Source organism: Cavia porcellus, unplaced genomic scaffold (genome assembly GCF_034190915.1).
Source record: "Cavia porcellus strain 051 isolate PalLab524CR breed Dunkin Hartley unplaced genomic scaffold, mCavPor4.1 scaffold_25, whole genome shotgun sequence".
In the NCBI taxonomy this organism is placed as follows: domain Eukaryota; kingdom Metazoa; phylum Chordata; class Mammalia; order Rodentia; family Caviidae; genus Cavia; species Cavia porcellus.
The window spans coordinates 47,763,208-47,830,449 of NW_026947508.1; the positions used below are offsets into that span (position 1 = coordinate 47,763,208).

Below are 67,242 nucleotides of genomic sequence, written 5' to 3' on the forward strand. Positions count from 1 at the left end.
ACACAAACCACCTGGAAAAGGACCATGACTTCAGACACACACGCTGGGGCCCACTTCCCCAGGCCTCCTGCCTCCTCCCTGCTGGAGCGTCAGCAGGCAGAACACTGAGGACCCTGCTCATGGAATAGAGAGGTTTTACATTTTGTGACAGTTTTAAAAGTTAAAGTTAAAAGACTATGGAGCCCATCCCAGATTCCAGCTGAGGCACTGAACACAAGCACAGTAGGCAGAGCTCCAGCTGGGGTTCTGATCACGGGTCAATGACACCTCTGCCATCAGTCAGTCAGAGCTCTAGACCATGAGGACACAAGTGGCTCACTGGCGCCCAGGCATGGCAATGCAGCTTTGTGTTTAAAATGTCTGCCATGTATGGTGGCACGTCTGCAATCCCGTATGTCAGAAGGCTGAGGCAGAAAGATTGCAAGTTTGAACAAGGACTAGATGATCTAGGAAGACCCTGTCCCCACTAAAAAGGGGATGGGGTGCTAGGGATATAGCACAGTGGGAACACTCTGGGTTCAATTCCCCATATATGTGTGCGTACATGTGTGTTTGTAACAAAGCCAGTATAGGAGCTGTGTACCACTGTGTATAAACACAGTGGAAGAGATGCTTCCCAATCTCAGGCTCTGGCCTCCTGGTGTGGTCAGCTTTTGGGGTGCTTTTTTCCTCAGTTGCTGCTTTCCTGCCCACCCCCCAACAATGGCATCAGCAGATCATCACTTCAAGTGAGTAGGCATTTTTAGCTTTTAGGAAAAAATGGGGACGAACGTGTTTTTCTTTAAAACTGGAGACACAAGGACACAGGAGAGGGGAGGTAAAAAGATTTAAGATGTCCTAGTACAGGTACCAACTCTCCATGATGAATTTAAGTACAACTAACTTACTAATAAAAATAAAAGTTAACAGAACAAAAATGACACACAGCCCTCTTTATGGTCAGCTAAAAACCAAAATCGCCTTGATGGGTACAGAGCTACTATTTCTGTCATTTTGAAGATCCCCATGTAAATTGGCATGGTCTAAACCCACACTGTTAGCCCTGTTACAGCTTCACCCTGCTGTACAGGGATGATCTCCAGGGATTACGCTGCTCTCTACTCACCAACAGGAGGCTTAACGGGAGGAAGTCCTGACTGTCGCAGAATCCAACTTCTGTGTTTCTGATACACTGCCTGTTCCAACAACCATGAGAGGAAGTGTGCAAAAACAAAGTGCTGTTAGTTTTAACACTTCACACGGGGCACAGGTAAGACACACATCTCCACACCTACAATGGTGTCTACTGAGGAATCCTAAGACTGCCTGGGAGAGTGAGGCAAGAGCATCAGAGGGCTGCCCAGAGTGGTTCTGTCACCACCCAAGGGGACACTGGCACCTAAAATAGCAATAGGGCCCCTTGGAAGTGCAAACCACCTCAGTGTGCACATACAGAAAGGACAACCACCTAACATAGCTACTCTGCAGCTCCTTAAGCCACACTTTGATATAGCAACTGGACTTTTCCTTGTGCCCTACAGCTAGACCTCCAGGAATGAATGGGGTGAATCAGCAGCACGAAGGGGAGGAGGGAACCCCAGCTGCTCTGCAGGCACTGCTCTCAGGGTGGGTTGCAGGCAAAGAGGCACAGCCCAGAGGCCATGGCCAGTGCTTCTCAGAAGACTAAAGCTTGTCTCAGTTTCTACAAAAAAGGATGGAGAACACGGAGGCAGGGGTCCTTGTTTGACAAACACTGGGTGGCTAAACAGGCAGTACAGCCCTGTCACAAACTGGGTAAAGAGCTTGCAACATCTTCTGCAGATATTTACACTCCCAGTTGTACAGTGTTTTGTTTTCCTGCAAGTATACCAGGAATACTTCTTAGCAACATCTTGCCATAGCTCTAGAAAAGACAGATAGCTGGCCGTGTTGGTAAGACTGGGCAGTCATTGTAAACCTTCATTCTAAAGTCTAGGAGACATGCTGTAATTTATCTTATACTCTCCACCTCGCAAGTCATTTGTAACAGTCCACCTTCTTACCAATGTGGCATAGACATCTTCTATGTAATTTACCCTGACAACTTTTTCTATTCAATCCATTTAAATTTAGTGTTACACAGTTTGCCTGCACATGCCTGTAATCCTAGCACTCTGGGAGGTTGAGGCAGGAAAACTCCAAGTTCAAACCAGGCCTGGACAATTTAACAAGACCCTTTCTGGATAATAAAAGAAGGGGTGGTGTGTAGTACAGGTAGAAGGCTCCCTCCCCAGTACCACCCCAAACCCCAAAACAACAACCACAACCACAAAAATGCCTCCAAAAAAACAAATCAACAACAAACAGACTCATTAATACTACCCTTTATTTTTGTTTTGTTTTGTTGAAACAAGGTCTCCCTGTGTAGTTCACACTGGCCCTACAATCCCTGTGAATTCGAGGCTGGTACTGAGCTCTCAGCAACCTTCCTGCCTTAGCTTCCCCAGTGCCGGGATTACAGGTGATCTCCACACCCAGCTATGTTAATATTGCTTGCAATGTTCAGAGAGAAAATGTGATTCTTATAGTGAAACAGAAATTGAAGGTACAGGGAAAACAACAGAGTACTCATTTAGACTATTTAGTAAGCCAATGGAAATTAAGCTCAAGGCCCGTCACAGCTTACTTACTTATCTATTTTATTTATGATACAAGGTCTTCCTATGAAGCTCAGTATAGCCTTAACCTGGATTTATGATTCACATACATCTCAGATTCATGATTTTCCTGCCTGAGCCTCCCAAGTACTGGAATTACAGGCATGCACTTCCATGCCTTGCCAACATTTGTAAGACACCTTGAGGGAGAAAGTGTTAATTCTTAAGAACTTACTAGTTAAAAGACACACTGGAAAGTGTTCAGCTTTAAAAAGTTTATATAAATGTATTTTTCTCTGATTTTCATACAGGCAAGAAAGAGAAAAAAGGAAAACTACCTACACAGGGGGCTAACAACAGGAAACTTGTAACAACCCCACTGGTACAGTTTATACAGCACAACCATGTACATCAGGAATGAGAAGGAATGAAGTCTCCACCTAACACTGAGATTGTCAGCAATGCACGAGGCTCAGGACTCCATCAGCTTCACCCACATGACACATTGAAGCATCAAAATCACATTACTATGATGCCCAAGTTACAGATATGGAAACTGAGGCACAGCACAGCTGCATGACTTGCTCAAGGTCATGTCCCTGCTACCACAAGAGCTGGATGTGGATGTGGGCTCTCTCAGGACCCTATCAGTGCCTTTTACTAGGTGGGCAGGGACTCAAGGTCTCCTCTCAGCCAACTGCACTCTTCAGTCAGCAGTTACATAAGGGCCATCCCGACTGCACTGGAAAGGTCAATGCCTTGCCATCTCTCACTGAGAAGGCAGCAGGGCTGCCCTAGCGGTCTCCACAAGGCTTCTGCCTTCTTCCCTGTCCCTCTTCAGGTGGCACAAGGTAAGTATATGGAAAGATAACACTGGAGGGAAGGGAAAAGGAAAGACAGAGTTGGCAGAAGCTGGAAGTTGTGAGCTAAAGTTTACTCTGCCATTTCTTCTAGTGTGGAGAGAAGTCCCAAGTGTCACACTGCAATTTTCCTGGCAAGCCAGTGCTGCCTGCCACACACTGCACCCCACAGGTGCATCAGCCTCAGCCCTGAGAGCACAGATGGGTGCTCCACTTTATTAGTTGGGCAAGGATGCTAAGGTTCAACCAGACAGATTTTTTAAAAATTCTATTATTGTTGTTAACCATTTTCCAACAAATGTTAGGGCTAATCCTGAACCATTGACACCTGGGCATGCAACCAAACTCAGATGCTTTGTAACACATACAATGGCCACTCTAGGTAATTATTAGCGCGCACATGCTCCCAGCCAGTGTTGCATTACATGGCCCACCACATACCATCCATCTGGATCTCATTGGGCTGCACAGAGTGGGAAGACTTGGAAGAAGAGACTCGGAAGTTTGCAGGGAGTGTCTCTGATGACCCAGTTGCCACGCCATGAATGGCCTTTTCTCTAACCTTCTCTCTCCATGAAGGTGCTCTCCTAAAGTGTTTGTCATGCTCCTGGCAAATGAAAACACAGAACAGGCACACTCTAATAAAGATAACTGTCCTTCAGAAGGACTCCTAAGCCCCTGACTGTTTTGCTTTACTTAGCCTTTCCTGGTGACCTTCCAATGTGCTGCACACACTGGAACTTCAGTGTGAGAGGAAACATGATTACATTCCTGCTGGGCCCCAACTGGAGAAACGAGGGCAGTCCTGGGCACCAGGGATGTGATTTTCTCACCCATCAGAATATTTTATTTCTTACTGTGGACAAGCTCTTGCCTGCTATATAATGTACTTTTATTTATTTTCAAAATATTCTGGCTACAAATAATCCAACAAATGCTTTGCTTCCAGATTCAGCTTCCATCTTCTTTGTGAAAATCAAGTACTCTTGGAGCTCACTGAAGACAATCGTAATGTATGGCAACAGGTTAGTTATGATTTAGCATGAGGGGAAATTTAATATACTTTTGAAAGAAACCTTCCAAACAGAAGAACTGGGGCAGGACAGTCAGCTGTCACCAAAACACAACTTAAGACTTTGATCGCAGGCTGCAATCTGTTTGACAATATAGAAATAATTTTTGAAGGTTGCCAAAAATTAAGTAGTGGACCAAGAGCAAGGATCAGTAGTAGAGCACTCAACTGGCATATGTGAAGCCCTGAGGTTGATTCCTAGCAGTGAGAGGAGAAAAAAGCTGAAAACTTACAACATCAAAACGTCTGACAGTCCCAAGGACCAAAAGGTCGGCAAATTCTTTGTCCAAGACATTTCGAGCCTGAAGTAACAAAACAACAACTAAATATATCTGAAGGATGTTACACATTACAATTTTTTAAAACAAAGACTTCAAAGACTCACATGCTTGCAACACAAACTGGAAAGAAAAGATAGTGAAAAATCAAGCATTTGCTTATTTTGAACTACCATATTATAGATTAGTTATGGAAAGTGATTACTAGTTGTCTAGAGTTAAATTTTCTCTCCATTCAAATGAAAAATAAGTATTCTAGAACCACAGAAAAACCGAACACTGTGGCTAAGCAGACAGAGGCACAGACTCCGTTGTCACCTTTCTGTTCTCTGTCGGGATCTGTAACAACAGGGCCAATGTGTTGTAATCGAAGGCTTCATCTAAGGCCAGCTGTGCGCCATGAACCCCACTCTCTATGAGGTTGTTTGCATATTCTTTAAGGCCAATGGATATGACCCAGCGAATCACTCGATCATTGCTCCAAACAAGCACATCTGTGAAAGAACAAAACAACTGTAAATGTGGCTTCAGAAAACCTCTTCATCATACATGTCCTGCAATGCAGGGGAAAGATTCCTAGCATGGATCTTGATCCCTCAGCTCCTGAAAATGGACTCCACACTCACAAATACTGACAGACACACACCTAGACACAGCTGTTTTGGTTCTGCCTCATTCTAATAAAAACTTTCCCTTTAGAAGCCTCCCCTAGTGCACTCAGGTGTCACAGTAAGATTGTGGATAGGATATATTCAGGGAACAATACAGCATGATTGGCTGAGGATGTAGCTTGGTGGCAGATCACTTGCCTAGTATGTACAAGGCCTGGGGTTCAATCCTAAGACTGCAAAAACATCAGGCTGAGGGTCAGAGTCAGACCTAGCACGTATAAGCATGTTTCCTACACAGACCCCAGAGTCTCCTGAAATGCTTCTCCATCATGAAAGGGGCAGATACCATGACAGTTCAGATACCTTGCTGAGTTCAACACAAACTCTTTGCTTCTGACCTTCTGACCTTCGTTTTCTTTTACTTTTTCTTGTTGTTGTACTGGGAATCAAACTCAGAGCCTTGTGCTTACCAGGTAGGTGCTAAGCCACTGAGCCATACCCCAGCCCCTGTGCTTCTGAAGCTTTGGTCATATCAACATCTTAATATATTACAAAGAAAGAATTTTAAAGACATTCCAGCATATTAGATTTTGGCAATCGTATATCATACAAAGATAATTATTAAATGTATTCTATTACAGATCAAAAAATTGCCACTCTGTAAAAATATATCTGACCACCAATCTTTTCAAAGACTGCTTTTGCCAACTGACAAAATATGGAGAGGGGATATAGAAAACAAATTAAATGGATTAATACATTTCATGTCTGATTTTTTTTCTCAACTTTGTTTTGGTACCAGGGATCAAACTCATGACCTTGCACTTGCCAGGCAGCCGCTCTGTTGTTGAGCTATATCCCCGGCCATGACTTTCTTTTCTAAATAGACCTCAACGTATTCTTTGTTTTAAAAGAATTAAAACCCAGGCCTTGCACAGACTAGGCAAGTGTCCTACCACAGGGCTACATCCCTGGCCAATAGATAATCCTTTATTTTATTTAGAAAAAGACATCAGAATGAGGATGAAAATAACAGAACCACGATGCAGCCTGAATGAATCAACTATGGAAGACTTGACACAGTGCTTGATCATTATTCAGTAAGTCTCATTTCTTCTCATCACTGCAGTGCTATTAGTAACTACCGAGAATTCTGAGAGACTCTCGTGAGCATGACATTCAGTGTTGTCTTCAGAGAAAATGCCTGTCCCTGTCATACTGAGGGGGCTGCCATGCCCTCTCCTACCTCCTGGCCTGTTTCTGACATGTCTTTCCTTTGCCCACAGGACACTCTGTGGTTTCTGTAAGGACTGCAATCCCAGTTAGTATGGGTGCTGTGGCAGGAGGGTCACAGGTGTAATCCCAGACCAGGGTACTTAGTGAAATTCTGTCTCAAAATAAATAAATAAATTACAAAATTATGGGTGCTAGGCTATTGGTTGCCTTGACCTCTCCCTCCCTCTGGGAGCAGAACTGTGTGCCCTGCATGCTGCCACAGGCCTTAGAAAAAGCTCCCAAAGCTGTAGTTTTAACCTCTATCCAGTAAGCAAAAGGCAGTGGCTTGTTTGCCTTGCTCTGATCTAATAGCATAAGGCAGCATCTCTGAGAGAGCGTATACAGTGTACAACAACAAAAGGAAAACTACATGAAAGAATGCCAGCACCAAGAGGGTAGCCTACAGACTGAGATAAGCACACACTGTCTCAGGGCACCCCTTTTCATCCCTCCTCTTGTTATCATGCCAAGCCAGTTGTTTCCACTTAAAAGTCTTCCCTGATTTATTTTTTTGTGGTACTAGAGACAGAAGCCAGAGCCCTGAGCATGCTAGGCAAGTCTTTTTTCACTGAACTACATTCTTAGCACCCCTAATTTTCAAATCTAGTTTTAGTGTTCTGAGACAGGGTCTCACTAAATTGCCAGGTCGGCCCTGAATTTGTGATCTTCCTGCCTTAGTATTCTTAGTAGCTGGAACTGTAATTTGTGTAATTCCCGGATAAATGTATGATTATTTTGTGCTTTTTTTTTTTTCAGTCCTAGGGATCAAACCCAGGGCAATGCAAGTGGTAAGCAAGTGCCTTATCACTAAGCCCTTGATTTCTTTTTGAGGTACTCAGGAATAAACACAGGGATTTGCACTGAGCTGCATCTCTAGCCCTGTTATACTTTTCATTTTGAGAGAAGGTTTCACGGAGTCCAAGCTGCCTGGGCTAGGCTTGTGACTCTGCTGCTATATCCTCCCAGAGTGCTAGGATTGCAGGTATGTGCCAGCTCAGCTGGCTGCTATACTTTTTCAAACAGGCAATCACCCAGGCTACCTGGGAGGCAGCAGGCATGTGCTGCATCCATCCGGCATAATGTACTTGCCTTTAACTACATGCTGACTTTCTTCTCTTCTTCTTTCCAGTTCTTTACGATCATAATTTAACCTTTTCAGGCACATAAGTCCACACTGGAAGCTGTTCCTATTTACAAAATAAGGGGTTATTTTATGGTGGCAATGTGAAGTCTCTTGATCCGTTAGGAAGAACCACTTGCACTGCCTCACCTGTGAAAACTGTCAACCATTTTCAGCCGCCCCCGCAGGTCTTTCCTGGTCAGGTGGTCCAGCATCCGAGCATCCACAAGGCACTCCATGAAATAGCTTCGGTACTGAGGTAGGCCCAGGCTGGGCAGCCACTCATTGCCAATCCACTCGTGGTCCATGTCCCCATATGCAAGTGTCTGATTTCAACAAATGAGTGACATCAGTTCAGATTTTTAATCTAGACACCATTCTTAAAGGCTAAATGAATGACAACATTGCTTTTCATAATTTCTAAATATTTGATCTCCCATTCCTACCTTTTCAAATTCCTAAAGTTTTATCCAACAGAAATCATATTGGCAAAACTTTATGACTCATTTAGGACAATTTACCAAGCTATAGAAAAATCATACCTGTCTATAAATTCCTTTTCTGAATTAGTTTTCAATATAATAATATAGGAATAAAGAATGATCATGACTCATGAACAAGTTTGAAGAATCAATTCAAATCATTCAAATGAGCTCTAGCTGGTTTTGATTTTATTTTTAATACTTTGTCTTCCTAAATGACAAGTGTATTTGAAAATCAGGAAAAGTAAATTTAAAATGATAAATGAACAACTAATGAGACTAAGAACAAAAACAGAAAAATACAATTAAATTTAGAAGACTTCAACACTCCTCTCTTAACAACTGGTTCAATGTGCCAATCAAAAAACCAAAAAGGACTAAGAAAAGGAAAACAATCAGGAAGGCTACGGACAAAAACAATACTGTCAATCAATCTGACCCAGATATAACTTACACTTTTTCCTTTCTTTTTTTTTTTTGGGGGGGGGGTACTGGGAATTGAACTCAGGACCTCATGCTTGCAAGGCAGGTGCTGCACCACTGAGCTAAATCCCCAGCCCCTCCCCACAACCTTTAAAGACAGAGATTCCCATTATATTACCAGGATTGAGTGCAGTGGCTATGCACAAGCACTCCCTATGCAAAGAGATATTGATGCCACTCTTAGTATGATGTCCATCTTAGTTTAATGCCCAATTGTCATAGGACATTATAACAGCCAACTTCTGGGCTCAGTCTCTTGAGTTTTGGCAACTACAGGGGTGCATCATCACATCTGGCTTCAGGACGTACTTTTTTGTGGTGTGGTATGGTGGTGCATGCCTGTAAACCCAGCACTCAGGAGGCTGAGACAAAAGTATTTCGAGTTTGGGACTAGTCTGCACTACACCAAAAATAAGGAATCATGGTAAGTAGGTTTACTGACTCAGGAATAGGTTGGTTCACCAACTGAGGAGGAAAAAAAAAAAATCAATGAAATTTGCCCAATTACGAGATCAGCAAAGAAAGCCATGTCTCATAATACCTTATGTGGCACAAGATCCATCATTCAGTTATGAAACTCAGCATTCTAGGACGAAAGACCCACCGCCTCAATCTATTAAGGGTCATCTACCAAAAGCCTGCAGCTAAAAACCTCACAATGAGGGACCAAATGTCTCCCTGAACGGAAAGAAGCACAAGGGGTGTCCACTGTCACCGTTTATGTTTGGCTGTGCTGGAGACCTGGCCACTGTAATGGCAGGAAAAACATAAAAATGGCATGAGTTGAGAAAGACATAAACCTCTCTTTATTAGTAAATGACACAATTATCATTGTTGAAAAAGTCTATGAAATAGCTATTAGGATTTATACATGAATTTAGCAAAGCTGCTGAATATACAATGAATACACAAAAATTAACATTTCTAAATATACAAAATGAACTGGAAATTGAGATTTTAGAAGTATCTTATATAATGGCACTAAACTGCATAAAACCCTTAGCAACCAATTCAACAGAATATGTCCAAGGTCTGTACAATGAAAAATAGACATGATATACAACCACTTCACAGAGAATGGTTCGTTATGCTCTCCAGCTAAGGAAGATTAAATTACATTCACAGGAATCCTAAGGTACATTGAGGAATCCTTTAAAATAAAAACTATCCATTCCCATCCATCCTCTCCTGGCTTGAACTCAGGGTTTCATACCTGCTAGGCAAGCACTCTAACCTGAGCTACATCCCCAACCCCTTACAACAGGGTCTCACTAGGCCCAGGCTGGTCTCTAAGTTGATATCTTCCAGCCTCAGCCTCCTGAGTTCTGGGATTACAGTCATAAACCACCATGCATGGCCTCCATGTTTGGTTTAGAACAATGGATTCCACTCTAGTATTTTATTTGTTCCAGTCAAGATACAAGGGATGGCTCAGCTAAGAGGAATGTTCCAATTCTAACAGAAAAGATTTCATAACTTTCTTTAAATGATGAGTGACAAATATACCACTATGGTAACCATTAAGATACCTAACAATGTTACCATGATGCAGTCCTTTGAGTCATACTTTCATGGGCCTGGGATTCACAGCCTGAATATTTGATGTTTTCTGGCCTGCTGACTATGCTCTCTTCTAATGAGTAGAAGAAATCTTCCAAATAAAAAGCTGTGCGGAAGCAAACCCTCCATATCTCTGTTTACTACTTTTGCAGTTGCTGATAATGCAGATTCTGACAGCTCAGACTCAGTTTGAGGGAGAGCCTCCTCCTCTCCCTGGCTGCCACCACAGCCTTCTGAAGAAGTGTGCAAAGGGACCTCATGCTCCAAGCATGGACAAGTCACGCTCAGTCTCAAGGTCAGTAAAATGCGAGCTCCATGAGAGTGGGACTGCAGCTGTCCTGCTCATTAATGGCTCCTGGCAGCTGGCACAGCCTTCTTACACAGCCAGTCATATCTTACATCTGATATGCGAACAGTTCTGACCACACTTGAGTGTTCCTTCCAAAGCTCAGTCAGGAGTGAGGCCACCCAGTGCCAGCACGGGCAAAGCACAATGCTTTGTGCTAGCATAGCTCTGTCCTAGCAGCTCTGTCTGGGAAAGGATGGTGGCAAAGTGCACCAAGCTTCTGCAGAACATTGCATGTGGGGTAAATCTGGAATCTTCTGCATGGGCCCCTTTTATATGGTCACTGCAAAAAGCAAATGTTAAGCTTATTCAACTACACTTTATGTCTCTGATGCTATTTCATATTGAAGTGGTGACCATATTCTACTTTGTCTTTTGGAATATATTGAAACTTACGTAATTATGAAATGCACTGCTTAATTCACTGATGGTCATTGTTGGTCCTGTAGAGAGACCTCTAACTAGGTGAATTTAAGTGATTCTAGAGGCAGGGAGTATCTAAACCCAGGGAGGGAAACCCAGTTAGTAGCTATTCTCTTTCTTCTTAGTTTTTGTTTCTAAACTTTTTGTAATTTTGAGACAGGATTTTACTATGTAGTTTAGGCTGACCTTGAACTCACTATGTAGCCTATGCTGGTCTCAAATTTGCAACAAACATGCTTGATCAACCTCCCAAGTCCTGGGATGACCCATATGTGTCACCAAGTTCCACCTCTCTTTTTTTCAAATGAACAAACAAAACAAACAACCAAGTGCTATAACTGAACAACCTTTAGAAATGCAAACAGAAGCAACTGTTTCAAGCATCATCTTGGAATCAGCAAATTCTAATCTTAACTCATTTATACTTGCTTTCAGACATATGCTAACTCTTCTGAGCCCCCGAATACCGTGCCCCTGGGAAAAGCTGAAGAACTACAAGTCCCCTGGTACTGCACTGTGCCCACCAAAGACCCAAGAGGGCAGAGGGATGCTGGGAATTTAACCAAGTCATCTGACTCAGACACTGTAAAACATGGGGCAGAGCTTTCTGTGTAGTGAAGAGTTAGGCAGCTGAAATTCAATCTCTGTGAAGTGATAAGCCTTAATTTCTGAGAACTCCATTACTAAGATCTTTAACTCAACACAGTAGGGCAGTACTTAGTCAAATAACAATATAAAGACATAGAGGGAAAGGCCCCGTGCCAACTTTCAGGTTTAGAAGTGTATTTCATGATTTTTTTCAGCAGTACATTTTAGAACAAAACTAACCCAGCAACGAACTACATGTACATAAACTCAGGAGTTGCCTAAACCAGGGGACTTTGTATAAAAGATTCTATTCATAAATAAAACAACCTTCGTTCAAAGTAATTTCCATGATCCCATATGGGAAATGTTCAAAATTATCCATGAGATGTAATCTTTAATCCTGTGATTTATTTGATTACATTCTTCAAGTCATTAATGATACTATGAATAAATTAAGGTGTGAAAAACACCTACTAAAGCAGGTCACACAAGTTTACATCCTCAATTGCTTTTTGTTGCTACAGAGTGAAGAAATATTATAGAAAGACTCCAACCTTATCCAGCTTCCCTCCTCATCTTCCTGATGTTAGGTTGTTAGGAATGTAAAAGAACATAACTATTAGTATTAGTGAACTTTAGTAGTGTAAGCAAATTAATTCTGCAGGGAACATGCACCTTGACTGAGTGAAAAACATTCAAAATATCAATGCCTCATGCAAAAACTCATGAAAATCCAAGAATTTCAATTTTCCATGCAAGGAGCAGACTTTTTCCATGCCAACTAACCTCATACAGTAGACTGTTGGCGTTAGACAACCACAACGCAGTGCTCAATGGAGGTCTCTCCAAAAGGAGAAGCAAATTACATCTTCTCTAAATGGGGCAAATCTATAAACTAAATTCTTGTAAAAATCTAAAAAATGCAAATACGACTATACGCTATGAGCTAATAACCTAAAAAGAACACATTATATTTGAAACAAATGCAAATTAACTTTTGTTTTCAACAAAAGACAAAGGGCCCTTTGGTCTGGAGTAGGAAACCCACTTTGGAACATGAGCTGCAGGGCTGACTGACCATCTGAGATGTGGCTGCGAGTGTTTCCATCTCTTCATGTGTTAACCAGACATTTCCTGTGGTCTAAGGTGACCCCAGTGCACCAGCCACATCCAGGGCAAGGGAAGCGTGACAGAAAGGAGAAGGACGCACATATGAGCCACAGGCACAGTAAGGAGCCACGAGGCAAAGGTCACTCTTTGCACATTTTCATTTCAGGCACCCACAGAGAAAGCCAGAGATCATTAACACAGGCTCATCCTCTTTTAAACAATAACAGTGTGGTCGGAATATAAGGAGAACAGCACACAATTTCCAGATCACATGCTTAAAAGTATGGATGAGAACATACTTTATATTTCTGAAAAGTTACTTTCCCCAGTAACTGATGATTCAATAGACAGTATTTTCAATAGTCTCACCATGTTGGAGGTATAGCTCATGATAGGGTTTTTGCCTGGCTCTCCCAAAGCACTAGGTTTAAGCCTCAGTACAGCAAAACAAAAGAATAAAACAAAACACACAGAAAGCAGTCTCACCCCAACACAGGCTAACAACAGGATGCTCTGGCCTTGGCTTCCTGTGGCTGCTTTCAGCAGATGATCCAAAGCCAGAGGAAGCCCAGGAGGCCAGGGCACAAGATAGTGAGCACAGGAGAGCCAAACAATGCAAACACCAAAAACAAAGCACTTGTCACCATCTGAGTCAAACCTGAGACTGATGGCCACTCTGCTAGCCCACTGTAAGCTCCCCAAGAACAGCAATTTCTGTGTTTGTAACTGGTGATATGGAGAGTCTTTCTGATGTGAGGTCTAGTCCTTGCCAATAGTTCAACTGAATCGCAGAAGCTCCCTTTTGAAAGAGGGTTCTTAAAAGCTTTGAAAAAGCCATGCAGCATCTTCATTTCTACAAAGCCCACATTAATGTGGAAATAGCTGCAGAACAGACTGATACTGGTTACAAAACATTCCACCAAGGGAAAGTGTTCTTTGGCCATACGTTAAAAAAAAAAAAAAAGGCTTATTGTTCATTTTCATAATTCTCTAACAACAAAATCTTCACACTTTTTTGTGTATAAAGTTACTGTAGGCAGACCTTGCTCTGCTGCTCAGAAGGATGTCTACACAGCTCTAAGAGTTTGTTGAACATCTAAATGAAAAACCCCTGAACTTTGCAACTTAAGAGCTGGCCTGCTCTTCCCTTCTAATAACCACCAATGTTTCATCAGAAGAGTCACCAGGAAGCTCTTTGAGGGCTCTTCACTACTCCCCAAGTGGACAGCATCTTTGTGAGCACAGGCATGGTTGGACAGACACATGCAGCTCCCAAGACCCAGAGCACCTGCTGGTGCCGTGACACACAACCACAGTGCATCTAGGAAACTTGGCATTTTTCCTCCTTTAGTTCTTGTAGGGAAAAAAAGACATCCACAAAGAAGAGAAGCTTAGAACTGTCCAGGAACCAGTGGATTTCTGGGAGGTGACCACCCCTTGTTAGCATGTCAACTGTATGTCAGTGGCACCTCTGGACTGCCACAAATTACAGTTACTCTGTAAGTCCCGCCTATATGTGCAGTGATGCAGATGCACTCACACGCACAAGACTGAAGGAAAGAAGCCACACACAACAAAGTAAGGGCAGCCCAACCTAGTTTATAGCCAAGGGGCCATAGCCAGGTGCTTATTTATGCCCGGGGATTGTATGCAAGGGTTTATACATTCCTGGGCTTATCTGTATATTTTGCTACCTGTATACTTGAAGAAAAACAATATTTTCCGCATATAATTTGCTTAGCAAGTACCTTTATATACCGTACAAGTACTAATTATTGTTTGAACTATGAAATAGAAATCAAAGTTCAAGGATGAAATGCTACTTAAAATGTTAACTTTTCCTTCCTCAAGAGGTCCTTACACTTACTCAGTTTTGATAAATTCATACGTACATTTGTGACAATCAATTTTCTACCTTTCAAAAAGCCTTCTTTCTTAAAGAAGGCCTTTCTAACCAAGTTTTATTCATTTATTTAATTATTTATTTTTTGGTCTTTTCTGAAACGGGATCTCATTACTCAGTTCAAGCTGCTCACACTGTAACCCACTGGCCTAGAACTCACAGTGATCCTCTCACCTCAGCCTTCTGAGTGCTGGAACTACAGGCATGTGCCACCACGCCTGGCTTTAACCACACTTTTACACAAGCAGTTCACACATTTTCTTTGGATCACTCAACCCCTCCAAGTTAGGGGTTGTACTATGCTTTCCTGAAATTTTAAGTTGAAACCACCCTGTATGATTAGGAAGCAGCACGGAAACATTAGCAGGCTACTGCTTTTGTGGGCTCTGCCTTCCTCCTCCACAGAGGGCACACAGAGCCTCTGTGAACATACCTTTTTCAATGTGGGTGGAGCCGAAGGGCTGGTGAGCCACAGGGTTTCCTGGATGGCCAGCCGCAGCTTCAGTCTGTGCAGAGGGTGGCTGATGCCAATCTCTTGCTGGATCTGTCTGTCTGACAGAGCTGACATGATGGCCCCACTTTTCACATTTGCTCTGCAGGCAGCCACATAGCAAGCAGGCATCCCAACCCAGAGCTAGAAAGAAGAATGAAAAGACCAGAACATCAGGTAGAGACAGGAGATGCATGACAAGCTTGTGTCATGTAGCATAGGTCTCTGTAGTAAAGGGATGTACCTCCAGCCATTCAACCACGGTTGGCCCGTCCCACTGTGAAAATGGTAAGCCTTGCCTCTGGGCTTCCTCCAGCAACTCAGGCCTGTGAAAAAGAAGACATTCAAATTAAAGAAGCACTGTTACACATCCAACAAGTTAATGGAACAGTCTCTGAGCATTTTCAAAAGTATAACACATATTCTCAGTTCCTTTTATCTTCTACAGTTTTAATGTTATTAACATCATCCTTGTAATGACAGTCACACACATACTATGGAGAACGCCTGAGTAAATAAAAAATGCTACAGAGTTCTCTTGATTCCCAGTCAAATCACCATTACTTCAGAGAATTGAAGAATTACTACCAACTTATAAAACTCAAGCAGAATTTTCATATCCAAGGTAGTAAGACAATTAGGGGAAAACATGAAACCCTACTTCAACAATGAAGAAACAGTATCTAGGAAGAGGAAACCACACCTCAGTTGAGACATCAGTGCCTAATTTTGTGAGAGACTTTAAAAAACAGTGTTTTTGGGGGGTGGTTGTGGTTTGGGGAATGTTGAGACAAAGTCTTGCTATGTATGTAGTCCAGGTTGGCCTCAAACTCTGTGTAACCAGTCTCCCCCAGTGCTTGGATTATAGATGTGTTTCATACTCCCAGCTGTAATGCAGACTTTTAACCACAAAAAGATTATCGTCTAATACAGCAAACAAGTAACAGAGGACAGTTTCTATTGTACACTGCTCTTTAAGTAAACGGGTACTTGATAAGTCACTGGGTCATTCTGTGGTTTTAACCCATTGATCTCTTCTTTAGCCAGCCATTCAACACCTCCTTCAATGCCGAATGTATCACCAGCACAGAAACTCATGCAATACCAAGGCAGTACTGCAGGGAAGTGGGTAGGTGAGTCTTGCATGCACTCCGTAATGTGATTTGAGGTTTCATATATGCTTTATTTCTAAAGACTCAAGTTACACTTTTACTATACTAACATCTCTAAAAGTGATTTGTGTAACACAGTTATGTGAAACAGTAACATTGTAAGCATGGTAAGTCTGACATTAGAACACAAAGGACAAGTATGTTTCAGATACACAAAAACCCTAGTCAGTCTCAGTCAATCAGTCTCTCTTCCCCTTTTCTTTCTTTTGGAAACTTATGTTCCTAAGTAAAATGTTTCATATACAATTTCAACTAAGAGTTCCTTAAGTTACCGCTAAGCTTACAGGAACAATCACCAGGGAGTAACTGTACCAGAGAAGGCAGCAAATGTGTTATCTCAGATGAAACAAGAAAAAAAAAAAACAAAAAAAAGAAGAAGAAGAACAACAACAACAACAATTTTCTAGTTGAAACAAGCAAAGCTATTCACAGAGAAACAGATCAGCAGAAGTGTGCTCCTAAGTACAAGAAGTAGTAGGCTACTGTCATGGTTTATGTCTGTGGCCCCCAGGCCTCATGCATTTTCATTGTGCATTTGTGATGGTTCATTGTCTAGTGCTTGGATTCATGGTGTCAGTGTTACACCCACATAAGAGTGGAGCCAGGATATGATGTAATGGTAGGAAGAAAGTGTATCTTGCTCTTTGCCTGTTCCTACTTGCTGTTTGCAGCCACCATGAACTGTGACCCAGCCATGCCCACCTGCCTTGGAGCCAACTGAGTGTGGACTGAAACCTCCAAAAACTGTAAGAAATAAACTTTTCCTTTCCAAACTTGGGCTTCAGGTATTTTGTCTCAGCAATGAGTAAAAAGTAACTAAGACAGAATTTGGTACCGAAGAATGGGGTTGTTTGCTGTGACTATACCTTACCATGTTTTTCAAGAAATGGCTTTGGAAATGGCTTGTGGGCAGAGTTTGGAAAGGTTTGGATGTGTTGCCTGGATGCATAGAGCTAGAGCAGCTTAGGCAGTTCTGTAGAGGAGATAGTGGTCACAGCTCAGGAGACCAGAAGGCTGATAGGAAGCCTGATGGTAAAGACCAGGCCTGGGAGATTTCTGCTGGGAAGAAGGACTGCAGTGGTTGTTGGACTCCCCATGATGTGAGTTATGGGTTGGCAGAAAGTTGTCTACATTTTGCTCATGTCCAGAGACTTTGCCTGAGACTGAAACAAAGGGCAATGGACTGATTAATCTTGAAAAAGAAATTAAAAAGCAATCAAATGTTGAGTCTGTGGCATGGCTACTGTAGAGGGCTTTTAGCCAGCTTTATGTTGCAAATCAAGAGGAAAGAGCCCAGCGGGATAATTTGCAATACTGTGAGTTTGGCCAGAAAGAATATTTCAGGAAGGCTGTGGATTGTAAAGACAGTGGAGATTCTGATGGCTGAGGGAAAACAGAGAAATAAGAAAGATGGGCCAGGGGCATCCCAGGAAGCAGGTCCCCACCCTGTGCAGCCTCACTGCAAAGGTAAAAGAATTTTTTCAGAGGAGAAAGCTGCAGAGCACCAGGTTCCAGAATGGCGACAGAGACCACATGAGTTTCCAGAATGGTGACAGGCCACATGAGGTTCCAGAATGGTGGCAACATAGAGAAGCTTTTCCTCACAATCAGTTAAACAGAGCCCTGTGATCCAGGCAACTGACCCCTACAGCCAAGAGAGAGAAAAGCCTGAGTACTGCTCTAGCTAGCAGCAAACCTTGGCAACATCCACATGGTGCTGATCTTAGGTGCTAGGAAAATGCACAAATTCTGAGGGTAAGATGGCTTCTACCTCTATTGCAAAGGGCCTGGGAGGCCAAGCTGTGTGCCCCTGAGAGGGCAATTTGTGAAGACATAAAGGTGAAGCCAAAGGTGCAGTGGAGACCCCAAAAGTTTGGAAAAGCCAGAAATATGGACGATCCAAGGAAAGCTCCAAAAAGCAAGCAGAGAGGATTTAAGAGAAAAGCTGCAGGAGGTGAAATCCCTGGAAGTGCCTTGGGGGTGGAATCACACAAGCCTTTTGGAGCTTGTAACCATATTGCTTCAGATGCAGAGCAAGGAACTCTAGGACTTAATGTTCATCCTGCTGGATGTTGGATTTGCTTTGTTTCCAATGCTTTATATTCCCCTGTTTGTAACTTTTGGAATAGTAATGTTTATTTTGTGCCTTTGCATTTGAGAAATGTTTAAACTTGTTTCATTTGTACAAGGGTTACAGTTAAGAGTTTGCCATAGATCATGGAGGAGACATGGGACTTGGACTGTTCAGCAATGCTGAAACTTAAGACTTTGGAAACTCTTGGTGGTGGACTAAATGTCTTTTGTATAAAGGATGTACAAGAGTCCTGGGGGCCAGGGGAGGAATGTCATGGTTTATGTCTGTGGGCCCCCAGGCTTCAAGTATTTGTATTGTGCATTTGTGATGGTTTATTGTTAGTGCTTGGATTGATGGTGTCAGTGCTATACCCACAGAGGGGTGGAGCCAGGATGTAATGTAATGGCAGGGAGAAGGTGTGTCTTGCTCTTTGCCTGTTCCTGCTTGCTGTTTGCAGCCACCATGAACTGTGGCCCAGCCATGCCCTGGAGCCAACTGAGTGTGTGAAACCTCCAAAAACTGTAAGAAATAAACCTTTCCTTTCCCAACTTGGCCTTTAGGTATTTTGTCTCAGCAATGAGTAAAAAGTAACTAAGACAGCTACCAAACCTGGCTACAGAGCTGCTATGACTCATTTAAGGAAACAAGAAACACACACACACACACACACACACACACACACACACACACACACACACAGAAAGAGAGAGTGTGTGACAAACATACAGAGAGACAGACAGACAGACAGACAGACAGACAGACTGACTGACCCCAAGAAGCAGTGTAAATCCATTTCTGGGTAAAGATCTGAAATTCTGTAATATTAAGTGAGGGTCTGTCCTGGATGCTCTGGCCAGGCCAGGGAAGAGGAAGACTACTGCTGTAGGTCAGAAGCACTTCTAGATTATGTGCCTATTCAAATAGACTAAGTAAGAACTATGTCCTCAGTAGTCTAAAAATGATTTTGTTGGTGTTTTCATTATTTTTGATGGTACTGGGGATGGAACCAAGCACTCATTGAACTAAACCGCCAGCCATTTGTACTATACTTTTTATCTTGAGACAGTTTCTTAAGTTGCCTAGAACAATGGTATTGTCATCATAAATGACCCTCCTGCCTGGACCTCCCAGGTAGCTCGGATGATTAAAGGTACATACCACTGCACAGCTGTAATTTGTGAAAGTACATACCAGACATGTACTGCAAACAAGAACAAGGCCCACTACCTGAAGCTTGGTATAAACTGCTGTTGCCTTTACATCCTTCCTCCTCCTTACACCTGCATCCAGATGCAGCAGTGGGAGTGGTGTGAAGGTAGCAGAAGTAGGATGATGCATTCAAAAGTCATGGGACGTTAGGAAATAACACAGAAGACCCTGGCTGGGGAGTTGGCCCAAGTTCCACCTACAGGTAGCTACACCTCCCCTACCAGGTAGTTTGTGGACTACGAGATTGGGCACCTAACCTTGGTTAACACGATAGGTGGGCACATTAGAGTCCAGTTTTCTTGAGAGTTGTTCCCAAAAGTGTACAGAAGGATCCTGTGTTAAGATGCAGAATCTGGAGCCTGCAGACACTTCTGCGCACCTCTACTCTGGCTCTTTGCAATGTTTGGTGATATGCACAACTACCTTCCTTTTACACTGGGTATTGAAACTGGATCTCTTTTGCTTGCTACTGCACATACTTAGTACAGACACCCATTTGTCCAAATCTGTGACCTCCAAGAACTAAATGGCTTCACAGTGTTTACTCACCTACCTGACTATCCACTTAGGTAAGGTTATCCGTCTACCCATATGATTAGTTTGGAATAGGAGAACCACCTATTTCCTCCCCCTCTACTAAAGCTGCAAACATTTAAGCTTTAGCAACATTCATTCTTTTCTTGCTCAACTTCCCAAATAATAACTCTTCCAGCTCTGAGCCCCAAAGCTTCAAGCAAGGTAATCAAGCTGGGTATGGTGGCATCATCTATAATCCAGCATGTGGGAGATGAAGGCAAGAGGATTACCATGAATTCAAGGCTAGTCTGGACTACATAAGGAGCCCCCAGGGGAAAAAAAGGAAAAATTTAAAAAGAGCAAATAAAAACATAGTAACCAGTGGGGGGGGGGCATACTCTGCAGAATGTCCATCATCTGTCCACACTGAATAGCCACCAAGGGCATCTGAATAATATGTCAGTAATCCTAGATGTTGATGTGTCATATCCATCAACTCCAGAAGAAAACCCCTTTGGTTTCTTCTGATATTTGCTTGCTCCTGGGCTGTGAGATATCATATCCCAATAGATGTGACAGGCAGGCCAAGCTGGGGCCCTTTGCAGAAGGTGGCTGGGCACTAGATTGCTCTGTTCCTGACATTGTCAGAGCTTCTTTTCTTCAGCTTATAGCTTCTCCCATAGAACCAAACACTAGACACCAGGGTTGATTTTTATAATATCTGCTCTAATGCCAGGATGATGGTACACACCTGTAATCCCAGTACTTTGGAAGCTGAGGCAGGAGAATTGCTATGAGCTGAAAGTCAGCCTGGGTTACATAATGATTTCAAGTCCAACCTGAACAACACAGTGAGACCCTTTTTTAAAAAAAGAAAAGGAGGCCAGGAATTTAGCTCAGCAGCATAGCACCTGCCTGGCAAGTGCAAGGGCATGAGTTTGATCCCCAGTACCAAAAAAGGAAAAGAAACAAAACACACACACACACACACACACACACAAACACAGAGTATCTGCTCTAATGCAAACTGATATGGGAACCTTCCTGCCTTTAAATTAGAGACTGGGGGCTGAGTGTAGCTCATTAGTAAAGCACTTGCCCAGCCTTCACAAGGTGCTATGTTTGATCTGCAGCACCAACATGTATATACATGCATACATACATACATACATACATACATACATACATACTGTTGGAGGAGGCAGCTATTTTAGATTCTGTCATACTAATGATGGAGCTCAGGGCTTTAGCATACTAGGAAAGTGTTCTACAGCTATGCTGTATTCTCTTGGACCAAAATACACTAAATTCTCTGGGGAACAAATGCGTAAAATAAAAGTTACGTGAAGGCCAGGGATTTAGCTCAGCAGCTTAAGGGCCTGCCTGGCAAGTGTGAGGTTGTGAGTTTGATCCCTGGTACAAAAAATGTCATGTAATCTATGAATTATGATATATTTTATAATGTAGGCAAAAGCACAATGGTAAAGCTGCCCTTCATTTCAAGAAGCTTGTGCGAGTTTCTGCAGAATAAACATTATCTAAGTGACATATAGCAAGAACTTTAACTCTCCATAGTAAATACATGACTGTATTTCCAAGAGATGGGACACTTTTCAAATTCAGGGGTCTTGCACAAGGGCTAAGGAGACCCTTTCTCATGGCTGCAGCTCAGGCTCACATTTCACATGCTAGTCACACTGTGAGGAAGAGTACTGGGGACCAGTGTGTTGTTTTGACAAGTGAGGAATGGAAGCAACTTTTCTCACCAAACAGAAATATACTCTTGGGAAGTTTAGCAGAGAACCCAAAGCTGGTAACACCAGCACTCCACACTATATGATTCAGAGTACCACTGAGTATGGCTCCATGTGTAACCAACTTCCCACAGCAAATGCACCACAATGCCACACAACCGGAAGGAGAGCACTACAAAGACAAAGGTGAGTTGGAGATCCATGTTTTGAAACTTCACACAGCATTCTATGAGCTGATGAACGGACTCCAGTCTGAGTCATGCTGATAGTTGCATTGACTACTGAGCACCTCAAGTGTCAGCAGAGCATCAAATTCTTCCAGTAATTCTCAGAGAGCATGAGTTCAGCTGGTCAACATGTGCACTGAGTCCTGGGAACCCTCCTTCAGTCAATGTGATAGGCTAGTGGTTCAGCGGCAAGGAGCATGGCCTACAGCCAAGTTAGGGCTCATCACAAGAAGTACTGTATTTCTGAGAAAGTACCAAAGTGTTGAACTGTACTCTGTATTCACAGAACAGTTTTTTATTACATCAAGAATGCTCAAAGTAGCTGGATGTGGTTGTGCATGCCTGTAATTCCAGCACTTGAGAGGCTGAGGCAGGAGGATCATTGTGAGTTTGAGGTCAGCCTGAGCTACAAAGTGAGCTCAAAGCCAGCCTGAACTGCATAGTGAGACCTGTCTCAGAAAAACAAAAACAAACAAACAAAAAAAAAACAAAACAAAAAAACAAAACAAAACAAAACAATAATGCTCAAAGTATTAAACTGTACCCTGTATTCACAAAATACTTTTTTTCTTCAAATCAATTACAATTCAGGTTATCTGACAGATATCACAAAACTGCCCACCATAGTCAGATGACTACTTTAGAATTTTCCCTATGAACTTTCTACTATGGTTGAGAAATCACATATGCATCCCACATAGAACTATAAAGTACAGAGCAAAGACCCATTCTTAGACACCTTGAAACAGCCACAACAGATGTTTGGAGTAAGCAGCATAAACTTGAATCTCCTTGCTACCGAGAAATCTCCCTCCCTACCACCACACACACACACACACACACACACACACACACACACACACACAACCTGTAAACATGCATGCCTGGTGTGCAATTTAATCATGTGTTTGGGCAAATAATTCAAAGCCTGTCCTGAGGGTGCACACACACTTCTTGAGAGTTAGAAAGTCAATTTTTACAACAGGGAAACATTTTGGTTTTCTGTTTTTTGCTTTTATTGTGGTACTGGGGATTGAACCTAAGGCCTTAATGCATGCTAAGAGTACTACACTACCGAGCCACATCCCCAGCAAAATAGCCAAACATATTAGGAAAATTATTTCTTCTCTTCCATGAAACATAAACTTCAGAAGGCAATGGGGTGAATGATCAAGCTGTGCTGCTGTTGTTTTTATTACATTGAAATGAGCACGTGAAATAAAAGACACTGGCAAAATCTAGGCAACACTATTTCTTTAGCATGGTTTCGAGAGGGAAAATGACTAGCTTTAATATTAAGCTCCACAAAGCCAACTGCTCATTGCTTAAATTATTATAAAAGACTTTTACACAGTTCAGATTTTGTGGTTAAATGGTACTATAAAATTCTATTTACAGAGCACCAAAGATTGAGTATTTGTATAGAATGTTTCCATAACAGAATTTCACCTGCAATGGCATGTCATCACTGTTGAGCTGCTTAAAACAGTTACTATGGCCAAGTGTGGTAGCACATGCCTGTAATCCCACCACTTGGGCAACTAAATCAGGAGGACTGCTGTGAGTTCAGTCCAGCCTGAATTACAAAGTATGATTCTTGTCTCAAAAAATAAATGAATAAAATAAAAAACAAAAGACTCATTATAATATGAAAAACTTCATATATAAGTTAGCTATGAAATAAAAGACAGACAATAGAAGAAAAAAGTTATTGTAACTCAGCATGGAAAATATATCTAAAGGAATACTTCAACTTAGTACAATTGTGTTCCATCTTTTATATGTGTTTTGGCTTATAGTCTGGTATGTTTGATATATATATATATATATAATATATATTGATATTGATATATATATCTTATATATATATATATATATTTCTTTTTAATAGTCTTATTTTTAATCTGTATACATGACAAGGGTTTATAAGAGAAATGCATGAATGGGATTCTGGCAAAATACAAGGATGGTGGAAAATAAAGAATAGAAATGTGTCATGGACATGTATCAACTCCCAAGAACCAACATGATTATTATGTACTGCAAACACATACCAATAGAAGTTTAAAAAAAAAAAGGCAGTCATGAATTCAGAGAAGACAACTAAAATGAGTGAGATTTCATAACTTTCCAGCAGAAAGGGTTCCTAGGGATTCGAGTGCAACGCTAGTGTCAGGGCCTTTGCACTCTGAGTTCCACACAGTACTGGCTTCACTGAGAAGTGGACACCTGATGTTTCCCATATACAAATTTATCCAAGAACCCACCAACTTTCACCTTTTCTCAAGACCAGTGTGCCCATCTTACCTTAGGCTTTCAAACTTTCCCTACTGTCAAGTTCAAATTGTACCTCTTAGACATTACATACTGTCTGATTTTGTTGCAGAAAGCTTTTTGATTGATATTTTATTAATCATCTCACTAGGAAAATGTCTCAACCTATCTAGTTCACTTATAACTCTAGTTTTGGGTGTGATCAGCTTACACAACCAATCCTACATCAGAGAAGTGTACATACTTCCCTGATATGTTGGTGCCTGTGCTCCCCTATGCAAAATCATTCGGAACAGTATATATTATTTTCAGAATCTATCTTTATGTGGGCCTAGGGATGGTATGTCAAGCCAGTACGCTCTCACTTATACTCCACTCCTCAGCCCCTTAAGATTTAGTAGAGGATTATAGTTCAATAATACACTGTAAAGTAGAGATCCAATCTCAGATAAAATGTAAAATTATATCACGGTAAATGCTTCTGGAGGACCACTTGTGTAAACAATAGAAGTCACCACAGTGACCTTAATTATAGCTTATTTAGGACTTGTGTCCAAGTTTTAAAACATATACATGCACATATATAATTCTATCAAACTGAGAAAAAGCCACACGATGCATGAACAACTGTAACAGTCATTTGACAGTTGAGAAAACTGAAGCCTAAGCTAAATAACTTTGTCAGACAGCTAACTAGAGAATTAACCAGGATTCAGCAGCCAAAGCTCAAATGGCCAAGCCTAACTATTACCCATTCTATCATCTAGAGAGACAACTCTGCAAAGGAAGACTGAGAATACACATGTGAGTTCAGTCAAAGTTTCCAAATGTCCTCTGTTCTCCAGACATGATGGCTTAAAACAGGCTTTAGGTCAATGGAGGCAAACCTATGGCATGCATGTTGCAGCAAGCTCTTTGTACCACTGAAAGCTCTATCACTGCTTTAGGTTCATCTTTCAAAAGACAATGTATTTACAATAGCTAGAAATTACACTTAAAATCAGCTAAGAATGATAGATAACTCAGAAAACTGTTTCATGAGATGGAGAAATAACAAAAAGCTTACTTTTTTTGAAGTTGATGATTTTTTTCATCCTTTCCTCCCAATTTGCTAAGTTGGAAGGCATCCTGAGATGAGTTTTCCGTTTCAGAAACAACGGCTACAAAAGAGAAGAAAAGCCCCCAAATTTAGAGTAAATTAACAGGGCAAAGTTTCATGTTTCACAAATAGGAAGAAGATTCTGCAGGTAGAGAGCTGAATCATTTCTGAAGTGTAAGCTTCCGAGCAAACACATATAAATGTTCAAGCGTATAAATTAGCATATAAGAGGGTTATTCATTCACGCCAAATGAATGTCCACTGCTCGGCTCTGGTTCACATGTGGGCAGACTGGGCTGTCTGGAGAATGCTCAGCCATGATTCCTTGTGGGCACTGGACACCTGTGACAGGTACATAGGAAAAAGCTCATGCTCTCCCAATCCCAGCAGTTAGGAGAGCTGCCTAAAACCGGCCCACCTTGTCTTGGTGATTCTTTGCCAGTTTGTCCAGGCAGACCCTTTTTCTTTTTGCCAAACAAACGACCAGTGGAGGACTTGATGCTCTTCTTCTTTGGGGCTTTGTGGAGCGCGTCCTGCCTGCTGTCACTGGTACTGGGATTGTTCACAGGACCTTCCTGGGAGCCTGTTGAGCTTCAAAGAAATAAAATGGATTTTTACCACCCTCTTCCCAGCTCCACAGTCCATTCACACGTACAAGAACAGTCTGCATTTTTAATATTCCTACCTTCAACTTCCTAAAAAACGTTTTGAGTCTCTTACACACAGTACAATATGCATTGTGATGCAGGGTCCCAGTAATGCTTCCACAGACCTGTGTCTGGAAAGCCAAGATTCTGATGTGCTCCCTGCTCAGAGCAGGCCTGTACTCTGGCCTGCCTTGTTTGGACACATAAGGGAACACCCTCTGCAGGGGCCTTGCTCAGGCACTGAGGGATGCACTCAGTCAACAGGAAAGAAAACAAGGTTTCAGAAGCCTGACTGTAATTATAACTTATTTAGGAATTGTGTCCATGTTATAAAACATATACATGCACATATATAATTCTATTGAACTGAAAAACAGCCACATGATGTATGAACAACTGTAACTGCCATTTGACAGTTGAGAAAACTGAAGCACAGGATAAGTAACTTTGTCAGAGACACACAGCTAACTAGAGAATTAACCAGGATTCAGCGGCCAGAGCTCAAATGGCCAAGCCTAACTATTACCCATTCTATCATCCTGGGAGAACACTCTGAAAAGGTAGACTGAGAATACGTGTGTGAATTCAGTCAAGATTTCCAAATGTCCTCTGTTCACCAGACATGATGGCTTAAAACAGGCTTTAGGTCAATGGAGGCAAACCTATGGTGTGCATGCTGCAGCAAGCTCTTTGTATCACTGGAAGCTCTATCACTGCTTTAGATTCATCTTTCAAAAGACAATGTATTTACATAGCTAGAAATTACACTTACAATCAGCTAAGAATGACTGTTAACTCAGAAAACTGTTTCATGAGATGGAGAAATAACAAAAAGCTTACTGTTTTTGAAGTTGACGATTTTTTTCATCCTTTCCTCCCAATTTGCTAAGTTGGAAGGCATCCTGAGATGAGTTTTCGGCTTCAGAAACAACAGCTACAAAAAAGAAGAAAATTCCCCAAAGTTAGAGTAAATTAACATGGCAAAGTTATATGTTTCACAAATAGGAAGAAGATTCTGCAGGTAGAGAGCTGAATAATTTCCGAAGGGTAAGCTTCCGAGCAAACACATATAAATGTCCAAGCGTATAAATTAGCATATAAGAGGGTTATTCATTCACGCCAAATGAATGTCCACTGCTCGGCTCTGGTTCACAGGTGGGCAGACTGCGCTGTCTGGAGAATGCTCAGCCATGATTCCTTGTGGGCACTGGACACCTGTGGCAGGTACATAGGAAAAAGCGCATGCTCTCCCAATCCCAGCAGTTAGGACAGCTGCCTAAAACCGGCCCACCTTGTCTTGGTGATTCTTTGCCAGTTTGTCCAGGCGGACCCTTTTCCTTTTTGGCAAACAAACGACCAGTGGAGGACTTGATGCTCTTCTTCTTTAGAGCTTTGTGGAGTGGGTCCTCCCTGCTGTCACTGCTGCTGGGAACGCTCACAGGACCATCCTGGGAGCCTATTGAGCTTGAAGGAAAGAAAATGGACTTTTACCACCCTCTTCACAGCTCCACAGTCCATTCACATGTACAAGAAAGGTGTGCATTTTTAATATTCCTACCTTCAACTTCCTAAAGAATTTTTCAACTCTCTTACACACAATACAATATTCATTGTGATTCAGGGTCCCAGTAATGCTTCCACAGACCAGTGTCTGGAAAGCCAAGATTCTGATGTGCTCCCTGCTCAGAGCAGGCCTGTACTCTAGCCTGCTTGGTTTGGACACATAAGGGAACACCCTCTGCAGGGGCCTTGCTCAGCCAGTGAGGGTTCCACTCAGTCAACAGGAAAGAGAACAAGGTCTCAGAAGCCTGACTATAATTGTAACATATTTAGGACCTGTGTCCATGTTTTAAAACATATACGTGCACATATATAATTCTATTGAACTGAAAAAAAAACACATGATGTATGAACAACTGTAACTGCCATTTGACAGTTTAGAGAACTGAAGCACAAGCTAAGTAACTTTGTCAGAGACACACAGCTAACTAGAGAATTAACCAGGATTCAGCGGCCAGAGCTCAAATGTCTAAGCCTAACTCTTAACAACTCTGTCCACTAGGGAGACAACTCTGCAAAGGGAGACTGAGAATAAATGTGTGAGTTAAGTCAAAATTTCCAAATGTCCTTGGTTCTCCAGACATGATGGCTTAAAACAGCCTTTAGGTCAATGGAGGCAAACCTATGGCGTGCATGCTGCAGCAAGCTCTTTGTATCACTGAAAGCTCTATCACTGCTTTAGATTCATCTTTCAAAAGACAATGTATTTACATAGCTAGAAATTACACTTAAAATCAGCTAAGAATGACTGTTAACTCAGAAAAATGTTTCATGAGATGGAGAAATAACAAAAAGCTTACTGTTTTTGAAGTTGATGATTTTTTTCATCCTTTCCTCCCAGTTTGCTAAGTTGTAAGGCATCCTGAGATGAGGTTTCTGTTTCAGAAACAACAGCTACAAAAAAGAAGAAAAGCCCCCAAATTTAGAGTAAATTAACAGGGCAAAGTTATATGTTTCACAAATAGGAAGAAGATTCTGCAGGTAGAGAGCTGAATCACTTCTGAAGGGTAAGCTTCCGAGCAAACACATATAAATCTTCAAGAGTATAAATTAGCACATAAGAGGGTTATTCATTCAAGCCAAATGAATTTCCACTGCTCTGCTTTGTTTCACATGTGGGCAAACTGGGCTGTCAGAAGAACGCTCAGTCATGACTCCTCATGGGCACTGGACACCTGCAGCAGGCACATAGGAAAAATCTCAGGCTCTCCCAATCCCAGCAGTTAGGACAGCTGCCTAAAACCGGCCCACCTTGTCTTGGTGATTCTTTGCCAGTTTGTCCAGGCAGAACCTTATTCTTTTTGCCAAACAAACGACCAGTGGAGGACTTGATGCTCTTCTTCTTTGGGGCTTTGTGGAGCGCGTCCTGCCTGCCGTCACTGGTACTGGGATTGTTCACAGGACCTTCCTGGGAGCCTGTTGAGCTTCAAAGAAATAAAATGGATTTTTACCACCCTCTTCCCAGCTCCACAGTCCATTCACACGTACAAGAACAGTCTGCATTTTTAATATTCCTACCTTCAACTTCCTAAAAAACGTTTCGAGTCTCTTACACACAGTACAATATTCATTGTGATGCAGGGTCCCAGTAATGCTTCCACAGACCTGTGTCTGGAAAGCCAAGATTCTGATGGGCTCCCTGCTCAGAGCAGGCCTGTACTCTAGCCTGCCTTGTTTGGACACATAAGGGAACACCCTCTGCAGGGGCCTTGCTCAGGCACTGAGGGATGCACTCAGTCAACAGGAAAGAAAACAAGGTTTCAGAAGCCTGACTGTAATTGTAACTTATTTAGGAATTGTGTCCATGTTATAAAACATATACATGCACATATATAATTCTATTGAACTGAAAAACAGCCACATGATGTATGAACAACTGTAACTGCCATTTGACAGTTGAGAAAACTGAAGCACAGGATAAGTAACTTTGTCAGAGACACACAGCTAACTAGAGAATTAACCAGGATTCAGCGGCCAGAGCTCAAATGGCCAAGCCTAACTATTACCCATTCTATTATCCTGGGAGAACACTCTGAAAAGGTAGACTGAGAATACATGTGTGAATTCAGTTAAGACTTCCAAATGTCCTCTCTTCTCCAGACATGATGGCTTAAAACAGGCTTTAGGTCAGTGGAGGCAAACCTATGGCGTGCATGCTGCAGCAAGCTCTTTGTATCACTGAAAGCTCTATCACTGCTTTAGGTTCATCTTTCAAAAGACAATGTATTTACATAGCTAGAGATTACACTTAAAATCAGCTAAGAATGACTGTTAACTCAGAAAACTGTTTCATGAGATGGAGAAATAACAAAAAGCGTACTGTTTTTGAAGTTGACGATTTTTTTCATCCTTTCCTCCCAGTTTGCTAAGTTGGAAGGCATCCTGAGATGAGTTTTCTGTTTCAGAAACAACAGCTACAAAAAAGAAGAAAATTCACCAAATTTAGAGTAAATTAACATGGCAAAGTTATATGTTTCACAAATAGGAAGAAGATTCTGCAGGTAGAGAGCTGAATCATTTCTGAAGTGTAAGCTTCTGAGCAAACACATATAAATGTTCAAGCGTATAAATTAGCATATGAGAGGGTTATTCATTCACGCCAAATGAATTTCCACTGCTCTGCTTTGTTTCACATGTGGGCAAACTGGGCTGTCAGAAGAACGCTCAGCCATGACTCCTCGTGGGCATTGGACACCTGCAGCAGGCACATAGGAAAAATCTCAGGCTCTCCCAATCCCAGCAGTTAGGACAGCTGCCTAAAACCGGCCCACCTTGTCTTGGTGATTCTTTGCCAGTTTGTCCAGGCAGAACCTTATTCTTTTTGCCAAACAAACGACCAGTGGAGGACTTGATGCTCTTCTTCTTTGGGGCTTTGTGGAGCGCGTCCTGCCTGCTGTCACTGGTACTGGGATTGTTCACAGGACCTTCCTGGGAGCCTGTTGAGCTTCAAAGAAATAAAATGGATTTTTACCACCCTCTTCCCAGATCCACAGTCCATTCACACGTTTAAGGACAGTCTGCATTTTTAATATTCCTACCTTCAACTTCCTAAAAAACGTTTCGAGTCTCTTACACACAGTACAATATTCATTGTGATGCAGGGTCCCAGTAATGCTTCCACAGACCTGTGTCTGGAAAGCCAAGATTCTGATGTGCTCCCTGCTCAGAGCAGGCCTGTACTCTAGCCTGCCTTGTTTGGACACATAAGGGAACACCCTCTGCAGGGGCCTTGCTCAGGCACTGAGGGATGCACTCAGTCAACAGGAAAGAAAACAAGGTTTCAGAAGGCTGACTGTAATTGTAACTTATTTAGGAATTGTGTCCATGTTATAAAACATATGCATGCACATATATAATTCTATTGAACTGAAAAACAGCCACATGATGTATGAACAACTGTAACTGCCATTTGACAGTTGAGAAAACTGAAGCACAGGATAAGTAACTTTGTCAGAGACACACAGCTAACTAGAGAATTAACCAGGATTCAGCGGCCAGAGCTCAAATGGCCAAGCCTAACTATTACCCATTCTATTATCCTGGGAGAACACTCTGAAAAGGTAGACTGAGAATACATGTGTGAATTCAGTTAAGACTTCCAAATGTCCTCTCTTCTCCAGACATGATGGCTTAAAACAGGCTTTAGGTCAGTGGAGGCAAACCTATGGCGTGCATGCTGCAGCAAGCTCTTTGTATCACTGAAAGCTCTATCACTGCTTTAGGTTCATCTTTCAAAAGACAATGTATTTACATAGCTAGAAATTACACTTAAAATCAGCTAAGAATGACTGTTAACTCAGAAAACTGTTTCATGAGATGGAGAAATAACAAAAAGCGTACTGTTTTTGAAGTTGACGATTTTTTTCATCCTTTCCTCCCAGTTTGCTAAGTTGGAAGGCATCCTGAGATGAGTTTTCTGTTTCAGAAACAACAGCTACAAAAAAGAAGAAAATTCCCCAAATTTAGAGTAAATTAACATGGCAAAGTTATATGTTTCACAAATAGGAAGAAGATTCTGCAGGTAGAGAGCTGAATCATTTCTGAACTGTAAGCTTCTGAGCAAACACATATAAATGTTCAAGCGTATAAATTAGCATATAAGAGGGTTATTCATTCAAGCCAAATGAATGTCCACTGCTCTGCTTTGTTTCACATGTGGGCAAACTGGGCTGTCAGAAGAACGCTCAGCCATGACTCCTCATGGGCACTGGACACCTGCAGCAGGCACATAGGAAAAATCTCAGGCTCTCCCAATCCCAGCAGTTAGGACAGCTGCCTAAAACCGGCCCACCTTGTCTTGGTGATTCTTTGCCAGTTTGTCCAGGCAGAACCTTATTCTTTTTGCCAAACAAACGACCAGTGGAGGACTTGATGCTCTTCTTCTTTGGGGCTTTGTGGAGCGCGTCCTGCCTGCTGTCACTGGTACTGGGATTGTTCACAGGACCTTCCTGGGAGCCTGTTGAGCTTCAAAGAAATAAAATGGATTTTTACCACCCTCTTCCCAGCTCCACAGTCCATTCACACGTACAAGAACAGTCTGCATTTTTAATATTCCTACCTTCAACTTCCTAAAAAACGTTTCGAGTCTCTTACACACAGTACAATATGCATTGTGATGCAGGGTCCCAGTAATGCTTCCACAGACCTGTGTCTGGAAAGCCAAGATTCTGATGTGCTCCCTGCTCAGAGCAGGCCTATACTCTAGCCTGCCTTGTTTGGACACATAAGGGAACACCCTCTGCAGGGGCCTTGCTCAGGCACTGAGGGATGCACTCAGTCAACAGGAAAGAAAACAAGGTTTCAGAAGCCAGACTGTAATTGTAACTTATTTAGGAATTGTGTCCATGTTATAAAACATATACATGCACATATATAATTCTATTGAACTGAAAAACAGCCACATGATGTATGAACAACTGTAACTGCCATTTGACAGTTGAGAAAACTGAAGCACAGGATAAGTAACTTTGTCAGAGACACACAGCTAACTAGAGAATTAACCAGGATTCAGCGGCCAGAGCTCAAATGGCCAAGCCTAACTATTACCCATTCTATTATCCTGGGAGAACACTCTGAAAAGGTAGACTGAGAATACATGTGTGAATTCAGTTAAGACTTCCAAATGTCCTCTCTTCTCCAGACATGATGGCTTAAAACAGGCTTTAGGTCAGTGGAGGCAAACCTATGGCGTGCATGCTGCAGCAAGCTCTTTGTATCACTGAAAGCTCTATCACTGCTTTAGGTTCATCTTTCAAAAGACAATGTATTTACATAGCTAGAAATTACACTTAAAATCAGCTAAGAATGACTGTTAACTCAGAAAAATGTTTCATGAGATGGAGAAATAACAAAAAGCTTACTGTTTTTGAAGTTGATGATTTTTTTCATCCTTTCCTCCCAATTTGCTAAGTTGGAAGGCATCCTGAGATGAGTTTTCTGTTTCAGAAACAACAGCTACAAAAAAGAAGAAAATTCCCCAAATTTAGAGTAAATTAACATGGCAAAGTTATATGTTTCACAAATAGGAAGAAGATTCTGCAGGTAGAGAGCTGAATCATTTCTGAAGTGTAAGCTTCCGAGCAAACACATATAAATGTTCAAGCGTATAAATTAGCATAAAAGAGGGTTATTCATTCACGCCAAATGAATGTCCACTGCTCTGCTCTGGTTCACATGTGGGCAGACTGGGCTGTCTGGAGAACGCTCAGCCATGATTCCTTGTGGGCACTGGACACCTGTGGCAGGTACATAGGAAAAAGCTCACGCTCTCCCAATCCCAGCAGTTAGGACAGCTGCCTAAATCCGGCCCACCTTGTCTTGGTGATTCTTTGCCAGTTTGTCCAGGCGGACCCTTTTTCTTTTTGCCAAACAAACGACCAGTGGAGGACTTGATGCTCTTCTTCTTTGGGGCTTTGTGGAGCGCGTCCTGCCTGCTGTCACTGGTACTGGGATTGTTCACAGGACCTTCCTGGGAGCCTGTTGAGCTTCAAAGAAATAAAATGGATTTTTACCACCCTCTTCCCAGCTCCACAGTCCATTCACACGTACAAGAACAGTCTGCATTTTTAATATTCCTACCTTCAACTTCCTAAAAAACGTTTCGAGTCTCTTACACACAGTACAATATGCATTGTGATGCAGGGTCCCAGTAATGCTTCCACAGACCTGTGTCTGGAAAGCCAAGATTCTGATGTGCTCCCTGCTCAGAGCAGGCCTGTATTCTAGCCTGCCTTGTTTGGACACATAAGGGAACACCCTCTGCAGGGGCCTTGCTCAGGCACTGAGGGATGCACTCAGTCAACAGGAAAGAAAACAAGGTCTCAGAAGCCTGACTGTAATTGTAACTTATTTAGGAATTGTGTCCATGTTATAAAACATATACATGCACATATATAATTCTATTGAACTGAAAAACAGCCACATGACGTATGAACAACTGTAACTGCCATTTGACAGTTGAGAAAACTGAAGCACAGGATAAGTAACTTTGTCAGAGACACACAGCTAACTAGAGAATTAACCAGGATTCAGCGGCCAGAGCTCAAATGGCCAAGCCTAACTATTACCCATTCTATCATCCTGGGAGACAACTCTGAAAAGGTAGACTGAGAATACATGTGTGAGTTCAGTCAAAATTTCCAAATGTCCTCTGTTCACCAGACATGATGGCTTAAAACAGGCTTTAGGTCAATGGAGGCAAACCTATGGCGTGCATGCTGCAGCAAGCTCTTTGTATCACTGAAAGCTCTATCATTGCTTTAGGTTCATCTTTCAAAAGACAATGTATTTACATAGCTAGAAATTACACTTAAAATCAGCTAAGAATGACTGTTAACTCAGAAACCTGTTTCATGAGATGGAGAAATAACAAAAAGCTTACTTTTTTTGAAATTTTCGATTTTTTTCAGCCTTTCCTCCCAATTTGCTAAGTCGGAACGCATCCTGAGATGAGGTTTCTGTTTCAGAAAGAACAGCTATTAAAAAATCAGAAATGCCCCCAAATTTACAGTAAATTAACATGGCAAAGTTATATGTTTCACAAATAGGTTGAAGGTTCTGCAGGTAGAGAGCTGAATAATTTCTGAAGGGTAAGCTTCCAAGCAAACACATACAAATGTTCAAGAGTGTAAAGTAGCACTTATGAGGGTTATTCATTCACGCCAAATGAATGTCCACTGCTCTGCTTTGGTTCACACATGGGCAGACTGAGAAAGCAGACTGGGCTTTTCTGGAGAACCCTCTGCCATGACTCCACGTGGGCACTGCGCACCTGCGGCAGGCACACAGGACAAAGTTCACGTTCTCCCATTCCCAGCAGTTAGGACAGCTGCCGAAACCCCACCCACCTTGTCCTGGTGATTCTTTGCCAGTTTGTCCAGGCCGACCCTTTTCCTTTTTGCCAAACAAACGACCAATGGAGGACTTGATGCCCTTCTTCTTTGGGGCTTTGTGGGGCGAGTCCTGCCTGCTGTCACTGCTACTGGGATTGCTCACAGGACCATCCTGGGCACTTTTTGATCTTGAAGGAAAGAAAATGGACTTTTACCACATGCCCTCTTTAGAACTCCACAGTCCACTCACATGTACCAAAACAGTCTGCATTTTTAATATTCCTACTTCAACTCCCTGAAGATCCTTTCCAGTCTCTTACCCACAGCACACTATGCATAGCAATGCAGGGTCCCAGTAATGCTTCCACAGACCTATGTCTGGAAAGCCAAGATTCTGATGTTGCTCCCTGCTCAGAGGAGGCCTGTACTCTAGCCTGCCTGGTTTGGACATCTAAGGGAACACCCTCTGCAGGGGCCTTGCTCAGCCAGTGAGGTTTACACTCAGCCCTCAGGAAAGAGAACAAGGTCTCAGAAGCCAGAACTGGAATTCCACCTTCCCTCTCAGCAGCTCCTGCAGGCTGGTTCCTTGGATCCTGCTCTCCTGCAAAGTGAGAGCTGTACTATCTCTCAGGACACTGTGGAGACCAATGTGCCTGCTTGATCATACTGCCTGGTATGGAACAAAAGCTTCTAAGAGGAAGTGTGGAAAACAACAGTCTATAAGTAACCAAGCCTTCATGGCCTCCTGATGGAACATGCTTCCTAAAGGGATAGGGACAATGTGGGACTCTCAAGAGCTTAGAAGACCCAGAGTGTGGGAGGGTACCTGAGAGGCACCGATTGTCCACAGAATAGCACGATCCAGAACCTGCCACATCCGTGTGGCAAATTCTTCACCAGGAATAGAAAGAAAGTTCTTAAAAGAAGTGAGTGTGTGGGATCTGAAGAAATGGAGCTTTTCTCTCAAGTGCTAATTTCAAATAATTCCTATTCTTTCTAAACTTTGCCCAAACAGATGGCCTTTTCCACTGGATGTCACTACAGCCGCAGAACAGGAGAACACATTCTAGGTCTAACGTTTAAATAATCACAACCAAATGAGCTTGCTGAGAATTCTTTAAAAACTTGGTTTTTCTCACAGGAAAAGATTAATAGATGTTCTTAAAAACTAAGACAAGCAGGTTTCTCAGGGGTCTGGTGGCCTACGAGACCTGCTCCTTACTTTTGCATGTCCCTGATGTCCTCGTGGCTGACTATTTGCAACGCCCCTGTGTGCAGCCTGTCTAGCTGAAGGGACTTCGGAGAGGAGAGAGGGGAAGTTCCACATTTTATCGTTGTCTTGTCATCTCGTTCTTCTTCTCTGCAAGCTAGCAACTGAGGAGTGAAAAAACAACATCAGCTAACAGTACATTATAAGAAAACACATCACATAGGCTTTAAATAACATAAACTGACTCAAAACCTATTAGCTAAACTTTCTACCTGTCCTGAGAAGTCTCATTTTAATTGAATGCCAACCTGAAGGCCTGTTTGTCTGGGGGAAATGGACCACATAGCAGAGAGAGAGCAGGGCAGGTTGACCTATAGCCTTCCTTCATGGAAGCCCCGGGAAGCCCAGGGACAGCATCACCCCCCCTTCAAGATTCTGTTCTCCGTACAACCTCAGGTACCTCTGAGGATAGTTACTGAGGGACAGTGAAGTCCTAAACGAAGCCTGTTCACTGCACTTTATCACTTCAGGTTAACAAAGTTACTCTCATTACTGAAGAGCCTGTGACACATATCTTCAGTTACTGATGTCACTCAAAGGAACACTAGTGGGGGCCGAAGCCTCAGGGAAACTGTCAATACTTTTACCTCTAGCAAGAAACAAGACAAGGACAGCATGAGCGAAGACCCAAATATGCATGTGTGTGGCTTCTGTTTCTCACTGTGTGGACCAAATGTTATGAGCAGAAGCATTTGCATGCAGCCTAAAACCCTACTTCCATGTGGCTTCATAAAATAATCCTGGGTTTTGGGTTTGCATATTATCTTTTTTTGAAGTCCTGCAATGTCTCCAATGTTTTGCTTTTATTGGTTTTGTTCTTTAATGTTTTCAGTTTTATTATAACTGATGATATAGGCAATTCTTTTTAAGATAGCAAGAGGCATTATGGTACCCAATGATCATCACTTTGTCTTCCGTTTTTATATTATGTACTATATCCATTCTTTTGATTTGACTGACTCTGTTTTGTTATGTCACATTGGATTTTATTCTCTTCAAATAGAAAGTAATAAGAACTGTGGGAGTAATAAAACCCAAAATGTATAATTGTCATAGTAAAAAAGAGAGGAAAAGAAAGTGCTCTAAAGGATATAATTGCATGTATATTTAAGTGTATAAGATAGATAACCATATTGCTAAGTTTTTGTGGGATCATTGAACAGAATTGTTTGTAGTCTCACAGTTTGAATGTCTACTTTATATGCTTTAATTTTGTAATCTGAACAACCATTTCTAAGATGACAGTATGTAATCTATTAACTAGTGACTTCCTACTGTTTATTTTTTTTTTTTTGAAATTCTGTATCACTTGTATCCTTTTTCTGTTTTTTTTTTTCTTTTTCTCCTTAAATAAAAAAATAATAATAATCCTGGGTATATTATTAAAAGAGGGTCACGCAGACCCTGGGATTTCTTTTAGGGGATGGCCCATGAGTATGCCTATGTGTTGAAGAAGGCAGGACTGTGGAAATAGTGCATATGTGAACTCTTTCAGGGTCTGGTTAGGCCCTGTTTAGAAGGTTGTTATTTTCGGGTTTTGAAGCAGGACTAGATTTCATGAAACATTCATGGTGAACAACAAGTGGTGAATAGTTAATTTATTTATCTGTACAATGGTATAAAGGATACAGATTCCATTATAGTCCTGTAGCAGCTCACTGAAGACCACCTAGACTAGTGTGAGCTGAGAGCATTTAGGATATAATTTTTTTTTTTTTTGTCTTTTTCCTTTTTATTGGTGCTGGGGATCGAACTCACGACTGCCTGCTTACAAGGCAGGCGTTTATGCTGCTGAGCTAAACTTCCAGCCCGCTAGGATATAATCTTAACAGATAAACAGATAAATTCTGTATCTTTCTCTCTTTTTTTTGAGATAAGGTTTCATTATACAGTTCTGGCTGGCCATGAACTCACATGATAGCCCAGGCTGGCTTCAAACTCCAGCAGTCCTCCCTTATCAGCCTCCTGAGTGCTGGGATTACAGGCATATATCACCTTGTCTGGCTCTCATTTCTAATTGTAATAACAAAACAAAAGACTGTCGGGGGCTGGGGTAACCAGAGCTCACTTACTTAGCTTGTTTGAGGCCCTGTGTTTAACCGCCAGCAATCTCATCTCTAAAAAAGTCCATCAAGCTTGAAATCAACAACATGAATCATAAAAGTTCAAAAAAACTTTTTGGGAGGGAAAAAGAAATCAAACTTAGGACATTGTTTGCCAGGCATCATTTAAATTTCACGTTAAAATAATCATTTGTTAAAATAGAAAAGAAAAAAGAAGAGGTAAGGCACTATACGTATGCTCCACCCACAAAAAGAGATTCTTGCACCAAGACTCCCCTACACTAGCCCCTGCTCTGCCCAGAGCCTTCCAGGCTCACTGAACCAGGTCTTCATTCTGCCTCTGTTCTCTTGTGGGAGGAAAGCACAAGGCTAGGGCCCACTGCCTTGTCTCAGACATGTCTATAAGTGCCAAGAAGTCACCTTAGTCTGCCCAGTAAAACTGAAATGAAGAAGTAACCATCCCATATCGCTCTTTGTCTGGCCCATATTTGCTGTCCTTAGACTCACTGCTAGGCTAATCTTCACAGCCAGCCCAGAGCAAGTCTTCTCAAAGTCACCAGGCTGCATGCTGAGGAGAGATGACTAGTGAACAAGAGGAGGCCACAGTGTCTGAGTCTAAGTCAACAGACTGCTTCCTTTGCTGAGAAATTCTTACTGCCAAAACCAAAATATCCAAACCACACTGAAGTCCACTGAACAGAGGTAAGCTCTGAGGCCGGCTGCTGGTGAAAGCGCGGCATCTCACTTTGGGCAGGCACAGATCAGGGCCATTCCAAGCAGCACTACTGTGTGGATCACTACCTCACTTACAAGAGAGCAAGCCATGGTTCCACTGGGCCAAGGAACAGCTCCCAGGCCAGGAACTAATCAGCAACAGAGTGAGGATCTGTACCCGTGTCCTTAGTAAATTTCCCTTCTGCTCAGCCACATAGAGAAGCTCACACACAGCTGCTGAGGACAATCACTACTTGGCACCTGCAGCAGCACTGCCCCACAAGTGTACCACCAGGAAGGCAGGAAGCATGAAGCGGGCATGGCACAGGGCCAGAGGCAGCAGGCATTAGGGGGAGCTTCTAGATGGACAGAAAGAAAACCCCACAATCCCCACTGCTCCCAGGGTACTGCTTTTACTTTCGAGTTTTACTCTGAGAGGGAGACTGTCAGCAGATCAGAGCATCTTGACAAATCTAGGCCCAAGGGAGAAATGGTCCTGGTTTTGAAATCAAAACACACTTAACTCCTACCTGCTCTGCACATCATGTGATCTAAATTTCAGTTTCCACATCTGTAATTGGGGGCAAGCACAGCAACTGGTTTCTCACAGGGATGTGTTTGTGGACTAAATATAGCAAAAAAATGCCCAAGCACTGAGTTTGGCACCTGGCAGAGAGCAGTGCTTACTAAGTTCTAGCCTTCCATATCAGAAAAAACTAGTTTTCCTCAATCTAAAGCCTATGGCTCTGCTTCAATCATTCCGTCCTTTCAAATCCTAAATTCTATGTCTATTATACACATGCATGCAATGGTTAGAGGCAAAAGCACTGAGTGAAGCAAACACTGACATCTGTCCCCATGTTCCATGGATGGCTGATTGCCAAGAGAACAGTAACTTGTGATGTGGCAGGTCAGTTTAAACATTTCCAATGAAACATCACTTATTCATTGCAATATATTGACAACATTACACTTATGTGTGACATACTATACTCTTCCATGCATTAGGAAGATACAAAGGTATGCTCAGTTACTGGAAAATTTACCTTTCTATGATGTTTCCTTAAGTTGCTAGGCTAACAAGACGCATGCAAAGAAATAGACACCAGATTTATGACACGATTTAAAGCTAAAAATTCAAGGATCTACTCAGGCAAATATATTACAATATGAAGGACAAGACAGAAATAAGAGAGACAGGATTTAGAGAAAATATAACTGGAAATCAAATAATCTTTTATCACAAATTTAAATCTAAGTTATCCAAGATTTATTAGAAAACACTATAAATTACTACTCAAAGAGCACATTCTATTTGAACACATGCGATTTAAAGCAAGACACTGTATAGAACAAAGGGCCCTGATAACCACCTACTCTCTAATATTCCCATGATGACAAGGATGTTACAGCAACATCTATTATATAACTGAAGAGCCAGGCATGGTGGTGCAGACTTGTAATCCCCGCATTTGTGAAGCTAAGCCTGGAGAACTGCCAACCTGCACTACATGAGTTCAAAGCCAGCCTGAACTGCATGGTGTCATCCTGTCTCAGAAAAACACAAAAAACTGAACAAACTTATTTTTAGTTAATCATTTTTTGTGCAATGCAGTAAAATCTTCACCTAGAATATGATTTACAACTTCCTAAAATATATCATTTATCCCTCGTGCAGTGGCATACACATGAAATCACAGCACTCTGGTAGGCTGAGGCAGGAAGGCTGCCAAGTTTGAGCTCATCTTGGTGATTTAGCACGATCCTGTCTCACAATAAAAAATAATACTGAAAAAAAAAAAGGGTCATGTGTGTATCTCAGTGCACAGGCCTAGATTCCATCCGAGATACTGTGGAATACAAAGGAGTGGAATGGAATGGAAAAAAAAAAAAGAAAGCTAGGCATCCTAAAATACGTAACAATAAAAGCTAGCACAGTACTAGATAGGAGGCATTTTAATTAAAAAGTAGTCCATTAAAGACTATAGCATATGCCCTATAAGTTGATGAGATTTAGAATTCTGATTATAATCAATAAAATCTGATTCGTATTGTCTGTATAAAGTTCCCATAAATTTTACACTCAGCAGTGGCCCCTCCCCTTGCTCCTGCAGTATGCAGGGTTGAATCCAGCTGGGCCACTCAACAAACTACACTGCCAGCCACGTTTATATTTTTATTTTGACATAGCACATTGCTAAACTTCTCATGCTGGCCTCAGACTTAAAATCCTCCTTCTTAGCTTCCCCAGTAGCTGGCATTACAGGCATGTGCCACTGCAGTGAGCCCAGATTATTTTTTAACCTAGGAAATACTTCACTCATGAATCATGCAGATCCTGTACAATCTAAGGAAAAACATTCAACCAATTATATCTTGCTTGTAACCACATTGACAAATTATATATTAAATATAATTGATCACTACTGAGCAAAATACATTTTTAATGACAAAAACCCCAAGCCCCACTAATCAGTCATAATCCAGCTCAGACTCACACGTGCTTGCCTGGTTAGCTGTGCAGAGCCATCACAGAATGGGGAGGGGCTGAGAGGGGAGCTTCATGGACAAACTACAAATTGATAGGGACCTGAGGCCTGGATTAGAATTGAATCTGGAGATGGTTAAAATAAAACAAACACAAAGGTGGCATAAGAAATCAAAACCAACAATGGAAGCACACAGACCGTCAGCCAGCATGCTGAATTAGAGAACCAGGAAGAAAGAGTTTTCCTCCGTGGTTGTGTGTGGTACTGGGAATAGAAGGCAGGGGTACTCTAACACTGAGCTATGGTCCCATATTTTTTTCCTTTTAATTTCAAAACAAGGTCTTGCTAAATTGGGCAGCCTACCCTTGAACTTATGATTGTCTGCCTCAGTCTCCTGGGTAGCTAGAAAGATAGGGTTCACCCACTATGCTTGGGATACTCAGCTCTTTTTGAGTCAGTGTCTTCCTAAATTGCCCAGGCTGACCTTAAACTGGCAAACCTCCCACTTCAGTCCACAAGTAGCTGGGATTACAGATGTGTTGCTGCACTTCTTTTACAAATACTGGAAAGAAGGACACAACTGATAAATGAGATTGTCAAAAAGATGAAAATACAATGCCAGGCTTGGTGCCACATGTCTGTAATCCCAGCATGTGAGAGGCTGAGGCAGGAGAACTGCCATGAGTTCAAGGCCAGCTTGAATTACACCACAAGATCCTTTTTTCAAAAAACCAAACACTAATAAATAAAATAAGTTTGAAAAGAAGAAAAAGGGTCAGGGATATAGCTCCATGGCATAGCACTTGCCTGTCAAGCAGAACATCATGAGTTCAATTCATAGTACCAAAAGAAAAGAAAAAAGAAAAGAAAATGGTTTGGTGAGTGGTTTGGTGCTTGCCTAGTATGTGAAAAACCCTAGGTTCAAACCCAATATGTCCAAAAAAAAAAAAAAAAACAGGAAAAGAAAAGAAAAATATTGCTCAGTTAGTTAACAGTATAAATTATAAATACATCCAAATGTCACAAAACAGACTGCTGACACTGAACATTCCACTAAAATGACTTGCTTAATTTGATTATATTCTGGCTAAGAATGCCACTAAAAAGTAAAATGTATAGCAAGAGAAATAAAACCAAAGATACAAGTACAGGTGCAAAGCAGAATGTTGTAAATACAATTTCACATGAAATGAGATCTCATAGGCAAGATAAGCACAAAGCCTAAACTACCCAAAAACTATTCACACATTAGAGCTGATGTAACATCCAAAATTCAATACCATACCTCTGTGCCTGAGGAAAAATATGAAAAAATTAGAAGACACCTGATAATGCTCCCTTTGCCACAGTCCCAGAGAATACTCACATCTCTTTAGCGAACTCAAAGCACAACTAGTACTGAAAATCCTTGTTTAAGGAGTGCATGTACTTGAGAAGCTGAACATAAAGAAGAACACATGATGACAGCCAAGAAGCTGCAAAGATGAAGAATCCACATGAGGGTGGAGGACAAACTCCCATAAACTAAGTGGGAAAAGCTGGGCAAGTTCTCCTCTACCTTTTTAAAAGACCACAGAAAAGGAGAAATTTCTCAACCAGGGGGAGGCGGTATGTCACGATCTGACAGCAATACTGTGTTGTATTATTCATATTTATACTCATTCAACAGTGCAAATGCTGAAAATAACCGACCAAGGAAAGGACAAAAAAAAAAAAGGAATCATTATCCTTAACACTCCAAGCACTCAACATTATGACAACCCTGTAATTTTTATCACTTATTTCATGAACATCTCGTTCCAATTTCTTGTTCATCTCTTCAGACTTGATGAGATCCTTTCTTGCTGTGTCAAGATTTTCTTGCAGCTCTGACACATGGCTGGAAAGTGCAGCCAGGAGCTCCTTCATCTGACTCTGCTCTTTTGAATGTTTGTGTATGACTTCTTGGAGCACAATTATTTTGGCAAGGTCTTCCTCATGGCTTAAGGAGCCAGCAGAAGATCTCTGATGGGTAAAATGGACACTCTTAAATAACCTTAGTGTACTACCAAATAAAATACTTTTGAACATAGGGACTATCAAAATGGATTTATGCCATCTGTTGGATGATAGGACTCTCAACAATCACTTTAGCTGGAAGCAGGCCATTCCAGCAACAGCATCCAAACAGCATCACACACGAACCACAAAATATAAGAAATCAGCAACAGAACAAAGAGAGATCTCAAGGACTTACCTTTCCATTAGTGCTTGGTGTTTCTTCTTGTTCATGGTCAAGCACTCCATCTCTTGGTGATTTTTTCTCATTATTCTGTTTTTTAAGAGTCATTAGCTACAATCGAAAACTGAGTATGAGACTACAATAACTTATGGAAGAGTAATGAGTAAAGACAGCAAAATTCCATTTGGAAAAACATAATTCTACAGTGCTGAACATAGTATAAAAAAGACAGTACATGCCAAAGCTGACCATCCATAGCAGAACCAGATTACTAGAAACAGAATGTACTGACTGCTTGACAACAAATTTAGAGATTCTTGCAATCTGAAATAAAAATCTAATCCAATAGTATTACAGGCTTCACACTGTTTTTTAAGAGATTAAAATAAAATAATTTTCCCTTTTCAGGGCTAGGATGATGTCCCACAATTACCTCCTTGTGCGTAGCGCCCAGTTCCTCTTCCAGCAAGCTGCACCTTTGCAGTGCTACACGTAATTGCTCTCGCACCTGAAAAGAGTTGAGTTTTTATATGCATACGCACACTTTCCATATAGTTATCCTGATATTGATGAAAGGCATATAATAAAGTACTTTCAATGTCTTTCATTGCTAGTACTGTCAAGAAAATGTCCTTGTTAATGGCTTTAAATATTAAGGCCGGGAAACTCTTGTTCCTAAATAAATGAACACTATCCAGTTCTTAATGGGCAGTCAATATTCAGAAATAATCAATTGAAGACTCACATTCCAGTTAGTGTTTGTTGATTATGCAGAACATTGCCTTTTAATACAGAAAGTCTGTTTACAAGAACTCAAAAACTTAGCAAACCTTAAAGGTAAACAAACACATGCAAAGTCTGCCATGAACCCAGCAAGTGTAAGAACCCAGAACCACTAGTGTAGCTCATGTACCTCTTCGTCCAGGGTCTTGTGGTGGTCAAATAAGAATGTCAGTGCTTTTAGCACTTCCATCTCTGTGGACACTCCTGCAGGACACCGCGCCTGCCGCTTCATCACAGTCGTTTCGAGAGAGCGTTCATGCCTGGAGACAAGGAACTCCAGATGTTCCAGGAACAGCTGAAACCAGGCCAAAGGGGGCGTGTAAAGAGCACCTTCAATTTCACATTCAAATCCTTCATAATCTCATGGTCAAACAAGTTCAAATTCCTACAATTCAGTAGAGTTAGGTAAATTTCCCTCAATTGTATTCGAATGTCATGAATTTCCATCACTAATTTCTTTTATTAACAAGAAGGTCTCATTTTGTAGTCTAGGCTGGCTTGAGGACTTACTAGCTAGCCCAGGCTGACCTCTAACTCAAGACATTCCTGGCTCAGAATGTTGGGATTGAAGGCATATGCCACCATGCTTTGCCTTCTATCACAAATTTTAAGCAACATTTAATACTGAACACACTCTACAGAAGGAAAAAGCACAAAACACTTAAACCAGAGCTCCACTGACCCTCATGTTGTTCCTTTCTGCTTTCAGTTCAGCAATTTCTTTTTCCTTCTCAAGCAGCTGTTCCCTGCAAATGTTGAGCTCTTTTGCAAGCGTTGAAAACTCCTGCAAAGCAGCAAAGTAAAGGAATAAATCAACACATACATGAATAAATTTAAAAAAAAAAAACCTCTTAGGCAAGACTTCCATTGGCCTCATAGTCCACACACACAGGCAACCCAATCTCAAGATACATGGCAAAGGATTCCCATTCTCCTCCAGAGAAATGGAGATCAACCATTTGCCGTAAGGTGACATAGGTATTCCCAATGGAATGAGAGTCTAACCCAGGCCATCTGACTTCCCTCCACCCTGGCACTGCTGAAAGCACAGCAGGGGATAATGAGTGTCCAGGTCCACCTCTTTAGACTTCAGGAAATAAAAGCATTTTCCTCAATTGGCATCCCAAAATGAAGCATCTGAAGACATTTGTAAGTCAGTCACAGATCTGAGACCTAGAGCCCTTAGAGAGATCAAGGAAAAAAGGCCTAGAAGGTCACTATCCAATTCTAGTCCCCTCTCTATTCTGATTTTCCCTTAGTCCCTATAGTCTCCCTGAATCATTGGAGCAAAGTCAACTATGAAGAATGGGCTTACTGCTAGGACTAGGAAGCCTTTTGTATTCTCTGTAAAGGCATTCTCAAAACACTATGCATGCAGCAGTGTAGGAGATCTTGCAAAAGGCAGAGAGAAGCTGCAGGAGTCCTGCAGCACTGTTCTGTGCTAAACCTTGTGTTATGACACCGGTTCACAGATACCACAAATGAACTGAATTGAGCAATGTGAATTTGGAGCAAAGCAACTCTGAAATAAGTAAAATCATCTGCCAGTGTTTCTGGCTTTAGGTGCTTTTCCTTTAAAAGACAAGAATAAAGATCTACCGGATAAATAATCAGTCCTTCAAAAGAACATGTGCTTGAGCTAGATAATTCTAGAAAGCTAGTTTAACACAGGCGGTGCTCTTACAGGGCACTGGTAGCAATTGTTTGCAGCTCACAGTCAATCTCATCACAGAAAGCACAGGCCCATGAAGTCTGCTTTAACCAGACCACGACTCATGTGCCTATGTGAGCCACAGTGAGATTGGGCAAGTAAAGTGAGAGAGAAATAGAGATGACACTGCCACAGAAAGCACTGGAAAAGAGCAAAATTTCTTTTAAACTAGCTTTTCTTCTCCAAAAACTCATGACTGTGGGTGAGCCGAACTTAGCCTGGCAGGAACTTTGCAGCCTGCTCCCCAGGGAGACCTGAAATGATGAAAACCACTCTTCAAAGCTTCTGGAAATGGCTCAAAGGATAACAGTAAATGAGGAAATTATCTATTCAAGAAATATCAGGAATAAGGCCAGGAGTCCATGGTATTTGAATTAGGATTTCTATTTGCCTCCCCCACCCAGCTCAGCATAGCGGACTCCTCCAGCCAAAAACACAGGGCCCTTCACCAGGCCAAAACCATGGTGGCTCCCCAGATAACAACATAGAGATTCTTCTCCCCAGGCCAGCAGAGCCTTCTCTTTCCCAGCTAGCAACACATGATTCTCATATCCAGACCAACTGAAGGCCCCTTCTTCCCCCAGGCCAGCAAGGTAAGGTCCTTTCCCCAGGCCAACAACACAGGCTCTGCTCCCTGGACCTGCCATGCAGGATTGTCTCCTCACACTCAAATGCCCCCTCACCAAGGCCACTAACATAGGGTCTGCTTGCTCCTGCCTGCCAACCAGGTAAAAATCATCCAAATGTGTCTTAAAACCTGACAGAGTTCCAGCCAGTGTTGAGACATCTTCATAGGCCCAAAGCCAACCTTCAGGAATGGGACTTGTGGATGCGAAGCAGTAGGGGAAAGGGTATTGGCCAGCCGGCCATCTAGACTTCTGTCATGTTCTCTACTAAGTGTGAGCTCTTCCCTGTGGTACAGATTTCTCCTGTAGATGCCAACACGGCCCTGATCGAGGTACTAACTGGCATTGGCCATGGTGATAAGCAAGAGCTCACTGTCAGGTCACCTAATAAGTACCATTCCTGACAGAGTGTGCCCTCTCTCTAATGGAATCTTTTATCAGAAAGATTCTGGGGCAGGTAGAAGAAAAGTAGACTCTAATTACTCTAAGTCAAAAATCAAATCAATTCTATTCACACACCTATCACATCAATAGGTGGGCCTGGCTCTAGGCCTGCCTAAATTGAGGGCCTTGAATTTTTCTCATTTTGTCTCTCTTGCTGCAATCTGGCTCACCTTTGGTGACTTACTGCCAATGCTCCGTCTTTGACCATGTCCACAATAGACTGTATCATTCTAGCTAAGGTCTGTTTCATTTACTAGATTCCAAGTTGTTTTTTTGTCATACCTGCTTCGTTTTACCGCCAGTCCCTGTTACTATGGATGTTAATCTGTCTCTAAGTATCATGCTCACTTATTTTGGCAGTTTTGGCAGATTCTCCACCCATTTGTGATCGAGTGAAATAGGCACCTGTTTGTGAGTAGTCATCTCTGTAAGCGTGTCTTAGTATTATCTATTTTTAAGCACTGTGGAATCTAGTTTCATGCTCATCTAGATGAGGAGGCTTTATGTTGTTAGCAGTCTCCCTCTCCTAGTCACTTCCAGCTACTATAAAAAAAAAAAAACTACCATAGTCATAGGCTGGGTATTAATAAACAACAGATAATTATTTCTGACAGTTCTAGAGGCTGCAAGTCTAAAATCACATAGGATACAATGTTAACTTAGGATACAATCTTAAATTAGGATATATAACATATGATATAATCTTAACAGATAAACAGACAAATTCTGTATCTTTCTCTCTCTTTTTTGAGATAAGGTTTCATTATACAGTTCTGGCTGGCCATGAACTCACACTGTAGTCCAGGCTGGCTTCAAACTCCAGCAGTCCTCCTGTATCAGCCTCCTGAGTGCTGGGATTACAGGCATATACCACCTTGTCTGACTCTCATTTCTAATTGTAGTAACAAAACAAGACTGCTGTGGGCTGGGGTAATCAGAGCATGCTTACTTAGTATGTTCAAGGCCCCGTGTTTAACGTCCAGCAATCTCATCTCTAAAGAAGGCCATCATGCTTGAAATTACTAACAAGAATCATAAAAGTTCAAAACTATTTTTGGGAGGGACCCAAAAATCAAACTTAAGACCATGTTGTTTACCAGGCATCATTTAAAATTTCAGGTTAAAACAATCATTTGTTAAAATAGAAAAGAAAAAAGAAGAGGTAAGGCACTATACTTATGCTCCACCCACAAAAAGAGATTCTTGCACCAAGACTCCCCTACATTGGCCCCGCTCTGCCCAGAGCGTTCTAGGCTCATTGAACCAGGCCTTCATTCTGCCTCTGTTCTCTTGTGAGAGGAAACCCAAGGCTAGGACCCACTGCCTTGTCTCAGACCTTTCTACAAGTGCCAAGAAGTCACCTCGCTCTGCCAGGTAAAACTAAAGTGTAAAAGTAACCATCCCATACCAGTCTTTGTCTGGTCCATATTTGCTGTCCTTAGACTCAATGCTAGGCTAATTTTCATAGCCAGCCCAGAGCAAGTCTCCTCTAAGTCACCAGGCTGCATGCTGAGGAGAGATGACTAGTGAACAAGAGGAGGCCACAGTATCTGAGTCTAAGTCAACAGACTGCTTCCTTTGCTGAGAAATTCTTACTGCCAAAACCAAAATATCCAAACCACACTGAAGTCCACTGAACAGAGGTAAGCTCTGAGGCCGGCTGCTGGTGAAAGCGCGGCATCTCACTTTGGGCAGGCACAGATCAGGGCCATTCCAAGCAGCACTACTGTGTGGATCACTACCTCACTTACAAGAGAGCAAGCCATGGTTCCACTGGGCCAAGGAACAGCTCCCAGGCCAGGAACTAATCAGCAACAGAGTGAGGATCTGTACCTGTGTCCTTACTAAATTACACTTCTGCTAAGCCACATAGAGAAGCTCACACACAGCTGCTGAGGACAATCACCACTTGGCACCTGCAGCAGCACTGCCCCACAAGTGTACCACCAGGAAGGCAGGAAGCATGAAGTGGGCATGGCACAGGGCCAGAGGCAGCAGGCATTAGGGGGAGCTTCTAGACTGACAGAAAGAAAACTCCGCAATCCCCACTGCTTCCAGGGCACCGCTTTTACTTCCAAGGTTTCCTCTGAGAGGGAGACTGTCAGCAGATCAGAACATCTTGAAAAATCTAGGCTCAAGGGAGAAATGGTCCTGGTTTTGGAATCAAAACAGACTTAACTTATACCTGCTCTGCACATCATGTGATCTAAATTTCAGTTTCCACATCTGTAATTGGGGGCAAGCACAGCAACTGGTTTCTCACGGGGATGTGCTTGTGGACTAAATATAGCAAAAAAATGGCCAAGTACTGAGTTTGGCACCCGGCAGAGAGCAGTGCTTACTAAGTTCTAGCCTTCCATATCAGAGAAAACTGTTTTTCCTCAATCTAAAGCCTATGGCTCTGCTTCAATCATTCCCTCCTTTCAAATCCTAAATTTTCCATCTATTATACACACGTATGCAATGGTTAGAGGCAAAAGCTCTGAGTATAGCAAGCACTGACATCTGTCCCCATGTTCCATGGATGGCTGATTGCCAAGAGAACAGTAACTTGTGATGTGGCAGGTCAGTTTAAACATTTCCAATGAAACATCAGTTATTCATTACAATATATTGACAACATTACACTTATGTGTGACATACTATACTCTTCCATGCATTAGGAAGATACAAAGGTATGCTCAGTTACTGGAAAATTTGCCTTTCTATGATAGTTCCTTAAGTTGCTAGGCTGACAAGACGCATGCATAGAAATAGACACCAGATTTATGACACGATTTAAAGCTAAAAATTCAAGGATCTACTCAGGCAAATATATTACAATACAAAGGACAAGGCAGAAATAAGGGAGACAGGATTTAGAGGAAATATAACTGGAAATCAAATAATCTTTTATCACAAATTTAAATCTAAGTTATCCAAGATTTACTAGAAAACACTATAAATTACTACTCAAAGAGCACATTCTGTTTGAACACATGCGATTTAAAGCATGACACTATAGAACAAAGGGCCCTGATAACCACCTACTCTCTAATATTCCCATGATGACAAGGATGTTACAGCAATATCTATTATAAAACTGAACAGCCAAGCATGGTGGTGCAGAGTGTAATCCCAGCATTTGGGAATCTGAGCCTGGAGAACTGCCAACATGTACTACACGAGTTCAAAGCCAGCCTGAACTGCATGGCGAGATCCTGTAATAAGCAGATGAACAAAGCTCTATAAAAATAAAAACAGAAATAATTTCTTAGATAACTACAGAGATGGTGAGTGACTCTAGAACTATATGGATAAAAAGATAAATAAAGAGCTTAGGGAAATAATGGAGACCATGAATGCCTAGCACAGGAAAGAAATATTGTGCTCTGAGTGAATGATTTGGGGATGATAATGAATAATGTATGTGCCATTGTTGCCCTGATTGCTGTTTTGAAATTTTTGTTTTAGTTTTTTTTTTTTTCTCAAAATAAAATGGGTTTGGGGGGAGAGGAACCAAGAAGAAATAGATTCAAACAGATATCCAGGAGATTATAGAAGATGAATTACAGTTAGCAATCATGGAAAGAAAGATTTCTTAAAAGAAGCAAAGGACCAAAAAAAAAAAAAAATCCAGTGGCCACTAAATGATGCAAAGGGGAATAATGTAAGATTGACTGGAGTCAATGAAAAAGCAGGAGATACCACAAATTGCTTAAACTTGTTCACAAAAGTAATGGGAGAAAAATTCCCAAGCAGGGTAAAAAATTCAACACAGAGATAAGTGAAGAAATTAGCCATTATAAAAACTCCAATTCACCACTACAAAAACAATCTATACCAAGGCATATAATACTCAAAATTCCACAAATTCACCACAAGAACAGATTATTAAAAGTTGTTAGAGAAAAGAAACAAATCACTTATAAAGAAAAGCCCATCAGAATCAGCAGACTTCTCAACATAAATGCTCAAGTTAAGGAGAGCTTGGAGTGAAGCCTTTCAAGCCCTAGAAAACAACCTCCAAACTAGATTGATTTACACTGGAAAACTAACTTTCAAAATTAATGAATAAAACTTTCCATGATAAAGAACACCTGAGGAAACCCACGAACACCAAACCAGCACACCAAAATGTTCTGATGGACATTCCTGAAAGAGATATTAAGGACTACAACTCCATGAAGAACAACAGAATCAATCAACCAGGCAAGGCAAGCAATTCACAGAGGAGGGAAAAAGAGAACCAATGATAAGAGAATAAACATGAAAAGATAAGTCAATACATATCAGTTATAATCAATGTTAATGGCCTCAGTTCCCCAACGAAAGAAACAGACTGGCAGAATGGATCAAAAAGCAGGATCGAACAATATGCTGCATACAAGAAACACATTTTATTCAAAAAGAAATTCACAGACTGAAAGGTCAAAGGATGGAAAACAATACTCATGTAACAGGAACCTGGAAAAAAGCAGGGGTAGTTATTCTATCTGCAGACAAAGGGATTTCAAGCCAAGACTGATTAAGAGACAAAGGTCACTGTATCCTTGTAAAGGGAACAATCCAAGAGGAAATGATAACAGTCATAAATATATATGCACCAAATGCCAACCATGGAAAACCCAACTATACAAACAAATATTAATAGACATGATAAGCAAAATATGCGCTAATACATTTATAACAGGGAATTCACTATCCCACTGTCACAAATGGGTGGATCAACTAAACAAGAAAATCAACAATGTAATGTCAGAACTGAACCAAATTGTTAAACAAACGGATTTAGCAGATTTCTACAGTGTATTCCACACCAGAACATCAGAGGACACATTCTTTTTGCTGCATATGCAACCTTCTCCACAATAGGACACATTGTAGCTCACAGAACATGCTTAAAGAAATGGAAAGAAGTTGAAATTATTCCAGACATATTATCAGCCCACAGTGCAGTGAAACTGGAAATCAATGGCCAACTACAAGATTCATAAACATATAGATATTCAATAATACCTTCCTGGATAACCAATGGGTTATAGATGAAATTAAATAGTATCTATAATTAAATGATAATGCCAATACATTGTAACAGAACATAAGGAACACAATGAAAGCAGTCCTAGGAGGGAAATTTACAGCACTGAATACCCATAGCTGAAAAACAGAGCAAGCTCAAATAACCTACTGTTGAACCTCAAGCTTTTAGATCAAGGGCAGGTCATGCCTAAAGCTTGTAAAAAGGAGGATGTTATAGAGAACAGAGCAGAAGTTAAAGCAATGGAGACTAACAAAATAATACAAAGAGTCAATGAAACAAAGAGTTCTGTGTTACATTAAATGAACTTGACAAACTCTCAGCCAACCTTATTAAAAACAAAAAAGACCCAAACACATACAATTGGGAATCAAAAGGTGGAAATCACAAGAAGCCCTACAGATATTCAGAAGATCCTCAAAACCAAACCTACTTTGAGAATGTGTATTGTAAGATAGAAAACAAAGAAGAAATAGACAGATTCCTAGTTACATATGAATTACCACAGCTGAATCAAGAAGGTATAAAAATTCTAAATAAATCAGTATCTGTCAGTGAAAGTGAAGATGTAATTAAAAACCCATCAATAAAGAAAACCCTAGGCCCTGACAGATTCACTGCTGAACACCACAAGAAATTTAGAGAAAACCTAATACTACTACTTCAGTCTCTTTTAAGAAATTGAAAGAGAAGCCATACTCCCAAATTCATTCCTGGAAGCATGTATTATCCTGATACCAAAACCAGAAAGGAATCCAATCAATCCTTGACTGCAAATTATACTACAAAGTTATTGTGATAAAAACTGGCAAAACAAAACAAAACAAAACAACCAGACTCAAGGATCAATGGAACAGATTTTAAGATGTAGAAACAACTCCAGCATACTCAATCATCTTATCTTTGACAAAGGAGCCAAACATACTCACTGGAAGAAAGATAGCTTCTTTAAGAAATGGTGCTGGAAAAAACAGGCTTTCCACATGCCAAAGATTACAACTAGACCCATATCCCTTCCCAGGCATTAAGCTAAAATCCAAATAGCTCAAAGACTTCAATATGAAAATAGAAACAACTCCAATCTGCTGGAAGACAGGTAGAACTGAAGACTTTGGTATAGGCAAAGATCTCATGGAAAAAAACCCCAATTGCAAAGCTTCTATCAGAAATAATCAACAACTTGGACTGCATCTTATTCAAAATCTTTTGAAAAGCAAGAGAAACTACCAAGAGAGTGAAGAGACAACCCACGCGATGGTAAAACATTTTTGCCAGCTGTTCCTCAGACAAAGGATTAATGCCTAAAATATATAAGGAGCTCAAAAATACAGAACCACCCCCAAATTCAAAAAATGGGCATCAAAAATGAACAGACCCTTCTCAGATGAAGAAGTAGCAATGCTAAAGAAATACATGAAATACACGATAAGGGGCTGGGAGTTTAGCTCAGTGGCAAAAGCACCTGCCTTGCAAGCAGGTAGTCGTGAGTTCGATCTCTGGTACCTCTCTCACTAAGTCACCTCTCCCATTAAATAGGCACCAGAAAAGCTAACATAAAAGAATAAACAATGGGGGCTGGGGATTTAGCTCAGCAGCATAAGTGCCTGCCTTGAAGCAGGTGGTCATGAGTTCGAGCCCTGGTACCAGTTTAAAAAAAAAAAAAAAAAAGAATGAACAGTGTCAGGGGTAAAGATGATATGCGCACTGACTTCTCACATGCTGTTGGTGTCAGTACAATGCCACTTTTAGCAATATCTCTTAAGGCTGAACAAATGCATGGTATATCTATCACTCCACAGTTCTCTGCTTTTTTTTTTTTTTTTAAAGGATCCGAGGGCCAGGGATATAGCTTAGTGGCACAACTCCTGTTTGGCAACACAACGTCCTGAGTTCAAGTCCCATTACCTCGCCCCCCAAAAAAGACAGGTTCTCAGTATAAAGCCCAAGAGGGGCGCAAACTCGCAGTCTTCTTGCCTCAACATTCTGCCCTGCTGAGTTTATAGGCATATGCCGCCATGCTCAGCCATAGCTTCACTCTCATACACAAAAGAAATAATACACAAGAATACTCAGGATAGAATTGATAAAAACTGGAATCAACCTGAATGTTCATGAATAGAAAAGAACAAATTTTGATATATTGGTATGCTGGATTACCAGACAACAGATGAGAATAGGCAAAAAATATAGGACACAGGTAAATCTCATGAACAATGAAACAACCAAGAAACACAATATAGGTACTATTTTACTTCATTTAGTCAAGAAGAAGCAAAAATAATCAATGGTGAGAGATCAAGACCATTGTTAGAATTGGAGGAAAGGTACAAGGATTCCTCATTTAACCACCAAGTCCTATTCCTGTCAGTACAGCGTTAAAAGAATTAGTTGCTAAATGAGGAGCTGTATATAGTACATACATTACAACACTCAGCACAAAGAAATGGTCAAAGGAAACTCCAACTTGATGACTTTGCCTTTATTTGCACAACTTCTATGCAGTATATAATGTACAACAGAACATGAAACTACAGTACCATAGAGTACCATCAGAAAAAGTATAGTACTGTATAAACATTACAAACTAAAAAAAAAAACAAACCATTGAGAGTCTCTGAACCAGATGTGCAGAACTTTACAAAAAACAAAAAAAGAGGAGGCATAAGTCTGAGCAGCAGGGAAGTCCAAACAGTTGTTAAGCAGGTAATTAAATGAGAAACACCTGTACTGGAAACTAGGCAGGGGCTTCCAGTGTTTCATTTTGATGTAGGAACTGTTTCTCAAGTGTGTTGGCTCTATGGAAAATTCGCTGAGAAGATTTCTGATATTTGCTATAGTTGGGGGCCTTCATTCTGAGGAGCATTCTCTGCTCTCTTTTTATTTTTTATTTAAGACAACTGCTAAGTTTCTCAGGCTGGGCTCAAATTTTTGATCCTCCTGCCTTGGCCTCCCTAAGGGTTGAAGATTCCAGGAATGCACTACCATGCCCAGCCTTTTACTTCCATTTTTAGAAGTAGGGCACATTCTGACCTGCCTACCTAATGTGCCAAAAGTACACCGGGCACTTACTTGACAGGCCTCTCTAGTCAAACAACTACCAAAGATGAGCCTGATTCCAGGAAAGGAAAAGGACCAAAACAAGTTTGTTTCATGGTTTCTGTGTTTCTGAAATGCTGCATCAGGTGCTCAGATGGTGACGGGACCTGGTGGCATCATCACATTATGCACTAAACTAAGCATTTCCAGGCTGCTACACTGAGAACCCCCCAGAAACAAATCACCAGGCAACCACCTCATCAGCAGGTGTGACAACACCCACTGCCTGAAACCAACTCTACAAAACTCCTGTCACTTCCCTCTCAGGTCCTGCCTGCCTGTTTTTTCCAAAAACTGAATAGATTAACTATGTATTAGATAAACTGTAGATATATCTCAAATTATAGTCAATATATTACAAAAACAAAACTAAACCATCACAAATTTACAAATACCTGTATATACTATAAAATCCTTCACATAAACTGCTCCCCATTACCTCCCTACACAAATACAAGTTGGCCAGTTCTTATAATCTTCTATAGTAAAATCTGACCTAAATAAACTCTGACATTTATAAGATTCCAATGAGAAAAATCTTAATGTGACTAGGAGGGATGGAGCTCAGTGACAGAGCACTTAGGCAAACACAAATGAAGCCCTCCTTCAACCCTATGCTCCACAAAAGCAAACAATTTACTGATTTTCTAACCAACAAAAGAAACATATAGCACTAACATCAAATTATTGTTTCTAAAAAGGAAATTCAAATGCTTGGCTTATTAATCTTTCAGGAGAATTGACTATAGCCAACAAATACATTAGGGCTAGTGTTCATTTGCCGATTTATCACTGCAGACTCATCATGACAGCATAGATGTATGCTTATTCAGGTCTACCTGAATGGACCAGAAAGGCAACTATTATGAACAAGTAAAATGGTACTCGATGGCTTATAAACACCTAAATAATAAGCTACTTATCTCCCACTATGCTGTGTACCATTTACCTTACATTTTTCTAGTTTTACTATGTTCTCCCTTCGCATGCCATTCAGTCTCCATTTAATTCCACAAGAGGCAGTTTTGAGATACTGAGCTGAATGTAATATAATTAAAGAAAGAACTACAGTTGTTTCCAACTTTGAGGTGGTTTTTACTTTTATATATTTGTTTTTGGTACTGGGGATCAAACTCATGACTTTATGCTTGCCAGGCAGAAGCTTATGCTGCTGAACTAAATCCCCAGCCCAGTTGTTTTAAACTTAGAAGTCTAGTCTAAAAGGAGAAAGTTCCTAAAGAATAAATTTCCAGTTTTCTATCCCTTATTACAAATGTGATTTACAAACACCGGTATTCTGTAAAGATCGTCTGTAAAAATTTTTCTCTGTGAAATCAATCCTTGTCTACCAAATTTCAAGGGCTAGAGATAATATCTCAGCAGCAACAAGCATCTGCTTGGCAAGAGCAAGGTCCTCAGTTCGATTCCTGATACCAAAAACAAAAAAAAAATTATTATCTACTAAATTTCATTAGAAAACTGCAAATCCTTGAGATACAATCCTAAACACACATACAATTCCTGAGATACAAGCCATGGGAAGCCTACATTAAGCAAGAGATCTCACAAAACAGAATCAAAGAAACCAAGGACCATGCCGCTTGGTTGTTGTTTCAAGTCTTTTTAAAAAACCTTCAAAGTGCATTCCCAAATCTTTAGCAGTTCCTCAGCGAAGAGTGAAAGTAGTAAGATATTTTCACATGACTTTACAGAACACTAGTTTATTTGCCCTAAGTAGCTGAATCCCCAGGAACTCTGCATGCGCTTACAAACACTAGGAACTATCATTTGACAAGTGGTTGGTTACACAAAATATACAGGTACAAAAACAAAAGATGGTACCACAGAAAGACACGTAACAGAAAAAACCTGTAGTTTCAGGTGAAAACCACACATACCTGTGGAAGCGCAGTATTGAGTTGTCTCTGCAACGAATCTCTCTCATGACCAACCTCGAGTAATTTCCCCTGGGTCAACGCCAATGTTTCTTGAGTCTCTATCAGTGTGCTCTGAGCAATGTCTGTTTCTTCTAGCATGGACATCATGTGCTGTTCAAAATGGGAATCTGCATCTGGTTGTGAAGGGCAGCCAGATCCATGGTTTTCACTTCCTCCTGAAGGGCCTTCTTCACTGATGGTGGGCATCACCTCACACATCATTTTGGAACAAAAACACAGGACTAGTCATTATACGGAAAATACAGGTTCCCACAAATCTACAACTTTATGAGTATCTGTAGCTAATAAAGGAAAGCTGACAATCTCTTTATTCACAGATCTGTTATTCTTTGGATGCAAATACTCTGTGAAGATACACCCAGGCACCCATTAAATGCAGAAAGCCACCACATGAAGACACTAAAGAAGACAACAACGCTGGGAAGATGTAAGGCCCAAAGAGAGCTACTTATTTCTCCTATAAAGAATAGAGCAAACCATGTGAGGTTTTGTTTGCAAAAGCAAACTTTTTAGTTTTGAAAACAAGTGCGCTTCTGTTACCTAGTTTTTTTCTATTTCCTGGTAGGGGCCCATTCCACTCAATCCTTTTTCAGGAAAAGCACAGAAGCAGTATACAGCCAGGAAAACTGACAAGTACAAAATCCAACAGGCATCTTACATCTTACATCTTATTGACTGTGTGCAGTCAGCTCCTGGGAAGGCCTGCCTGAATTCTTGGGCTTAATTTAGTGAACACAGAAAGGAATTGGATTTGCTATGGCTCAAGAGAGATGTTTTTCAAGGACTGCAGTGGTTGTTCAGTCAACCTAACTTAAGTTTACAGCTAAAAAAAAAAAAAAAAAAAAAAAAAAGAAGGCTTCACAATGGAAATACAGCAGTTCAGTACAGTGGAGAATGGTTAGGAAGGAAAGGTGAGAGGTACGATCATGAGAGGCTATTAAGTGTGTCACATAGACAGACGGGCCTAATGAGGGCGACAGGGATCGCTGAAGACTTCCAGGTAGTACCCCAGGCAGGTGCGACCCTCCAGCAAGAGATCCCCGCGACCGCACACCTGACCACGATGATTTCTAGCACCTCACCGGGTGCTGTACAAGTTCTGGCCCCACTTACCCTAGAGCTTTCCAGGACGCGGCCATACAGGCGAGTCCACAGTGCCATCACTGGGGTCTCCTGGGCAACGTGCAGTGGTTTAGAATCCGTCCCTCGAGACCTAGGGGGTCCTGCTAGCCGCGAGCAGGGCCAACCGCCAGCGCAGGACCAACCGCCAGCCAAGCGCTGAAGCTTTGCCCCCGCCCACGCGCACCCCCGGGTGACATTTGGCGGGTGGCCCCTGGCCAGCTCCAACCTTCCTGCCTCAGTCTCCCGCTCCTTACCTTGCGCGCAGTCTTTTTTTTTTTTTTTTTTTTTGTCTTTTTCATTTTTATCGGTACCAGGGATTGAACTCACGACCGCCTGCTTGCAAGCAGGTACTTATGCCGCTGAGCTAAATCCCCAGCCCCCCGCGCGCAGTCTTTTTAAACATTGCGATATAAAACAAAAACCATTCTTAAAAAGCAAAAAGTGTTCAGTTGACTTAAGCGTTGTCATCACTCGGGGGCTGGGGGTTTAGCTCAGCGGCATAAGCGCCTGCTTTGCAAGCAGGCAGTCGTGAGTTCGATCCCCGGTACCGATAAAAAGGAAAAAGACAAAAAACTCGCGACCTCACACTTGCCAGGAAGGCACTGTGCTGCTGAGCTATATATCTCCGCCCCCTGGCCCTTTTTTATTTTGAGATACGGTCTCTCGTTGCTGAGACGAAATATCTGACCCCCCAGTAAGGGTGGAAAAGTTTATTTAAGCTCACATTTGTAGAGGTTTCAGTCTGTAATCAGCTGGTTCCAAGGCAAGGTGGTATAAAGCAGAGGGCAACAGTTCATGGTATTGGAAAACAGCAAAAGCAACAAGGCAAGCAAAGGACAAACCTCACCAGGGATTTAGCTCAGTGCCTCAAGCGCTTGCCTGGTAAGCGCAAGGTGAGTTCAGTCCCCGGTACCAAGAAAAAAAGACAGATCTCTTTCTATGCCTTATATTGTATGCAGGCTACCCACACATAGGACAGATGCAGACTCAACATCCTTAATCCTAGCATTGGACCATGAATTGATCACAAACTCTAGAGCCAGCCACTTCCAAAAAGCCACGCTCTATGACTGCATGAGGCTATTGGGGGACATTCAGACACAAACTAACAGGATCCCAAAGTTGCCTAGGTTGACTTTGAATTTGCAATCCCCCTGCCTCAGCTTTTGGGTAGCTGGAATTATAATCATATATCATCATGGTTTGTCATTTCTACTTTGACGTTAACAAAATAAGAAATAATTACCAAGCTAGTTGTTTTTTATCACCCCATTCTTTGTCATGCTTACAGTATTGTCTCAAATTGTTTTTGTTTAGTCCCTGTTTTCAATCATTTTTCTTTGTTGTTTTTGGTACCGGTAATCGAACTCATTACCTTGTGCTTGCCAGGCAGGCACTGTGCTGCTGAGCTATAGCCCATTCTTTGTTGTTTTTAATATTTAGCTCTTACCCCATTGTAGATTAACAGTGAGTGTTTTTGTGTCCCTCATTTGGCCTTTTTTTTTGGTTTTGTTTTTGCAGTATTGGTGTTTGAAATGTGAGTCTTTGCAATAGCTACATTCCAAGTTATACTTCTTTATTTATTCAGGGTTTTGTTAGGTTACTAAATTCATTGTCCAGGCTGGGCTCTAATTTCTGATCCTTCTGCTTTATGGCCTCCTGAGTCCCAAGTAGCTGGATTTACATGCACCCAACATGCCTCAGCAGCCTTTTCTTTTTTCTGCTTTGCAGTTCTGGTGATTGAAGCAGAACTCCGAGCTACATCATCAGCACTCTTTCCCCCTTGTAGTTCAGGCTGGCCTTGCGCTCACTGTCCTCCTGGCTCAGCCTTCCCAGTGCTGAGATTACAGGTGTCTGCTACCACGCCTGGCTGTTCTTCCCCCTTCTTTATAACTTCATCTTGAGTGTGGTCTTGCCAAGTTGCCCACATTGGCTGCAGTCCTTCTACCTTAGCATCTTTTTTTTTTTTTAATTTTTTTTTTTTTGTCTTTTTCTTTTTTTTTTTTTTTTATCGGTACCGGGGATCGAACTTGCGACTGCCTGCTTGCAAGGCAGGTGCTTATGCCGCTGAGCTAAATCCCCAGCCCCCACACCCTGATATGTAACAAGATTTTTTTTTTTCTTTTTCCTTTTTTGCAGTACCCGGGATGGAACTCATGACCTTGTGTTTGCCAGGCAGGCACTTATGCTACTGAGCTAAATCCCCAACCCCTGTAATGAGATTTTTACCACTATTTTAGTCTGTATAACCAGCCAGCTTTAAGAGAACCGACAGATAGAAAGATGTATTTATAACGATTGGTTGAAAGTAGAGGAGTTACTTTAAAAGAGAACATGAATTTTCTAAAACTTATTAATTACTAGGTTAATATTATGGGGCTGGGGATTTAGATCAGTGCCATAAGCACCTGACTGGCAAGCGCAAAGTCAAAAGTTCAATCCCTGGTACCAAATAAAATAAAAATACAATAAAATAGATTAATATTAAAATATAAAGACTGCCAAGTGTGGTGGCACACACTTGTAATCCCAGTACTCGAGGGGCTGAGGTAGCCTGCTGAGGTAGGAGGATCACTGTAAGTTTGAGGCCTGCCTGGACTACATAGTGAGACTGTCGGAAAAAAAAAATTCACAAAATATACATGTATACATGCATATATGTGTGTGTGTATATATATATATAAAATTGTGTGGGCTCAGGGTGTGTCAGCAGTGGTAGAGCACCTGTCTAGCATGAATGAGGCTCTGGATTTGATTCCCAAAAATAAACAACAAAATTCAAGAAGGAACACAATATTGAAGATTTCTTTTTTTCATTTTTCAGTTTCATTTTTGTCTTTATGTCTACTTTTTATCCATTCATAATTCTTTTTTTTTTCTATTTTAGTAACAGTCTACATTAGTTCTTCCCAACTTTTCATGTATCATAAGGCTTGTTTATTACTGTTTAAATGCTGCATAGGCTGGGCCTGGGTACAAGCTTGTAATTCCAAGACTGAGAGGCAGAGACAGGATGAATCCAGCCTGGGCAGTTTGGGGAGACCCTACTTCAAATGTCTCAAAAAATGGTTTAGGGATATAGCTGAGTATGAAGGACCTGGGTTCAGTTTCCAATAGTGAGGAAAAAGGTTGCATAATAACTTTCAAATTGTGTGAAATCTAAGAAAATGTTTTGGAATACTTGGTATGTGATTATTAAACTGAAAAGTGTAGCTATTTTTATGGCTCCATGTATATATCTTGCATAGGTAGATTTAAATATATATGTATTTCCCTAATTAGAATATTGATCTGCAAAAATATATTTTGTGTTGTAAGTATGGTTTTACATTTTTACTGAAATATTTTGGTTTTAGTCATAATTCTCTGTTGATAGTTACTGCAGAGGGAGTTAGGACCATGGCAGGAAGCTTGGAGAGGCTCCGCCAGTCTCCACTCTACATTCTGACTGGAATTGTTCCATTTTGGTGGTCTTGGGGATTGAAATTCCTATCTCTTTTTATTTTTTATTTTGAGACAAAGTCTTGCTAAGTTGCCCAAGATGGACTCAGTCTTGGGGTCTTTCTGCCTCAGTCTCCTGGAGTGCTGGAATTACAGGTGTGCGCCATAGTGTACCCAGTTGATGCTGGCTGTGTTGTCTGTGGATATGTAGGGATTTGTGTCCTCATTATCATAGTGTTAAGTGAAATAAACCAGACATACAAGCTGAAATATTGCATTGTTTCGCTTATATGAGGAACCCAAAAAATAAAGAGCAAAATAAACACAGAAAACTTTAAGTAGGCAGGTAAACTACTCTGAAATGGGACGGGGTTAAAGACATAAAAAAAGGGGAAAAAGGGTCAGAAAACTACATTAAAATGTGTTACTCATACGCAGCTCTCTACATAAGGAATGCAAACATTATGTACTGTGAGCATGTACTAATAAAATAGAAACTTGTAAATGAAAAATAAAACAGGGAAATCTCTGAGGCACTCTGTCGTATATGTGAAGCTGCCATTCCCCAAAATACAGATGACCCTGCAGGAGGCTTCTCTTACCCTCCAGTAATGACTTCACAGCAGTACTGTGGGCTTGCAAACCAGTTTTCACTCAGTGATCATACTTTTTTCAATACCTAAAGAGAAAGCTCACTTCTTCCTTGTGAGGACAAATGTGTAAATAATCAGTGTTAGGGAAAACTAAGACGCACAACCAGAGGTGAGAGCAGTTGAAAATACTTTGTTCTAGATTTTTCCCCTAATGGAATGGGTTCTGACACAGCCATTCTTAATGAAAGCAGAGGGGATAATTTTGTCCTGTTGTTTGTGGTACCAGAACTGAACTAAGGACTTCACAGTGAGCCATATCCGTGGCTTCTTGTATTATTTTTGTTTTGGAATAGGGTATCCCTAAGGTGCCTAAACTGGATCAAATTTGTGGTTCTCCTCCTGTATCTTCCCATATTATCAGTATTGCTGATATAACATGAGATATCACGCTCAGCTTGCCAGGGTATTTTTAAAATGAAGAAACATGTGGAGAATATTACTGGAGACAGCTCTTTTCTTACCAAATTTTGTCACATTATATTCTTAGACTTTTTTTAGGAAGTCAGGGGAAATTTCCATTGTCATCACTTGATTTTCAATGTAATTGTATGATAATAGAGATCACTAGAAAGTAGATCTGAGCAGGATTGATGATCAATCAATTTGCTTTCTATGTTTACTTGTGAGTCTGTCCCAGGCCTAAGCCCCTTGTCTGGAGGTGGGTGGTGGATTCACAGGAAGTGACCCTCTGTGAGTCACTTGTCCCAGCTGAGGCTCCAACCCAAATAACTAGATAGAGACTGTAGTTTCCAGCATCTCACCCCTGCCCTGCCGTGAATGCTAACCTGGAGTTAAGATAGTTCTCCTCATCAGCATAATTTACTATTTGGAGAAGTCTTTGAACTGACTCTGATGGTCCTGCTCAGCTGCCCGAACTTTCCTCAGTATTTCCTTCCTTTGTCTGAAATCCAAATAAATATGGAGCACCTCAATAAGTTCTTTGTCTCAATCCCCAGAGAATCTCCAATTTGGCTGGAAGGTTTTAATCGTCGCAGAACCCTAAAATCATACCACTGGTCTCTTTTAATTAATTCATCATCATTTTCTTTGGGAAGTTGTGGGCCTTATCTTCAATAGCAGACCAACTTGCATTGCCTAAAAGTAGAGCATGTGTTTACATGCTGACACTAGTAATTTGAGATATATGAAGCTAACAGTAGCTCAAGAAAGGATCTATAAGGAAATGCCACTTCATACTTTACGGAGTAAAGCATAATCTCTTCGTAACCAAATGTTTTCCACAAAGAACCTCATTTCATTAGAATTATACTATCTTTTAAATAACCCAACTATAGAAATCACTTACTCAAATAGTTTTAACTCATCTATAAAAAGATAGAAGAAAAACTATATATAATGAAAACCCATAGCAAGAGTTTCTGGTTTGCATGAGAGACATAAGTACAAATTAAAACGATTTAGTCTCAACTGTAAGATAATACCATCCTTGACAACTGATATAGGATGTAAATGAAAGTCATTTCATCTACAGAAAAAAAATGTATACAATGCATTGCTATAGTGTTCTGGTGATACCCTGTGTCAACTTGAGAAGTTTAAAAGTATAAGAGACTTAGCAGGGAGCAGGATCCTTATTTTATAAATATTCTCTTTTGGTGCAAGAGGAGGGCACAGAGATTTTGTGAGTGCTGCATCTGTGCTGGGGGCAGGGGTGGCCTGCGTACAATATATGGGAGGAAAAGAAGCTCATCTCCCCGTCTTTTGCTCTGGCTGCTTTTGCTGGCAGCTCCCTTGAAGTGTGCCCTGTGCAATGCTATCTTACCCTGGAGCCAGCTGATTGTGGACTGAAACCACCATAGTGAGACAAATAAACCTCTTCTTCCTTCTTTTTGGGTGTCTGGTATTTTGTTCCAGCAATGAGAGGAAAGTAACCAAGACATACGGGCAATAATTTTCTAGAAATTATCCCAAATGCATAGGAAATGAAAGCAAAACTTGACAGATGGGATTGCATCACACTAAAAGGCTTCTGTACAGTATGTAAAGTAGGGGCAAAAAGGTAAACTACAGAATAAAAAATATTTTCTGACTTCTTTTGACAGAGAATTAATGCCCAGAATATATAAGCAATTAAAAAAAGTAATAAAAATCAAAATAAACCCAATTAAAAATGATCAAATTACCTAAGTAGATGATTCTCAAAGGAACATATACAAATGGCCAATAAACATACACAAACGCATGATACGATTAGCCATAAGGAAAACTGAAATAAAAATGAAAACTAAATATGATTTCACAATAGCTAGAATGGCCTTTGTTATTTTTAAAAAGTCAATGATGATACATTTGTGGAGAAAATAGAACTCATACATATTGTTACTTTGAAAATAATTCACACAGCTATTATGGTGCACAGGCTGGAGGTTCTTCAAAACGACTAAAAGTAAACTTACTATATAAATTAGCTTTCCCATTATTTAGTATAAATTCAAAGGAAATAAAATCAGCGTACAAAAGTTATACCTGCACACCAGTGTTTATCATGACACTATTAACAATAGATAATATGTAGAACCTGTCTAGCGGCCTGTGGATAAATGGGCAGATAATGAAAATGTGGTATTTATCTAGAGTAGAATATTATTAATCCATTAAGATGAAATAGAACTAACTCATAGAATGATGAGGGAAATCAGTCAGACTCAGGAAACAACTACCACATGTAGTCCTTCGTAGATGAGAACTAAACTGTTTACTGGAATACACAGTGATTATTATGGGTTGCGAAGTATGTAAAATTAACTGCGGGAAGTGTGTGGAGAAACTGAAAGTCTTGTATGATGTTAGTGAGAATGTGAAAAGGGGTGGCTGCTATGGAAAATAATATAGCGACTCATTTTTAAAATATTTACTTATAATCAAGAAATTCCTCGGATGGATCTATAGTAAATTAACTGACTGGAGGGGCTCAATGAGATATGTGTAGACTCGTTCACAGCAACATTATTGACAGTTACAAAAACATGGAAAGAACCCTACATTCATTAATGAATGATTGAATGAATAAGCAAAATACCATCTACATATGATATAGTATTATTTAACACTTAGAAGAAAATTTTGTCAAATGCAACAACATAGATGAACATGAAGAATATTGTATTAAGTGAAATCAGTCAGTTACAGAAGAATGACATGTGAAATACAGGAAATTATCATAGTCAAATATACACAACAAGGATATAGAGTGGTGATTACCAGAGCCTAAAATGAAGGAGGAAGGGGGTCTTTCTTTGCAACATGGGCAAAACATGATGCCATAGCATTCCAAGTAGTGCAAAATAACCAACCATTCCCAGTAGTATTTATGTCGTGTCTCTGCTATCATCACTGTCATTCATTCCACTTTTATACATTAAAAATGAAAAAGAATAAAAACAGTAACACAGAATTTCAAAACAAAATAACAGAGGACACTGCCTAATATATTGTGTATTGTTATCTTCAAAATAGTTGTTCAGATTACAAGATATAGGCATGAAAAAATGATAAAACAATTGAACAATGAATCATTTCACTTTTAGGTAATCTACTATTGTGGAATGCATTGTTTTTATTTTTTTAACAAACTGTTATCTATTATCAACTAAGAAAAAATGAAATTTTGTTTTACTTGATTTTCTGAGTACTTATTTGTCTCTCCAATGATCTGATCTGTGTCCTTTACCCTCTCTAATGGACTTCTAACGATTTTGAGGATGAGTCTAATGAAATTATTACGCTTTTTTTGTATAAACTGTCTTTATTTTTCTTTAACATCTGATGGACAGTTTTACAGAATTCCATTTCTTTGGTTCTTTTCTGTCAATACTTAATTGATTACTTTCTTCTTGCTTGTATGGGTCCTAAAAATTTGGATATACAGCAATTTTGTGTCTATACATCCATATAGATGAGCTGAGTTTCTTCCCTCTGGCTTCCAGAATTTTAAATTCAGAGCTGAAGATGCAGCTCTGTGCAGGTCACTTCCTAGCATGCTGGAGGTCTTGGGTTCAGCCCACAGTGCCATATACTAACAAATGTCATCACTTGTAGGTTGCATACTTAGGTACAGTGCTTTTGTTTGTTCTGATTTGTTTTCTTTGGGAATTTATCCTGCTTAGTGTTTACAGATCCTATGTGTGATGTTTGACATTAATTTAGGGAAAGTCATAGTTATTATTGCCTTGAGTGTTTTTTTCTTCTTCTTCTTCTGATACACACATTGCCATTGTCTCAGTTCTTGGACTGTCTTTTCACAATTTTTGGTCTTTATTCCCTTTACTTTAGTTTCAGAATTTTCTATTGGTTAAAAGACCAAGGCTCAAGTATTTTTTCCTGAGCTAGGTCTATCTAGTCTACTAATGAAATTGTCAAAGGTTTTATGACACAGTACTTCTGATCTATAACATTTCTTTTCTATTTTTCTTAGAATTTCTGTCTTCTTACATCATCTCTTTTTACATATTATGCACTTTATGATATTCCTTAGCACATGAATTATTAGTTACTTTAAAATTCTTGATCTATAAGTTCAATATCTGAGTCT

General features: G+C 41.0%; 1 protein-coding gene across 1 annotated transcript; it reads right to left on the minus strand.

Moving 5' to 3' along the window:
- Positions 1 to 2,326: 2,326 nt before the first annotated feature.
- Positions 2,327 to 58,880, minus strand: LOC100714092 (liprin-alpha-1-like). The gene is made up of 22 exons (XM_063235139.1): positions 58,588 to 58,880; positions 57,415 to 57,663; positions 45,302 to 45,403; positions 44,750 to 44,914; positions 44,270 to 44,344; positions 43,852 to 43,947; positions 36,302 to 36,453; positions 35,095 to 35,267; positions 34,629 to 34,704; positions 33,456 to 33,732; positions 29,000 to 29,156; positions 28,549 to 28,642; positions 15,461 to 15,542; positions 15,160 to 15,360; positions 12,792 to 12,854; positions 12,271 to 12,293; positions 7,982 to 8,161; positions 7,801 to 7,898; positions 5,144 to 5,319; positions 4,781 to 4,849; positions 3,917 to 4,082; positions 2,327 to 3,488 (listed from the first exon to the last, which is right to left on the minus strand). Exons 1-22 carry the CDS (start codon positions 58,633 to 58,635, stop codon positions 3,385 to 3,387), a joined length of 2,826 nt encoding a protein of 941 aa, XP_063091209.1. The 5' UTR covers positions 58,636 to 58,880; the 3' UTR covers positions 2,327 to 3,384.
- Between the last annotated feature and the right edge of the window lie 8,362 nt (positions 58,881 to 67,242).

Coding starts and splice junctions, on each gene's coding strand:
- LOC100714092 (XM_063235139.1), bottom strand. CDS start 58,635: ATGGCACTGTGGACTCGCCTGTATGGCCGCGTCCTGGAAAGCTCTAGG. Junction 45,404..57,414: donor TCAATACTGCGCTTCCACAG/GTATGTGTGGTT, acceptor GCTGCTTTGCAG/GAGTTTTCAACGCTTGCAAA. Junction 36,454..43,851: donor CACCAAGCACTAATGGAAAG/GTAAGTCCTTGA, acceptor TTCACTCCTCAG/TTGCTAGCTTGCAGAGAAGA.